At 31.5% G+C, this 71,562-nt stretch overlaps 4 protein-coding genes across 4 annotated transcripts; 1 reads left to right on the top strand and 3 right to left on the bottom strand.

Moving 5' to 3' along the window:
- Positions 1-31,778: 31,778 nt before the first annotated feature.
- On the top strand, positions 31,779-33,644 carry LOC110661628 (gibberellin 3-beta-dioxygenase 1). The gene is made up of 2 exons (XM_021820304.2): positions 31,779-32,514; positions 32,847-33,644. The coding sequence occupies exons 1-2, from the start codon at positions 32,024-32,026 to the stop codon at positions 33,478-33,480; spliced, it is 1,125 nt and encodes a 374-aa protein (XP_021675996.1). The 5' UTR covers positions 31,779-32,023; the 3' UTR covers positions 33,481-33,644.
- A 5,387-nt stretch (positions 33,645-39,031) lies between these two features.
- LOC110661608 (probable 2-oxoglutarate-dependent dioxygenase AOP1.2) lies at positions 39,032-41,014 on the bottom strand. The gene is made up of 3 exons (XM_021820280.2): positions 40,641-41,014; positions 39,638-39,959; positions 39,032-39,550 (listed from the first exon to the last, which is right to left on the bottom strand). Exons 1-3 carry the CDS (start codon positions 41,012-41,014, stop codon positions 39,302-39,304), a joined length of 945 nt encoding a protein of 314 aa, XP_021675972.1. The 3' UTR covers positions 39,032-39,301.
- A 4,895-nt stretch (positions 41,015-45,909) lies between these two features.
- Positions 45,910-47,325, bottom strand: LOC110661607 (probable 2-oxoglutarate-dependent dioxygenase AOP1). The gene is made up of 3 exons (XM_021820279.2): positions 46,910-47,325; positions 46,496-46,817; positions 45,910-46,371 (listed from the first exon to the last, which is right to left on the bottom strand). Exons 1-3 carry the CDS (start codon positions 47,287-47,289, stop codon positions 46,105-46,107), a joined length of 969 nt encoding a protein of 322 aa, XP_021675971.2. The 5' UTR covers positions 47,290-47,325; the 3' UTR covers positions 45,910-46,104.
- A 5,858-nt stretch (positions 47,326-53,183) lies between these two features.
- On the bottom strand, positions 53,184-54,378 carry LOC110661606 (probable 2-oxoglutarate-dependent dioxygenase AOP1). Its single transcript, XM_021820278.2, has 3 exons — positions 54,005-54,378; positions 53,556-53,877; positions 53,184-53,456 (listed from the first exon to the last, which is right to left on the bottom strand). The coding sequence occupies exons 1-3, from the start codon at positions 54,376-54,378 to the stop codon at positions 53,184-53,186; spliced, it is 969 nt and encodes a 322-aa protein (XP_021675970.2).
- Positions 54,379-71,562: the final 17,184 nt, after the last annotated feature.

The raw sequence follows: 71,562 nt of genomic DNA, 5'->3' as shown, positions 1-71,562 counted from the left end.
TATTATTTTTTAATAATATATTATTTTTTATTTAATTAAATATATTTTAATTTTTTATTTAATTAAAATTTAATTTAATTTAAAAAAAATAATTTTTTATAATAAAAATATTATAATATATAATATTAATTATTATAACATTATTTATTAAAAATATTATTTATGTTTTATTTAAAATATAAAATAAAATAATTAAAAAATTTAAAAGAAAACTGAACGTTACTGTAAGTAAGTAGTGTTTAGCTTTCCTTTAAAATTTTTAATTATTTTATTTGAATTAAATATTATATACTATTTATAATAGCGTTTGGAGCCTCAAAATGTTATTATAATTAACATCTCGTCTTTAGATCTTTCAGCTCAGCATAATTCACTCATTTTTTATAATTAAATTCAAACCTACTCTTATTTGGTATATATTTTTTTTTATTACACCTTTTGGTAAAAACCTCCTCCTTATCACCCAAGCAACTCCCATGCTGAATCATCTCATTTTTCCCTTCATCCACAGACACCACATTATGGCTTTTTGTAATATTTTTAGCTATAAATTGTCGTTTTTCACCACTGCCTTTGTCCCCGACCCTTCTCGCCCCTAAGACTATCAAATTGTATGTCCCAATCCACAATCCATTAATTGCAGAAAGAAAGCCCTGACCATCTTGTTCCTCCTAACACACTAATGAAGCCAAATCTCCTCCTTATTCTGTTTAACTTGTTTGGAATAAACACTTCAGACATAGAACCAAACTTGGAGAATGTATTCCACAATGATTTAGCATCCCATCTTGGAGGAAGTTTTCAACATAAACTGAGAACTCAGCACCATCTCTCCTCATCGTTCCCTCTGATTGACGTTGCGGATGTGTGAAGTAACTACCTCTGAAACGATTTACTCCATTTCCGAAGTTATTTCTGTAGAAATTGCCTCCAGAGTTTGTAGGGTTGGGGACGAATCTACTCATCTTGAAGGAATTCACTGGTTTTTAATGATTATAAAATGATGCTGAGCATGGTTAATTGCGGTTTTACCAAGCTTGATAAGATTTAACAACCCTATACTGAGAACCTTAGAGCTGCAAAAAATACCAACAAAATTGTTGTTGCTACAAAAAAAAAGTTATTGACAACAATAATTATTGATGCAAATTTTTTTTTATGATAATAACAATTGCTTTCATATCTCTTTTTATGTGCTATTAGTAGCAATGGTTCATGTTGCTGCTGTATGTTAGCTTTATAGGAAGCAAAATTAATGTTGCTGTGAATTCTAACATCTGTTGTAGTGCATGGGTACTAACATATATTTTGAGTCTTGAATCCATAATCAACCAGATTTAGACAAGAATTTTCCTATGCGGAGCATGAAGAAACATTGTTCAAAACAAATTTTTACTAGAATTAGAGAGAAAAATTTGTGACAGAATAAGAGATTCACAAACATTGGCCATTACCAACCCACAATTGATTAGTGCCTCAATATTCATCAGCAATACTAAGACCAGAGGTATCAGGAGACATGTGGTGAGAGACACCAGCATCAAAAATCCATGGCATGAACTGACCAGCAGGTGTGTAGGACTGTGGAGAGGAACCAACATAACAAGCTTGCAGTCAAGGAGGTGTTGTGAATGCCAAATTGGCGTGGTACATATCTTTCCTCCACTTATCAGTTGTATGATTCTTAATATCTTAGGTGCGCAAATTGACATGGCCCCCTAGGCCGATGGGAACCCGAAGAAGAGGATGTATTTTGGGGATTGGAATTGGATCAATTTGATGGTGTGGGAAGAAGAGGCGGATTGGAGGCGTTTGAGCCCTTTGTGTTAACGCTTACTAAGGGACTCTCATGGGTGCTTTTAAGTGAAATTTCATGAGTAATCAGTCGTCATAATCGGGACGCATGTTAAGGGCAGTGATAATACTGCGATATTTGTTGCTAATGTTGCCATAGATGATCGCCATTGAATTCAACAATGTTTATAGCTTTTTTAGCAGCCGCTAATTCATCAGCCAAACATTCTGGACACACAATTCATTCTTCTTTAATTAGCTCTTGCAACTCTATATGCAATTGCAATTGTCGATTCCAAGAATGAAAAGCGCTTGAAAGCACAACGCATACTTTATAAAACGATGTCAGTCCAGTGACATAAAGGCCTCCTCATAGAGAAGAAAGCAACCAAGAAAGAAACATCTGGTCAAGTTGAAACAGATATTATATATGCAGGATTCAGAATGTTTTTAGTTATATCTCTAATGGCACTCCCACCCTCGAAGCTCAACATTGCTTAACCAATAATTTGAGCAATTTACATCTCATTTCTGACCAATGTTACTATTAATTGCAGAAAATCTTAATACAAATATTTAAATGGCATAGTAATCACATATCATGCGAATATTGAGATCTGTATATATGCCAAATTTGTCATCACTAGAACAAAATATCTTTTGGGGTTTCATAGAGGAGAACAAAATGTCATCCAACCATCTGCATTTTAGGTTGCAATAAATAAAATCTTGTTTTGGACTCTTTTTCATGAAAGATTTAAAACTTCATTTTGGAAGTCTTATTTTTGTTTTTTCTTTTCATGCACTACAAGAAAAATGACTGCTAGTCCAAGAAAAAGATTACAACACATACCAAAAAAAATCAAGGAACTTAGATTTAAGTGCACGTCACAGATTTATATGTAAGATGCATTTGCAAAATTGCAATGCACATGTTTTGAGAATTAATATTCATAAAAACCACTGAATTGTTGCATTATATAAATTCAAGAATTCCAATAAGGAAGCCTCCAAGTTTGTGGTGACATATTGCCCTTGTTATGTGGATGTGTGTTTGTGGGGTGTGTGTGCACTCACGTGAACTTCACAAGCTAAAGGTTATCTTTCTCTAAAAGTATCTCAATAGAAATTCCACCATAGCCACCCTGCAATAAAGGCGAAGTTTGTTTTTGGATATGTCGACTAAGTTGTTAATGATGAATCGCTCAACATTCATCAAACACAATAGAAAATTGTCTCATTTGCTCTAATATTGCCACCTTTTCATTTTCATGCATATAAAATCAATTCTTGCTTTTAGATATACATATTCTGATACTATATATCCTCATGGAAACAAACTTCAAATGATCTTTTCCTTCAACCCGAAGTATATAGATACCATCAACAAAATAACACAAATTTTATTCATTTGTGATTCGACAGTATGTGTCTAATGTCCACGGAGCTGCTGCAGTCCTTTTTATTATTAAAAAAATTCAGCATATACATCATATTAGGGTCATCTTTATATAGCCGCATCTTTGGTATTCAAAATACAATAATGCACCGACTCTATAACAAAAATCTCCTGAATTAAAAAAATACTGTACTGCATCGATATCCCCTGCATTTTAAGCTTTTTAGTCTCCAGTAATACTTTTATTATGAGCTTTTAAGTGTGGATGTCTAGTCTATCAATGTCCTGGCTTAGTGTCTTTTGGTGCTTTATCTTTTTTTTTTTTTTTGTCGCCTACTTATTATAAGAAGAAATATGATGTGTCTAATATAAATTCATATTTTTATAAAAATAAAATTAATAATAGTTAAATTAAATATTTATATCAATATATATAAAAAATTAGGTTTATAGTTGATCCTTGGTGTAATCCAATTAAAATCAGAAAATCTCTTATGTCCCCTCTCACTGTGCGCACAATAGTAATTGCTCTTTCACACATATCCTTCAACACTTGTATGTACCTAATAGATACCCTCTTTTGTTCTAACACACTCCATAAGACATCTCTCGGAATACTATTTTAAGCCTTCTCCAAATCAATAAAAACCATGCGTAGATCTTTCTTCACATCTCTATATTTCTCCATCGAGCTTCTAATGAGAAAGATCGCTTCCATAGTTGAACGACCGTGCATAAAGCCAAATTGATTGAGAGAGATAGAAATATCATAACGTAGTCGATGCTCCACAACTCTCTCCCACAACTTCATAGTATGACTCATGAGTTTAATTCCCTATAGCTTGAGCAACTCTGTATGTCTCCCTTATTTTTAAAAATAGGTACTAAAATACTCCTCCTCCATTCATCAGGCATTTTCTTTGAGTTTAGAATCTTATTAAATAATTTAGTTAACAATGCCACTCCCATATCTCTCAAACACTTCCACACTTCAATTGGTATTCCATCGGGTTCACAGGCTTTACCCACTTTCATTCTCTTAAGTACTTCTTTTACTTGTAAAGATCTAATCCTTCTAGTATAATTCACATTCTTTTCTATTATTCTATAGTCTATATTCACGCTATTACCATTTTGATTATTATTAAAGAGATCATTAAAATAATTTCTCTATCTTTCTTTAATGTCCTCATCTTTCACTAACATTTTTCTTTCTTTATCCTTAATGCACCTAACTTGATTGAGATCTTGATATTTTCTCTCTCCTCCTTGCTAATCTATAAATATCTTTCTCCCCTTCTTTAGTTCCAAGTTTCTCATATAACTTTTCAAAGGCCTGTGCTCTTGCTTGACTAACTGCTTTTTTTGCCTCTTTCTTTGCTATCTTGTATTGTTCATACGCCTCATTATTATCACATTTAGATAATTTCTTATACCATTCCCTTTTTTTCTTCACTGCCTTTTGCACTTCCTCATTCCACCACCATCTCTCTTTTAAGGGTGGTCCATGTCCTTTAGACTCTCCGAGTACTTTTCTAGCTACTTCTTTAATCTTTGATGCCATATGTATCCACATATCATTGGCCTCCATATCCAGCTTCCATACTTCGAACTTGAGAAACTCATTTTTGAACTTCACTTGCTTTACTCCTTTGAACTCCCACCACTTTATTCGAGCTACACTATTTCTTCTGACCTTACTTGAATTGTTCCTAAACTTGACATCCAAGACCACTAATCGATGTTGACTTTTTAAAGCCTCTCCTGGAATGACCTTGCAATCCTTGCATAGAGCTCTATTTGTTTTCCTGGTTAAGAGGAAGTCGATTTGGCTTCTATGTTGCCCATTTTTGAAAGTCACTAAATGTGACTCTCTTTTTATAAAGTAGGTATTTGCTAGTATTAGGTCATATGCCATGGCAAAATCTAGGATACTTTTTCCCTCCTCATTTCGACTGTCAAAACCAAAACCTCCATGAACATTCTCATAACCTTGCCTATCACTTCATACATGTTCATTCAAATCTCCACCAATGAAAACATTCTCTTCATTCGGTATGCTTTGCATTAAATCATCCATATCTTCTCAAAACCTTTGTTTACTCTCACTATCCAGTCTATTTGTGGAGCATAAGCACTAACTACATTTATTGTTTCTCCTTCTAGTACTATTTTTACTAGTATAATTCTATATCCTACTCTTTTCACAGCTATTACAGCGTCTTTCAATATCTTGTCTATGATTATGCCCACTCCGTTCTTGTTTCTCTCCTTTCTGGTAAACCACAGTTTGTACCCTGAATTATCCACTTTCTTGCTTTTTTCTCCTACTCATTTAGTCTCCTGAATGCAAGCAATATTCACCCTTCTCCTTTCTAAGGTATCCACAAGCTCCATTAATTTTCCTGTAAGTGATCCAACATTCCAAGTACCAACCCTGATCCTCCTCCTATCCTGTTCCTTCCTAATTGGTCTCCTTCTATGATATCTTCTATTATTTTCTTTGTCTATTTTGTGTTCTGTTCCACTATCTGTTCCACTAATTGACGAAATATATACAAGAGAGTATTCTTTGGTGCATGATGTTTGCGGATGATATTGTTCTGATAGATGAGACGCGAGAAGGAGTCAATAGAAAGCTAGAGCTTTAGAGAAGTACTCTAAAGTCAAAGGGTTTTAAGTTAAGTAGAACGAAGACATAATACATGCATTGCAAGTTCAGTGAAGGCCAAACTGGTGTAGGGAAGGAGTTAGTTTGGATGGAGTGGTACTGTCCTAAAGTAATCACTTTAAATATCTCGGCTTAGTCCTTCAAGTAGATGGGGAATGTGAGGAGGATGTTAGTCATAGGATTAAAGCCGGATGGTTGAAGTGGAGACGTGCCACGGAAGTTTTATGTGATCGCAAGATTCCCAATAAGTTGAAAGAAAAATTTTACCGTACAGCCATTCAACCGGCTATATTTTATGGTAGTGAGTGTTGGGCACTGAAGGAGTCGTATGCGTCTAAGATAAGAGTTGCGGAGATGAGAATGTTAAGGTGGACGAGTGGCCATACTAGACTAGATAAAGTCCGTAATGAGAGTATTAGAAAAAAGGTAGGAGTAGTGCCAATTGAGGATAAGTTGAGAGAAGGGAGATTAAGGTAGTTTTGTCATATGAAGCGTAGACATACGGAAGCTCTAGTTAGACAAGTAGAGCACATTAGGTTAGAGGATAGAAAGAAAAAAATGGCTAGACCTAAATTGACTTGGAGGAGACTAGTACAACATGACCTAGAAGCATTACACATTTCTGAGGATTTAATCCAAAATCGTTTATAGTGGAGAAAGCGAATCCATATAGCCGACCTCAAATTTTTGGGATAAAGGCTTAGTTGAGTTGAGTTGAGTTGTATATATAAAAAATTAATTAAAATATTAAAAAAATAATATAAATTTAAATTTAAATATTTAATTTAACAATGGTTAAGTTTATTTTTGTATAAACTCGAAGTCGCCCAAAACAAATATTCGTGATATGAGCCGCAGAGCATCACGTTTACTTGCAAGAGTCTAGCAGTTTGAACTTGCGACAAACTCAAGCAGAGCTTAGGGAGAGCAACGCGACAGATATCACTGAGAAGCAGCCTACAAATCCCTTGAGGAGGATTATCATAAGCATGATTGCCCATAGGAAGAGAGCCTCCAAGGTAGGACATCCAAGCAGCACACTGCTTATAAAAAAAAAAAAATAGTGTACAACCAAGTAACTAATTACTAATAGATTCTTTGACTAAAAGATCTTGACTAATTATTAATTAAAGATTATTTGTTTGACATTATTATTAAAATTATTATTGGGCATAGATCTATATCTATTTTTTTTTATCTATATTAATAAAGTTCTTTGCTTAAAATCTATAAATATATTAATTAAAGTGTATTAATAAATACTTAAAATTAAAATTAATATGTTTTAGTAGTAAAACAATGTGTAATAATTAAATAATTTTTCACCATTAAAATTGTACTTCTATAAAAAAAATAATTTTTTGACCTATAAACAAGGATTTTAAATGAAGTAAATATTTAGTTTAAGAAGTGATGAAGTGCAAAAACACAGATTAAATTTATAAAATTATTTTTTTTTATTTTATTATAAGTGAATTTCTATTGAGTTTCAAACTTGAAAAAAGAACTATTCTTTTTTATACAAATGAAGTGGTTATAATTGATTAAAAATATATAGAATAAACTAGAATTATTTAGGAGAAAAGAGTTATCGAGGGAAATAAATTTAAAATATATAATGTATGGTAAAATTTATATATTAAATAAGGAGTATGTAGTGACAAATTTATTACACTAAAAAGAGATCAATTGACTTTTTTTTTTTAAAATTATATATATATTAATAGGATGTTAATTAACTTATATATTGAATTTGAAATTTTTTTTTATATCCGTCATTATGAAATTCACATATTGAATCATGAATGTGTTTGGCTAAAGTTCCACTCGTTCAAATGTCCTTCTCAAAATACTTGTCTGGCTGGCCATGAACATGACATGTATAATTATATATCACAAATGCAACGATGACAAAATACTTGTACTGGTTGATTAAATGACCAGTCGTTATTAGCATAATCTCAATGCTTTATATAGAAACAAAAGTTGACCACTCAATTTCTCTTTAGTAAACATTCTGGACTGCTTTGGTTCATACATCATTTTTCATTGATTGATTTTACTTGGAATAATTATACATATATGTTTAATCACTAGCTAGGACGGTCCAATACCATCTAGACACGTACGCTTCCTTGATACCATTTGTTGTCTCCTTCATTGCCACAAAATTACATTATCTTCTCATCATTATACTATACTAGTGTACTTAAGGTTAATTGTAAAAAAAATATTGAAGTTTGATAATTTTTATAATTAAATTTTAAAGTTTGTATAATTATAAATTAAACTTTTATATTTGATTGATGTCTCAAATTAACTCCATTATTGAAAAATTATTAGTATACTTAATGGGAGTTTTATGTCAGCTGTCATATCATCACTGTAAAAATGACATTAGAAACCTCAAATTAGGGTTAATTACCAAAAAAAATAAAATTTATTAATTTTTGTAATTAAACCCTAAAGCTCACATAATTATCAATTAAATCCTCACATTTAATTGATGTCTTAAATTGACCAAACCATCAATAAACTGTTAATATGCGGTACTTGAGAAGTAATTGTACTGACTTTTATTTTGACTATTTTGATTGAGAGTTGCACTTTATAACTTTGTGAATAGCCGATATTAATAGATAATTAATTAAAGAGAATGACTGTTCTTTCTTCTAGTGGTTTGATCCACTTTATAATGGTTCGGAGAAAGAGCTATTAACATATTTGCTTCTTTAAAAAAATTACTCTTAAGGAGAAAGTTACATAGTTAGAGGAAATTAATAACAAAATTACAGAGAAATGGATGTAACTTAGTGAATATTGTGATTAAAATGATATACTAATTAATGATTTGCAGAGCAAAGTTAAAGTGTTCATAAAGACAAAAAGTATAACAGAATTTGACTTGTAATTTCTTGTTTATTGAAATATATTAATAGTTTATTAACGGTAGAATTAATTTGAGACATTAATCAAATATGGGAGTTTAATTGGCAATTGTAACACCCCTATGTTCGGTAGTGCGTTCTACTGTTCCAGTGACCAATGTTGTCCGGACAGTTAGGATGCCTAGAACTACACTTAGATATGGGTGAGGAGACATAAAATAATGAAATACAAGAAAAGAAAATACAAGAAAAACAAAGGAAAAATAATAGCAATAAAATGTAACCAAGTTAAACGAGCTGAAAAACATAGCGATGGGTGACCGCACCGGGAAGTTGCAGCGTGGACCGTAGACTAGCCCTGGACCGCGGGGAACCCTAGAAAATGTTTTTAAGACTTAAATAAACATCTATTGAAGTATAAATTTCATTAGAAATATCAAAGAAAAATTAATTAATTAGTACAAAGAAAGACGAGAAATCGAGAAAACGACAAAACTCAGTGTTACCGAAAAATCGGGAATGCAACCCGAATAGGGGCATTGTGGTCATTTGACATCTCGAGTTGCCTTTTGACCTAAATGTCCATTAAAAATAAATGATATTACACTTGGAAAATGTCAAAAAAAAAATTAATAAGTTAGTATAAACGAAAAAAGAAAATTAAATAAATCGGCGGTACAAGGAGTTAATCGGTAGTATCGAAAAATCCGAAATATAACCTGAAGAGAGGCATTTTGGTCATTTGACATCTAAAGTTGATTTTTGACTTAAATGTCCATGAGAAATAAGTAGCATTCAATTTTAAAAATCCTGTAAAAATATGCAAATATATATAGATATATTGAAATTAGGTGAAATAAAGGGGTAATTTAGAATATTGGAAAGTTTAAGTATTAAAATAATTTAATATCAATTAGTGGAGGTATAAAAGCTATTTGGGACATGTGTATATCCACTAACACTCATCTTCAACCTTCATCAACCTCTTAGCCGAATTGTTTCTCTTAAGCTTCCTCCATGGTCGAATTTTGAAAGCTTCCTAAACTCCACCATTTTCAACTCAAACCCCAAAGCTTGCTTCACTAACTTTGCTCCCCACATCACAAGGATGATTTTGGTAGTAATTTTAAGGAGGTTTGGTGAGGTTTTGATCAAGCTTCAAAAGTGGTAAGTGAGTGTTTTCAATTCTTGTTTTATTAAAAGTGTAACCAAGGTTGTGGGTAGTTGATTTGTGGAAGAATTTTTGAAGTTTGATGTTTTAATGGAGATGTACATTTTGGCAGCCATGAAACTTCAATATGAACAGCTTATTCTTGCATGTAAATAGTGGTTTGAATGATGATTTAAGTGTTTGATTGTATTATAGTTGAATTCCATGTGTAAGGTTTGATTTGGAAGCTTGAAAAGTGAAAATGGAAATTAATGAGTATGTGTAAATTTGTGGCAGCCTCATGAAGAAGATTGAAGTGTTTGGGTTCATGAAATATTATTGAATCATGTTGTCATTGATGGCAGCATGTGTATATAAATTTTTGTTTGAAATTGGACATGGAAATGAGGTATGTTCATGTGATTGAATTGTTGTAAATGAGACTTTAATTGTTGTAAATGGGACTTTGGAAAATTCTGTATTATAGTATGTAAGTTAAGAGTGGTTACAAGCTACCAAAATGACAAAAAATGTGAAGTAAAATGTGTTAATGGTATGGTATAACCAGAATTGGCATGGAAGAGTTAACTTGGTAAGTGTTGGATGTGTAATTGGTTAAGGATGAACAATGTGTAATAGGGCAGTGTATGTTTTTGCTCAGAACCTTAAGTGTGTGACTCCAATTGATATGAGACCCATTTGGAGATGAAACTAGGCACAAAATGTGCCAACTTTCATGAAGGAAGCTTACCTAAATTCTGCCTAGAAGGTAACTTGAAAAATGACCAAATCTGGATTAGTAACTTGAAAGCCTGAAAATTTACCATTTGGGCAGTAGTTAGTGTTTTGGCCATAACTCACTCAAAACAGATCCAAATGACCTAAAATTTTTACCATGAATAGTTTAGATATATATCTACAATTCTTATGAAGACACCAATGCCCAGAAATGGCCAGAACCAAGCCAATAGCTTGCACAAGTTCAGGTCCAAAAATTGGCCGAACCAAAAGTGACCTAAAAATGACCTAAAGTTACCATTTTGGTGCATTCTATCCAGCATTGGTAAATTGACCATAACTTGGTCTACACAACTCAGAATGACCTGAAATTTTGCCCCTCGTGCAATAAGACATAGACCTACAAGTTTGTAGTTTGAACCGAAACCCAAAAATTGAGGAAACTAGGTCGTTCGACTAGGTCAAAATAGTACACCGAAATTCGGCAAATTGCATTAAAATGCAATATACTTGAAAGTGAATTTGGTAACATGCATCAATACTAAAAGGCAATAAAATGTGACATATTGGTAACATTAAACCTAATTCATCTAGAGTGCATCGAGGGTCAACATTTTAGGTCGACTAAGGAAAATAATAGAATTCAATAAATTAATTATTAAGCCTTATTGTTAGAGACAGTTTAAATGAGTACTGAAGCACTTCAAATTGTGTGTTTCAGTTAGCAAAGACTCAGGGGAGGGGAAGGAAACACTGAGTCAGGACCAAGAGACATTTATCAGAGGTTTGTGCACAACTAGTTTTTAACTAATTTTGTTATGAATATTTGATATGATTAAATAACATATTTTCTTATGTATTATGTTTAACAAGAATTGGATTTAATTCAATGATTATTGAAATTGTTATAGTATGTATGAATTTGGCTTTGTGAAATGGTATTTCCACAAGTATTAAGCATTGTTGTGGATTGAATAAATTATGTTTTGGAAAATTTTGATAGAACATATTTTGAATTGTGATGGGCAATTTGCATGGAAAAATGCAAATTTATGATTTGAATTGTGATGAACATAAAAATTATTGGATATTAGAATTGACTTTGAATCGAATTGTATTGTGATTTATGCTCACTAAAAGGATTGTGATATTGTTTTATATCTCACTATAGATGCTTGACTAGGTTATTATCCATCTCTCTCATTTGTTGAGAAGACAATGAAGTTAGTTGTGTTTTGATTACCACGGTACGTGCACAGGCTTAGATTCTCCTCTTATTAGAGGTTAGATCTAAGTTTTATGTTATGGCCCTTTTGGAAGATTCATTGTTGTGATGTGTACTGTGCACGATGATTCGACCTCCCCGACCATAGGGAGTTAGAATCTGATTCGATCTCCCCGACTATAGGGAGTTAGAATCACCCCGAAGATGGCCCTTTCGGATTAGTCTTGTATAGTTAGTGAGATAAAGAATGATTTTTGATATAGAGAATGATTCTTGAGATAAAGAATGACTTTTGAGATAAATAATGGTTTTTGAATAGCAAAAAATTGCGATTTCAATTATGATTTATGAATAATTAATTTTGTTAGAATTACCTTAAATGGTTAGTTATGATTTGATAAATTGAATTTCATGATCAAAGTCATTTTATACAATGATTTATATTATTGGCAATGAATATTTTGAGTTTTGGAATTTGATGAGTATCCAGATTTCCAAATTAATTGCTGTAATTTTTGTTAAGGTATATTGTACTATATTTTAAATTATAGTTATGCACCACTGAGTTCATCACTCAGCGATAGTTTTGTATGCTGTCGCAGGTGAAAAGAGCATAGAGTAATTGAGTAAGTTTCTTTGAAGAGACATTCAGATCAGCTCCAGGTATATCATAGGTATACCCATGTACATAGGTTTTGATGTATGCACATAATAATATGTGTGTAAATTATTTGATCAGTTATATAAAAACTCTTGTAAAATATTTTGGTATGTAATTAAATATAAATTATTGTAAATGTAAATTTGAGATTTCATTTACTTGAATAATTTTGTAATATTAATTTCCGAGTCTTGTAATCAATGAAATGTTTCTTTTATGATAAGGTTGGTTTGAAAATGAAATGATTGATTATTGAGATTGAATTGTGAGATGAAATGAAGTTTCTTGGAGTTGTATTTGAGAAAACATATTGGGAGTGTTTTTCATTTTCAGGTTTGAAGAACTGTTTTCTTAAAACACAGCCGACACTTTGCTGAAATTTTGAAAAATTTTTATAACACCAGATTTTAATCGATGATTTAAATTTCACGAAAATTGATTTAAAATCCCTTGTAGTATATTTAATGGGTTACCGATAGGCGAAGTATGATAATTCATTAGGTGCACTACGAGATCATGTTACATCTTACGGAGGAGTAGGGTGTGACATCAATTATATAAACTTTAGGATTTAATTACAAAAATTGACAAACTTTGTAATTTTCTTGGCAATGAACTCCAATTTGAAATTTTTTATGTGACTTTTATAGTGATGATGTGGTAGCTGACGTGAAATTCCTGTTATGTATACTAACGTTTTTTGACGGCTTGATAAATTTAAAACATCAATAAAACGTAAGGATTTAATTGACAATTATGCAAATTTCAGAGTTTAATTACAAAAATTATCAAACTTCAATATTTTTTTGACAATTAACTATTGTAATATAGCAACTACCTGATCATTCGAACACAAATATCCTTTTGGAATTTCTAAATATCACCATTATGTGTTATATTCTTTGTAATCTCATAATTCTAAACGTAAATGCACTGAGAATAACAATGGATAAGCATGAGTTAAAAAAATAACTAATGCTTTCCTAACTTTTTAAAATAATAAATAAAATAAAATATTTTTTTTTTTACAAAAAACAACACTTGGAGTAATTACACGTATTTAGAAGTAGTAAAAAAATGATATTATAATAAAAAATATTCAATGTAAAAGCTCAACTTATAGATAAAGGTTTGAAGGATAATTTTATATATATAAGCATTTACCTTTCTTATTTATCATTCTTGATTGAATAATTTTTAATGATATTAATTGCTTGCTTAAAACAAAATGAAATTAATTGTATGGATAAACCAAATTTAAATTAGGCATGCAATTTATTACTTCAAGGGTTACATTACACATCGATATCATTAATTAAGTTGGCAAGATTTCTCATTAATTGTTCTCGTCTTCGCTGTTGTCTTGTTATACGACAATAAGATGGATTAGTTAATACATAATAAGAAGAAATTAGTGAGTTTTTGTCATTTAATTTGTAGTAGAAAAGTAATTAATTACATTGGTAATTAGTCAGTTCACATTAATTATATGTTTATGGTAGTAATTAATTAAGAAATCCAAGGACGGTGAGGAGAATTAAAAGGGTTGAATTAAGCATGTATTATTATTTTTAATTAAAAATACACGTATCCGTACTTATGGATGAGAATAATTCACGCTTGAATTGGGAGAGGTATTCATGTAAAGTTTTTTCAATAAAGATAACTTTAGAATTTGAATCTATGACTTTACAGTGTTTATACCAAAAATAATTATTTTATTTATTAATTATTTTTATATCTAAGAATTAATTAAATTAATTTTTTATGAAATTAATTTAATTAATTTAATTAATTTATGGCCTGAAATAATTAATAATTAAATCAATGATGGTTACTAGATAGTTATCTGAAAGAAGGGAGTTGGCAGTAGTTTTAAACGATTCCAAGCAGTTTCAAAGAGTAGACAAGTAGTTACATGTAATTGTAGAACATGACAAAATGTGTTCTAAAGTCTTCCAGTTATCTGCAGGCAGAAATATAAAAGTCAGATACACTGTAATGTGAAGACACCCACTTAGAGGTGTGTAATCGGTCAGTTCGGAATCGAACTGAAATAACTGAAGTACCAAAGAACACTTTTTTTGAAGATTGAACCTAACCAAAGTTAGTAGAAAATCGAATCGAATCGAACAAAAAATTTTCAATTCAGTTCAGTTTGATCAGTTTGGGCCTTTGGGCTTGCTCTTTTTTGAGCTTTCCAAAATTAAAATGAAATGAATCAATTTCAAGGCAAATAATCTACTTCTAATAAGTGGGCTAGACTAGGCTATGGAGCATGCAAGACTATAGAGGTTAAATAATAAAGCCCTTTTTTGTTTAGTCAGTTTGGTTTTCATTGCTTTTTCGGTTAGAAAACTGAACTAAACCGATAACTGAACTTATGAAAAATACCAAAGTGAAAAATCGAATTAAAATGGTTCAATTCAATTTTTTGTTTTAACCATTGTGTGCTCACCCCTACCCTCACTCAATCAATCAATCAACAACAACATATTTCAGTAGTATATTTATCTTTAATTTTGTCTCTCTTTTTATTTTTCCAGCCTTACATTTATTTTTCAAGCCTTATACTTAAATTTCCAGTAATCAATATAACTTTCAGTTACTCTAACTATTCAGTTTAACGTGAGATTTTGATGAAGCTACATTCAGTCTAGTCAAGTTCTCACAACCGTTTGAGAGAAGTTAGAAAAGCACATAATCGATGCACTCAGTATCTAGCATGCCCGCAATTCCTAAGTTGTTAGCTAGCTAAATTGTCTTCTAATGAAACAATTTTTAGCACGCCTAGTGGAACAGAAGGCCTCACATTTCACTATCATACACATTCTTGAAGAGGTGTCACAAAATGCCTAATATTGATAAAGAAAAATTTGCATCAACTGTCGCTGATGTCTTAAAGAAAAGCATATATAGGAAGGCGGATGGATATAGCTTTTGACAGAATTGATGTAAGTATGGAGAAAATAATTTCTTTTATACAGTTATTGTTTGAGAAATTCAATTGGCCAAACTTTCAAGCTAAAGGAATTTGATTCAGCATCTAAGAGTGCTAGGGAACTCGGGGGGCAGACTCAGATAAAAACTCCCCAAGTTAGTTTTGATGGAAGCTAAATTTAAAGAAAAAAAAAGTACCAACCACCTCATCGAAGATAGGAGCAGGTGGCTAACCATTCCAAAGCATCAATGCAAATCAGCCACCCTAACAGTAAAATTAATGCTCCTACCCATATTCTCAGTCCTGTGACTCACCTGATAATTTATAATGCAGAGGCAGTTACAGGTTCTCAAGCTGCACTAGTGCCTCAATAGGTGCAGACACTCCAAGTGACCTTTGGCTCGGGGGGAAACAATCATAGAAGAACTAACATATCTATAATGTAGGTACCTCAGCCATTAGCACCAATGTCCTAGGTACCAGCACTTGTGGTCCAAGTTCCTAATATCACAATTCCAATTGATAAGACTCTAGACAAGCTAGTAATCCTACAGGTAATGGAGGGAAATTTTGGTTTACAAGTTTCTGCAGCTTTTAATGACCAACTCCTTAAGTTAGAGTAGCCAAACTTGACTTCCAAGAGTATTAAAGAACTCGAGCGGCACCAGCCCAGAATTCCCTTAGGGGGCAGTGCAAGAGGAATCAATGTTCTCATAGTCCAGATTCCTTTTATGACAATTATAATTGCTTCTGTTTTTAAATTAATAATTTAAATGACGCAATTGTGTAAGTCCAAAGTCATTGTACCTTATAGGAAATTAGTGAGATAACACCAAGCATAAAACAGCTAAGGCCGACCTAAGGCCTTAAATAGTTGACTTTATGGCTTTTCCTAAGAACCCTATAGAAAATGAAATAGAGGAAAAGATGACACAATGGCTAACATTTTTAAGCATTCACATGTAATCAGACAAAGGCTAATGTAACAAGTAGGCCTCATGGCCACTTTCATTCATAAATAAAAAGTCAAAATACGGCTTATTATTCAACAAATATCCAAGTATTTATATGTATGCTAAATTTATTACATCGAGATATAACAACTACAACATGCAGAAAAATTTTAGAGAAAGTTGAGAGTCAATAAGTAGTTTTAGAATAAGGTTAAATAGACAACTTCCCAGTATTTAATACCAGCACTTATGAGAAGAATTTGAGGAAATTAGCTCTTTAAGTATACAGCAGTCTTAGGAGACCACAGGTACTTATAGGATCCTTAATAAGAGCGAATGAAGGCTAAGCACCTGTAAAAGTACCCATATGTTAGTAGTATGCCCTAGAATATATCATTTAGTATGTATCTTGTACATGTTTTATTAATAAAAGGCATTTTCACTTTTCCGTTTACATAATATATTTGTGTAATAGAAAAGGTCCATTGATATTTTGTTAGAAATTTTATTCTTAAGTTGTTATGAATATGAGTGACAGTATTTCTAGCGCAAAGTATCATAAATTAGTTCACAATCGAGGATACTTCACAATAAGGACATGACTTATCCTGAAATATTGTATTCATGTTTATTCCCAACGTATTTATATGAGATATAAATAAGATGAAATGGTGAGTCTCATGCCATATAACAAACATGATAGGCACTTATAGATGATAAGTAGGTCGAACCAGTGATATTTATGACAAGCACATAGAGTTTACTTTTGTCAATTTATTGTCATAAATCATATTAGTGCATATAATTTTTAGACTTGAGATAGCACAGTTATCTTATATATAGGTGATTTGAGTGTGATACTGCTTTCATACTTGTACTGTGTATGGGTATATGGGCATGTGTTGGCTGATAGGTGTTAATCAAGATGGAATCTGTTACCCTAAGTAAATAGGGATAAAATCCTATGTTCATTTAATTGTTCTTGATGTTTTAAGTTCCAGGCCAGGGCAGATAGATTTAATCAGGAAAGAGTTTCTGATGAGAAAATCTTTTAATCAAGAACTGAAATTAAAAAAGAACATAATATTCATAGCAAATGGGGTTTGACATAAACTATGACTCCAGCTCGAATTGGGATTTTGTAACAGAGAGATTTTAGTGCATGGTAACATATGATTATAGGTTCATTTAAGGTAAACCTTATTACTGATTGGGTGGCTATGGCATGTTATGCTAGGTGTTAACCATAGTCTATGAGCTACAAAAAGTGATTTAGACAAATCATTTATGGTAAGAAAGAGTTCTGATGATATTAAGAGTTGATATCATGTCTCATTGCCAATTAGTGATGAGCCTAGTAAGTCACATACATACACAAGTAATCACCAAATTAAATATGATTTAATTAATTAATTAAAGAGTTTAATTGATTAATTAAATAGGTTTAGTTTGCAATTAGATTGCAAAGTCCCTAGCATGGCTTGAAACCAAATCTAGGTTATTGGATGTATAGTATAAGTTAAATTTATATTTAAAGTGTTTAAATATGAATTTAATTATGAAAAATTAATTAATAGAGATTAATTAATAATTTATATTTGATAAAAATTGATTAAAAGATGAAAAATAATTATTTTTGGTTGAGAACTCAAAATTAAGACACAAAGGTATTTTGGTCATTTCACAGGGTGACATGTGGCACCATGAGATGGTGACACATGGCACTATACATAAGCTTGCCAATTGTTTTTTAATAATGTAAGATGATCAAAGACAAGATTAAATCTAAGTTTGATACTTGGCACAATGTGATTGGGTCAATTAAACTAAGAGCCAATCAGCAGGTGACATGTGGTAAGGATTTTAAGTGGTGACCTAGCTATATAAGTGTAAGGATGAAAGAACAAAAATACAAGCTGCTGTATTCTCTTGGTGCCGCCACCCTTGGATTGTTCTTCTTCTCTTCTTCTTCATCTCTCAACAATTCAAAGAGATTTGCCAATAATCTCTTGAATTAAAAATACTAGAAATCATTTCTAGTGTCCTATATACATCTCTAATCTCTCAAATGGCAAAACCTAAATTTCTAATTGATTGGAAAGGCTTGAGAAGCTATTCAAGGGCTGTCATTAGTGATCTTGGTGTAGACAAGCTAAAGGGATAACATTTGGTGTCCTAGACGCATCCTAAAGATGCCAAACACACTGCAGTGCATCAAAAAGGTTAGTGCACTTGTTCTTGATCTAATCTAGGGTTCTAATGAATTAATCTGTTAATTCTAAAATCTTAAATGACAAATGTAGATCCAAAAACATATTAAAAGAGTTTTAATATATTTTTTATCATTGAAATCAAATAGATAAAAATGAATTTTACATGATGCATGTGACCCTAAATGAAAAATTTTTGAATTCAATGATCTAATGTTTTTCATGCTTCTGCTCCTTCAATTGGTATCAGAGCCACTATATTTGCCATTTAGATTGTTGATTATATGATTTAATTGTGTGATTTGATTATGAGATGATTGATTCATCGCTAGTTGCAAAGCAAAGGTGGCGGCTTGATGAAGAACACCATGGTGCGCATGGTTTGATGCATTCAACCATGCACATGGTTGTTTGGGCTTATTTGTGGGCTTGGTTTCAAGGCCCATAATTAGGTCCATAACTAATTGAAGTGTTTAATTAGGAGTTTTAATCACACAATTAAATTTTAATTTATTTGTTTGAATGAGATTCAAATCTGAATTTTTAAAATTGTTTGAATGAGATTCAAATATGAATTTTTTAAATTTGGTTGAATGAGATTCAAATATGAATTTTTAAATTTATTTGAATGAGATTCAAATCTGAATTTTTTAAATTTGGTAGAATGAGATTCAAATCTGAATTTTTAAATTTGGTTGAATGAGATTCAAATATGAATTTTTAAATTTGTTTGAATGTGATTCAAATATGAATTTTTAAATTTTTTTGAATGTGATTCAAATATGAATTTATAAATTTGTTTGAATCATATTGAAATCTGAATTTTTAAGTTGGATATGAGATATTCAATTTAATTTAAGTATGTATGTTTTATTTAATTGTTAAATAGCGATTTGCATGATGGATGATCATGGATAATAAAAGACCAATGTGATTGGATTTATTTCTTTTATTTTTCTTTGGGTTGTAAATTAATTTATTTATTTTAATTTATTTTGGGCATGTATTATAAAGGTTGTAATATTTTTGGGTTGTAATTTCATTTATTTAGTTCTTGTAAATTCGTCTTGGTATGCCAAGGATTACTATGTAATTGGATTGCAAGAAGATCAAGGAGGTCAAGAGCATTGGTGGGACCAGTGGGAGGAATTCAAGATCAAGTGTTGATTATGTACTCCTTTAGCAACTCTTGTAATATGAATGAATGAAATGCACCTAGGAATGCCTTGATTCAATTCTTGGTGGCTCAGAATTGAATCCCTTAGAAAGTCCATGATCATACCATATTTATTATCCATGAATGCATGAGATGTATGAGAATGCATGCAAGTATATGATATATGCATGCTAATTGGATAATATGCAAATTGAGACCTTAATAGTAATTAGGATGACCACAAAATCTTCCAATCAATTGATTAAGTTGGAAATGGTATAATTAAAGTAATTATAACATAGGCCCTCCATTGAGGTAATTATTTTAAAAAATTTTAAATACTTGCATATGATGCAATTAATTTAAGAGATTTTCTTAAGAATAATTGTTAAGCATGAGATGTTGTAAATATGTAAATGGTTTGGTGGCCAATATTGGATGTACCTGAGGACACTAAAATTATTTGCATAATTACTGGCTCAATGGGATTAACTTAACTAATGCAAGATAAGTCAATAATGGATGTACCTGAGATTTTGAGCATTAGGGGCTAGGTAAAGGATTGAATCTCACATGAGATGTGATGGGCAAGGAGTTGCTCACTTATAGTTTATTATAATTCCAATAATGGATGTACCTGAGGATGATCAATAGAATTATAAGAATTCAATCACCCACTAGAAATTCATCCAACTAGGATTTTTGTTTTCTACTTTAGAAGCATAGGATTCGCTAAGTTAGTGGGAAGACCAATATGATTAAAAACCATAATAATTTTGGTTAAATACATGATACATTTACTAATTAATCTGGTTATTTTCTGCAGTTAATTTTCTGATAATAATGAGTACACCACAACCACCACCATCCAATATCCTTGCAAGCATACTTGATCGTAATAGGTTGACAGGACCTAATCTATCTGATTGGCTAAGAAATTTAAAACTGGTCCTGAACCTTGAACATATAGGATATGTTCTAGAGTCAAATGTTCCTGGTCCCTTACCTCCAGAGGCCACTCAAGAGGAACATGAAACTTTGGACAAGTGAAAGGAGCATGATATGAGAGCTAAGTGTTACATGCTTGCTCTATGAGTAATGAGTTACAGAAGTAGCATGAGAACATGCAAAATGCGAGTGAGATCCTCCTTCACCTACAAGAGTTGTATGGTGAGCATAGCGGGAATATTAGGTATGAGATATCTAGACAGCTATTCCGCATGAGGATGTCTGAGGGACAGAATATTGGGGATCATGTCCACAAGATGATTCGGCTGGTTGAGCAGCTGGAACATCTTGACTTTAACATGAATTTTCAACTGCAAACGGATTTGATCCTTCAGTCCCTTCCTGAGTTATTTGGGAATTTTGTGACAAATTTCCATATGACTAAGCAGGAATACACCTTGGTTGGTTTACTTAACATGCTGGTTATTGCCCAAAAGAATATGCCGGGTAATAAAGGAAAAGAGGTAGCTTTGATTGCATCTTCTTCTGCTGGAAAGTCCAACAAGAAGAAGGGCAATAAGAAAAAGAAATCTCAGATTCCTTATCCTTCCAAGAAAATAGCTAAACAGAAAGGAAAGACTAAAGCTGATGGAGGCAAAGGAAGGTGTTTCCACTGCCAGCAAGATGGGCACTGGAAAAGGAATTGCCCAGAGTATAGCAATCTAAAAGAAAGCAATGCCATGGTGAAAATCAACTCAAGTTCAAAATATATTTGGCACTTAAAGTTAGGTCATGTTGCAGAAGATAGGATTGCAAAGTTGGAGAAAATGAGGATTTTATCTTCATTAGGTTTTGGACCTACTCCAACTTGTGAATTCTGCCTTTAAGGAAAAATGACTAGATTACCCTTTGTTGGACAAGGACTAAGAGCTTAAAATATTTTGGAGCTAATACATAATGATGTATGTGGTCCATTTAAAGAAATGGCTAAAAGCGGTTTTCATTATTTCATTACCTTTACTGATGATAAATCAATGTTTGGGTATTTGTATTTGATGAAATACCAACATGAATCCTTTGAAAAGTTCAAAAAATTTAAATCTGAAGTAGAAAATCAAACAGGAAAAAGTATTAAAGCTCTTCGATCAGATCATGGAGGTGAATACTTAAGTACTGAATTTGATGAATACTTGATAAAGCATGGCATTGTTTCCCAGCTGACTCCTCTAGGAACACTACAGCTGAATGGTGTATCTGAAAGGAGAAATCGTACCCTATTGGATATGGTACGTAGTATGATGAGCTATACTGATATGCCAATATCTTTTTGGGAATTTGCATTAGAATCAGCTTTGTATATTCTAAATAAGATTCCATCAAAATCAGTATCTTTCACACCTTATGAGATATGGCATGGAAGAAAACCAAGTCTTAAGAATGTTAAGATTTGGGGCTATCCAGCTTATATCAAAAAGCTAAACACTGATAAATTGAAAACTAGATCAGAAAAGGGTCGATTTGTTGGATATCCAAAAGATAGTTTTGGATATTATTTTTACTTGCCTACATCACAAAAGGTTGTGATAAGTAGAGATGTCACATTTCTTGAACAATAGTTTGTTCAAGAAGGAGGCAAAAGAAGGCAAATAGAGTGGAAATTGGAGAATTCTGATCAACCAACAGATCATATGGATATAGATCCATCTAGTCAACCTACACCTATTGATGAAACATCTACAGCTATTTCTCGTAGAATAACCAAGGTATCTCACCCACCAGTGAGATATGGTTTTCTTCATGAAGAAGAACAAGATTTGTCTACTCGTGAAAAAGTAGATCATGGAGATGATCCACTTACCTATGAAGAAGTTATATCAGATATAGACTCTTCAAAATGGATTGATGCTATGAAATCCGAAATTAATTCCATGTATAAGAATCAAGTTTGGGATCTTGTTGACCCACCTGAAGGAATTATACCTATAGGGAACAAATGGGTTTTCAAGAAGAAAATTGGTTCTGATGGAAAGGTAGAGACCTATAAAGCAAGGCTAGTAACGAAAGGGTTTCACCAAAGGCAAGAATTGACTATGAGGAGACTTTCTCGCTTATTGCCATGCTTAAATCAATTAGGATTCTATTAGCAATAGCTGCATACTATGGTTATGAGATTTGGCAAATTGATGTCAAAACAACTTTTCTCAATGGATACATTGAAGAAAACATTTTTATGGAACAATCTAGGGGTTTTGAATCCCAAGATGGTTCCAAAGTGCGCAAGCTAAAGCGATCCATTTATGGGTTAAAATAAGCTTTGAGGAGATGGAACATCCGTTTTGATGAAGCCATTAAGTCATTTGGTTTTATAAAAAAAAAGGATGAGCCATGTGTATATAAGAAGATTAATGATAGTGCTATCACTTTCATTGTCTTATATGTGGATAATATTCTATTGATAGGTAATGACACAGGTATGTTGATAACTATAGAGGTATGGTTGTCAAATACATTCTCCATGAAAGACTTAGGGTAGACAACCTATATTTTTGGCATTCGCATATATAGAGATAGAGCGAAAAGAATAATTGGTTTATCCCAAAGTTTATACTTGGAAAAGGTGTTAAAGAGGTTTAACATGCTTGATTCCAAGAGAGGATTGTTACCAGTGAGACATGGTATCCACCTTTCTAAAGAGATGTCTCCTAAGACACTTGAAGAAAGAGATAAAATAGTCAGGATTCCATATGCTTCGGCTATTGGAAGTTTGATGTATGCAATGTTGTGTACTAGATTAGATATCACATATGCTGTTAGTTTGACTAGCAGGTATCAATCCAATCCAGGTCTTGAACACTGGATAGCTATCAAGAACATCTTTGAGTACTTGAGAAGAACTAAGGATTTATTCTTGATATATGGAGGTGGTGATTTGCAATTGGATGGTTATACTGATTTTGATTTCCAAACAGATATCGATGATAGAAAGTCTACCTCTGGGTTTGTATTCATTTGTAATGCAAGTGCAGTCAGTTGAAAGAGTTCCAAACAGAGTACGACTGCTGATTCCACTATAGAGACCGAGTATATTGCTGCATCAGATGCTGCAAAAGAAGCTGTTTGGATATATGGGACCCCGGTCTCACCAGAAATCCAAACACATAGAAAGGCACTACCACATTATTAGAGAGAAAATTGGGCAAGGCGATATAGTCAAGCAAAAAATAGCATCAGCTGAAAATCCAGCTGATCCATTTACTAAGCCTTTGTCATAAGCACAGTTAGACCGACATCTTAAGAAGATGGGTCTAAGGTATTGTAATAAATGCCTCTAGTGCTAGTGGGAGATTGTTAGTAGTATGCCCTAGAGTATATCATTTAGTATGTATCTTGTACATATTTTATTAATAAAAGGCATTTTTACTTTTCCGTTTACATAATATATTTATGTGTAATAGAAAAGGTCCATTGATACTTTGTTAGAAATTCTATTCTTAAGTTATTAAGAATATGAGTGATAGTATTTCTAGTACAAAGTGTCATAAATTGATTCACAATCGAGGATACTTCACAATAAGGACATGACTTATCCTGAAATATTGTATTCATGTTTGTTCTCAATGTATTTATATGAGATATAAATACATTGAGAATGGTGAGTCTCATACCATATAACAATCATGATAGGCACTTATAGATGATAAGTAGGTCGAACCAGTGACATTTATGACAAGCACATGGAGTTTACTCTTATCAATGTATTGTCATAAATCATATTAGTACATATAATCTTTAGACCTGAGACAACACATTTATCTTACATATAAGTGGTTTGAGTTTGATACTGCTTTCATACTTGTACTGTGTATGGGTATATGGGCATGTGTTGGCTGGTAGGTGTTGATCAAGATGGAATCTGTTACCCTAAGTAAATAGGGATAAAATCCTATGTTCATTTAATTATTCTTGATATTTCAAGTTCCTGGCCAGGATAGATAGATTTAATCAGAAAAGAGTTTCTGATGAGAAAATCTTTTAATCAAGAACTGGAATTAAAAGAGAACATAATATTCATAGCAAATGGGGTTTGACATAAACCATGACTCCAGCTCGAATTGGGATTTTGTAACAGAGAGATTTTAGTGCATGGTAACATATGATTATAGGTTCATTTAAGGTAAACCTTATTACTGATTGGGTGGTTATGGTATGCTATGCTAGGTGTTAACTATAGTCTATGAGCTGCATAAAATGATTTAGACAAATCATTTATGGTAAGAAAGAGTTCTGATGATATTAAGAGTTGATATCATGTCTTATTGCTAATTAGTGATGAGCCTAGTAAGTCACACACATACACAAGTAATCACCAAATTAAATATGATTTAATTAATTAATTAAATAGTTTAATTGATTAATTAAATAGGTTTGGTTTGCAATTAGATTGCAAAGTCCCTAGCATGGCTTGAAATCAAATCTAGGTTATTGGATGTATAGCATAAGTTAAATTTATATTTAAAGTGCTTAAATATGAATTTAATTATAAGAAATTAATTAATAGAGATTAATTAATAATTTATATTTGATATAAATTGATTAGAAGAAGAAAAATTATTATTTTGGGTTGAGAACTCAAAATTAAGACACAAGGGTATTTTGGTCATTTCACAGGGTGACATGTGGCACCATGAGATGGTGACACATGGCACTATACATAAGCTTGCCAATTGTTTTTTAATAATGTAAGATGATCAAAGACAAGATTAAATCTAAGTTTGACACTTGGCACAATGTGATTGGGTCAATTAAACTAAGAGCCAATCAGAAGGTGACATGTGGCAAGGGTTTTAAGTGGTGACCTAGCTATATAAGTGTAAGGATGAAAAAATAAAAATACAAGCTGTTGTATTCTCTTGGTGTGCCACCCTTAGATTGTTCTTCTTCTCTTCTTCTTCATCTCTCAATAATTCAAAGAGATTTACCAACAATCTCTTGAATTAAAAATACTAGAAATCGTTTCTAGTGTCTTGTATACATCTCTAATCTCTCAAACAGCAAAACCTGAATTTTTAATTGATTGGAAAGGCTTGAGAAGCTATTCAAGGGGCTGCCATTGGTGATCTTGGTGTGGACAAGCTAGAGAGACAACATCTGGTGTCCTAGGCGCATTCCAAAGGTGCCAAACACATTGTAGTGCATCAAAAAAGTTAGTGCACTTATTCTTGATCTAATCTAGAGTTCTAATGAGTTAATCTGTTAATTCTAAAATCTTAAATGACAAATATAGATCTAAAAACATATTGAAAGAGTTTTAATATGCTGTTTATCATTGAAATCAAATAGATAATAATGAATCTTGCATAATGCATGTGACCCTAGATGAAAAATTTTTAAATTCAATGATCTAAACTTATATTTTTCATGCTTTCGCTCCTTCACCATAAAGGTACCAGGTTCCAAGTACTTATGAAATACCTATAGAGGCACCTGTAAAGACACTTGCGGGACAACAAAGGTAGTCAGTAAAGATTTTGACAGAGTCTTCTCTACAATACAAATATCTAGAAAATTGACTTTTCAATATTTAGCAAATTTCCAACACAATAATCAACACAACCTGCAGGGAAAGCACATAATATAAAATAGAGCAAGATTCATCTGGCACAGAAGTGACAGAATTACTTGCACCAGGTGCTGGTACTTAAATGTAGATATTGAGGTACTACAACAAGGGAGCTGGCACCTGTGAGATGGCAGGTACCTGGTTAGGTGCCTGTACAGGTACTTGGGTACCAACCAGTACTTGTGAACCAGAAGGAGGGTTCAATGCCATTTCTGCAAATACAAGGGATATAATGAGCATTCCTAAGCAACAAAAGTTAAGTAAAAAATGCAAGTATCGATATACAAGTTCAAATACAATACCATTTAATAGATGCACACAATTGGCAGGTACTGATTGCAGGTACCCACCAACATACTACAAGTACCAACTAATATACTGGAGATACCGATTAACATGTAGGTACCTGAGCAGGTACCTATGAAATTCCTAATTCCAAAAGCAATCAACATAGCTCAATTACATTCTTAACCATCATTAAATACCAATAACCTCAAAATCACCAATTAGAATAAGAAGAAGAAAGCAAGAATACCTAGAATTAATTGCAATAAAAGGAATCAGCAAGGAGATGTGCCGATCAAACTAGTGTAGGTTAATGTGATGTGTTGGTGATGAATGGAGAACCGATCAAACAACTAATGATCGGAATTATGGAAAAGAAATCACTAAATGTCGAGTGGAGCTAAACGACAAGCGAGGATAGGATTAATGGCTGGCGACTAAACCGAATGGCGATGAAGTGTCATTTGATGACAGGGAAGGAGTGTCCAGCGGTCAACAACAATGGGAGAATGAAGTTTTGAATCATGCAAGAATGGCACACTGATAGAAAAGAGAGAAAGAAGAAGAAGATAAAGAAAAAAAAAAAAGAAGAAACATGCAGAAGAAGAGAAAGAGACAAAAAGAAAAGAGAGGAGAGAGAAAGAAAAGAAAGATAAAAGGAGAGAGAGAGAGAGAGAGAGAGAGAGAGAGAGAGAGAATAATTGGGTTTCTTTGAATGACAATTAAGTTAATAGAATTTTATTGGAGAGATAAATATGCGGTAATTAATAGATTTACAATGATTAGAATTCTATGAGAATAACAATTTGCAATGATTAGAGTTCTATGGGAAATTGTACTTTTATTGGATAGAGTTAGCTTGAATTTCAAATTCTCAAAAAGATCAGATGAGATATTTGGTTTTTTTTTTTTTTTGAATTTTGAATAAGAAAATATAAGCTAAAATCAGATCTTGTCCACGGCTTAATCAGCCAATCCAGGTACGGAGGGTAATTGTTTGCACAAAAAATAAACATTTTATTTATTAATTATTTTTAGGCCTATTAATTAATTAAATTAATTTTATTTTATTAATTTAATTAATTTGTGATATGAGAAAATTAATAATTAAATTAATGGTAGTTACTGGATTATTATCTGAAAGAAGGGAGTTGGCAGTTGTTTTAAACGATTTCAAGCAATTTCAAGGAGTGGGCAGGTAGTTACAGGTAACTGTAGAACGTGACAAAGTGTGTTCTAAATTTTTTTAGATACCTGCAAGTAAAACTATAAAAGTCAGATACACTTTAACATGAAGACCCCTACTCAATCAATCAATCAACAATAATAGATTTCAGCAGTCCATTTATCTTTAATTTTATCTATTTTTTTTTATTATTTCCCAGCCTTATCCTTAAATTTTTAACGATTAATACAATTTCCAATTACTTTAATTGTTCAATTTAGAGTAAGATTTTGATGTGCGTTCAGTCTAGTTAGATTCCTATATTTAAGAGAAGTCAGAATTGCGAGCAACTGATATACTCAATATCTGTCACACCCATAATTTCTAAACTGTTAACCAATTAAATTGTTTTCTAATGAAGTAACAAGTAAAGTACATCTGAAAATCAACTCTATGATACTGATTCAACCGCTTGTTGGTGTCATGTATTGCGTTTAAAGCACTATTTATTGTCTTAATACTTATTTTACTGGCAGATGGCTTGTAGTGCAGTAAGTGATATTCCTTATCGCCAAGATTTTGAAATGCCACCTTCTAAGCTAATAATTAATACAGCCAATAAGACACGGCTAAAGTTGAAATAATACAAACACATAACGTCCTCATCGATTTAGCCTAAGAGTACATAACATGGGCAGCTTCTGATATTGAAAATGATGTTATCTAATAAGGTCGAAACCGAAAGCATCTTACTTTTATCTCCCATTCTTTATAAGAATCATTAGCTCCAACTAGCAAATTAATAAGAAGATTGAGAGATTAGAGGCTAAAGTTAAATTGTCAGATGAATAGTATATGTTTTTTACTATTAAATCAAGTTAGGTTAAGTAGAAGCGAAATGTAATTTAATATTTATAATAAAGGTTAGTATAAGAGATTGTATTAATTAATGTTTTCTGATCACGTACTTGAGAAGAAACAGAGGTAATTATGAGAAGAAAGAAAAGACAAAATAAATTACAAGAGCATATTGATTTGTAGATTGACTATTGTGTTAAATCACAAATCTGTTTTGTTTTTACGTTTAACATTTTCATGGAATGCAAGTCTTGTAAATTTCAATTTGACTGGAAGTTGATATAAGCAAAACTAAGTCCCAAGTTGCTAGAAATTTAATAATTATAGATGTGAATGTGATCCATTTGTACTGATGAAAATTAAGCATAATTTTCCTCATAATTATGAGTAAATTGAATTTAAATTTATTAATTACGTAAAATAATTCGGACCATTAACTCTCATAATTAAATTTCTTGGCCTAAAAAATTATTTACACGAATAATTAAATGAAGAAGTATCTGTCAAAAGCTATAGATAAGCAAAGGCAGGAGAGAACCATATAATTAATTAACCAATTTTTAAGTATATACAAATAAATATATAAATAATGAAATGACCCGACCACCGCATTGGAGCCACGTGAAATGCATATGCATGCAGAAGGACTATCATGCATATGTCTGTGGTGTGTTCATCACAAGGTTATATATATGTCCCATATATGATATATGATGGTCATTACATGAGGGATGCGAATGCCCAACATCACTAATAAATTTTACATCATAATCTTTTGTATTTTTAAGAGATGGAAGAGTGGAGACTCAAATAAGAACTTATTAGGTGAATTATATATTTTTAATTACAAATCCAAGTCAGTTTATATAATTTTACATTATACTCTTATTTTGTTATTTTCTGTAACAATATTTGAGATATTAAATTATTTACGAAAATTTTAATTTGTGAGACTCAAATATAAATAATATTTATTGAGAAAGTTTTATTTAAAATGCCATTTCTGACTTAAATGTAAATTAGTTCTATTTATATGTGCAAGTGGGATAACATGTGGTTAATAATAAAAGTTTGTTTAACAAATTTAAGAAAATAAAAGGATTTTTAAAGAAAATATTAACTAAAAGAAGGCATTAGGTAATGTTTGGGAAATGTTGTATAGTGTTGTCAAAGAGATGATGGGCATTGAGAGCCCACTTATGGTCAAGTAGGACAAAAGAAAGCAAATCTAACCGCAAAATACCAAAAGAGACTTTACTACTTTTCATGGAAATGGCCAAATATATATACAAGTGAAAAGCATAGAAGCCCTCATCCCACTTCTATATCTTTTAGGACAATTATACCCTTCTAAATGTTCCCAAAACATGTTCTTGTCTTTCTGCATGCCCTTGAACAAGTTGTTGAGGATTAGCCACCACAGAAATGGGAGAGGCCAAGTGGGTAAGGTTCAGTTTGGTCTACATAGGGAGTTGAAGGTGGGCATTGTTTTGTAGTGAAGAGATGAGGGCTTGAGATTAGAGGGGTTGTTGATGTTGATGTTTTTCAACTTGAGGACAAGACAAAGGCACATGGAGAGAGAGAGGACAAGGAAGGAAATTGGATTTGAAGGTGTTGATGAGTGATGACCTCCCCATTCATGGAAGGCACCTGATCTATGAGATGATGAAAGAGATGCCTTTCGTTTCATTTCTTTTTTTTTCTTCTCTTTCAGTTTATATTGTTTGAGGAGGACAAGATAGTCTTTCCATTTTTGTTCTTTGTTTTGTACAATGCAAAACACTAGTCTTTCCTTTCATTTCTTGTCTCCTTCCGTCCACACCTCCCCAACACCACTCAATACTCAAAAAAAAAAAAAAAAAAACCACCACTCCCTCCTAACACGTACACTCCTCTCAGGACTCTCACCCCCCACCTTGTCACCATCATCCTCTCTCATTTATATATGCATTGGACTTTCAATTATTTAGGCTACATTTGTTTTTTAAAAATATTTTTTAATTAAAAAAATTAGATTACTTTAAAAATTTTCTTTTCAAATGAAAATTTTAATAATCTTATTAAAATATAAAAACACTTATACGCGCATGATATAAATACATATCATTAATTTAACGTTACAATCAAACAATAAAAAATATTTTCAGATAAATTATTTTTCACAAAACAAACAAATTATTAAAATATTTTTATTTACACGAATAACATTATAAAATTATATTAACTTTATATCATATATAAATAAGTATATATCACTTATAAAATACATATTAATTATTTATTGCTTAGTTATATCACTAAATTTAAGTGACATTATAATTATATGAAAGAATTTGAAATCTTAGATTTCAATTCCAATTAAAATTAATTATAGAAAAGTATTTATTATTGAATTATAAAATACTCATTCATTAATTTAGTGTCATGGTCTTAGTGAAAGTAATTTTCCCAATATGTTTGCAATGTTTCAATTACATTGCATAGCCCCCATTTTTCACACTTTTTATCGATTAAAATATGAGATCACTAAAACTTAATCAATCATATTAGATCTAATTAATTTAAAATATAATTTATCTTTATTATTTTAATTAATGATCAGAAATTATTAAGTACTTATAGTCTGAAATTCTTTGCAAACCATAAACCATTTCTCTCAACACATTTCTTCAAAAAAAAAAAAAGATTTATTTATGAATAAATGTATACCATTTATATCCTCACAACAAAAATTTCTCTGTTATTTTTTAAAAAATTATATTTAATACACCAAACTCATGAATCTAACAAATGAATCTATATATGAAAAATATACAATATAAATTTCAAGATATCTATTATTGCACCAAAGTTATAATAGTTTTTTCTATAATAATAGTTGTAATTTTTAAATATTAAAAAATATATATTTATAAAAAGTTTTAACAAATTTAAAATTGATCCTATTTTTCTATTTACTTAGAGGTTAAATTTAAAACTTTACCATTTTAAAAATAATTTTCAAATAATTTTAGATATGATTTCTCTTAAATCAAAAAATAATATTATTTAAATATATCAACAACATGGTTGGAGTGGACCCACTATCCCCATATATATTAACTCCAAACCATCACGTCTCATCTCAAGCACAAGCTTCACTATATGCCATCCTTTGTTTTCTCCATTGAAGGGTACTTCCACCATTGCCATAAAGCTGTTCCTTATGCAAATAACTTCTAAAATTGAAGCCACCCTTTTCTTCTAAACTCATTATCTCCCCTGCCTTTCTTCTACAAACACTCTTATTTTCTCCCTCTCTTCCTTTTCTGGTACTACAAATTAAAACTCTCTCCTCTCCCACTTGTCTACTACTGTCACTATGCCTTCAAGACTCACTGATGCCTTTAGAGCCCACCCAGTCCATCTCCATCACAAGCACCTCCTTGACTTTACCTCCTTCCAAGAACTACCTGACTCCTACAAATGGACTCAACTCGACGACCACGCTCACTGCCCTCCCGGCGGTGACTCATTCGTGGCCGAATCTGTTCCGGTTATCGATCTTTCTGACCCCAATGCCCTTAAAAAGATTGGCCATGCATGCAAAACTTGGGGTGTGTTTCAAGTCACAAACCATGGTGTTCCTTCTACCCTTCTTGATATAACTGAGAAAGCTAGTATGAGTCTTTTCTCTTTACCCATCCAGCAAAAGCTGAAAGCAGCTAGATTACCTGATGGAGTTTCGGGCTATGGTGTTGCAAGAATTGCTTCATTCTTCTCAAAGCTTATGTGGTCTGAAGGATTCACCGTAGCTGGGTCTCCGCTAGAGCATTTTCGCCAACTTTGGCCTCAAGATTACTCTAAATTCTGGTACTTGGATATGCTCTTGCACGAGTAAAACCTTAACCTCATTACATCATCATCTTTCTTAATATTTTTCATGGTAATTGATCGAAATATAGGCAAACACAAATGAAAAAGTAAAAAAATCCCATTTTCTTTTAGTCTGCAATTAGCAAAGGATAACAATGAAAGCCATGGTCCCACAGGGAGATTTGGGGTAGTGATGTTATCAGCAAAAGAAATCCAATGTTTACTGTTCTGTTTTGTTTTATGTATACTCATAATAATAGCTAGCATCTTTACTATTTTACACTGTGTCTTGATTCCTTCTCATTTTACATTTGCTTTTATCTATGCAGCGATATAATTGAAGAATACCAGTTGGAGATGCAAAAGTTGGCTGCAAGGTTGATGTGGTTAACGCTGGGCTCCCTCGGCATAACCAGAGAAGACATCAAATGGGCTGGCCCAAAAAGTGACTTCAAAGAGACTTCTGCTGCTTTACAATTCAATTACTACCCGGCTTGCCCGGACCCAGATAGGGCCATGGGTCTTGCTGCTCATACCGACTCAACTCTACTGACCATCCTCTACCAAAACAGTACTAGTGGTCTGCAGGTTCTCAGAGAGGGAACCGGGTGGGTCACTGTTCCACCAATTCCGGGTGGGCTTGTAATCAATGTAGGGGACCTTCTTCACATCTTATCAAACGGATTGTACCCGAGTGTGCTCCACCGTGCGGTGGTTAACCGGACCAAACATCGGTTGTCTATGGCTTATCTATATGGGCCACCACCAAGCGTTAAAATTTCACCCTTATCCAAACTAGTAGGCCCAAGTCAACCACCCCTGTACCGGCCAGTGACTTGGAATGAGTACCTCGGCACTAAAGCTAAGCACTTCAACAAAGCACTATCTTCCGTTAGGGTATGTGCTCCACTAAACGGATTTGTTGATGTAAATGACCATAATAACAGGGTAAAAGTAGGCTAGCTTGCTAGCTAGATACTAGACAGGGACTAATAATTAATCTCTTGCTGTAATTCATCCAATTTTGTCTTCTTGTTTAATTCCTTTTCCAATATTTTGATTGGCTGGCCATGCCATGTTATGGAGATTCTAATTGATTGGAGTATCATATATTTTTGGGTTATTATTAATTATCACATCACACATGGGGATTCAGACAAATTCCCACTGTTATGTCTTTTGTCTTTGCATTGTTGATAATGAGAGAGAAAGAGCGAGAGAGAGAAGTTAAAGACAGTAGAACCGACACCTTTCTGCCCCGCGTATGAAGGAAGATCTCCAGTCCAACGAACAAGACACTAATCAAGATAATTTTTGGTTTTATCACCATATCAATTTTTGAAGTTGATGAAAAGTTAAAGAGAAACGTATAACCCTAAAATTAGCAATCATTCTTCCAATGGATGCGACAATCACCTGATGATTCTTTAATAGTTGAAAAACAGCAGTGCCACGCGTTCCATTATTTTTATATCATCTGCTTAGTGAATCATTAAAATTTAATAATACAAAATGGACTGTGATTAAGGGTTGCTAGCTAGGGTTTATTTTGAAATCTTGATCTTTTGCAGTTTTAGTTGAGTATTATTTTGAAAAATTGTGAGGAAAAGGACAAGTGATGAATAGTAAGAAAGAAGAGTGGCAGCCCATGATGTGTGTATGTATGTGGAATTAATTTCATTAATATTGCAAAGACAAGAGTGTCTGTCCTTTCAAATGCAGATAATTGTGTTGCAAGCCAAGAAGAACATGTTATTGCGCCTGCAACCACGTGCTCCTCCACATTGGCCAGTCGGCCTAGATGCTTGTTTTTTTAATGAGGACTAGGCAGTTTTTACCGTTTCAGTTGTTGCCTCAGATTGCTGCATTATTATTGTAACCATACTAAAGATTTTAACTATTTCCACACCTGAAACAACAAACGCACACACAGCACATTAAAAAAAAAAAATTTATAGAAAAACATTTAAGAGAAAAAATTGTCTATAGCATAGACAATCTAAACATATTTGAGCCACGAATTCGATGAAAGACTTGAAGGATTGAGTTCTATTACTTTCTCTCATTTTTAATTAAGAAATTCTCCTTATTCTATAGGTTTTACTCTTGTTTATGTTGTCTTTGTAATAAAATATTTGTAGTATATATAAGATTTAAGCAAATCCCTTTTCTTTAGGTTAACTTTTGGAATGAAATTAGATTTGGTTTATTTTCTTTATATAGTATCAGAGCGTATCCTACTTCAATTTTAGGTTACCCATAAATGTGTTTGGCTACAAATTTCACTCTCCAAATAGCTTTTAAGTGGAGTTAGGTTTGGTCCATTTTCCTTACAGTTTAACAATTTTATATCTCTTTTTTGTCCCTTTAAAATTAGTGTTGAATTTACAAATTTTTAAAACTAATATAAAAAATAAAAAATAAAATATTATTAAAAATACCAAATATATAATAGTAGTATATTACAATCAGACTCAATGAGCTATAGTAAATAAAATTAACGCCTCTCTTTTTATATAAATAACTAAATAATTATTTATTAATCTTTCACATATGCTGTTATACAATTTTATATTAATAGAGTTCATTGCTAAAAGTTCATTTCACAATCGTTTATAAGTATAGTAAGTGCAAATTTTAAAAGTAAATAAATTTGTGGATATATAATATAACTTTCATTTTAACTAATTTTAATTTCTATAAAAAGGTTTAATAATTAAATTTATGAAGAATTAATTAAGACACATATAAATATAATAAGAATATTTTTAATATGAAGAGGAATTAATTTAGCATATTACTTAGATCAGGTGTATCCGAGAGACCTATTAGTCCATGTCTGGCTAGATGTACCCTAAGTTAAATTATTCTTAGTCCATTAATAAAATTCAGTTTGCTCATAAAAGAAAAAGAATCAATACATATATATCCCAACAAGTGAACAATGGAATTGCTATAGAAATCCTGGACATTAAAAGAAATGACAGGTAAAAGTGGTAAGAGCAAAAAGGTGCTCTGTCACATTATATAACAGAAAGCTTATGACATATAATACATCTGCTTCAGTGATACAATCCTTCCTTTTTATATAAAAATATATTGTGTTTTAGCTATGCAACTTTTAATGGCATGAACAAAAAAAAAATTTGATTTGAATCAAACGAATTTAAAACATCAGAAAGTATGGCTAAATTCCATGCTTCGTTAATAGTCTTGGCAATTGGTAGAAGAAAACAACTTCAGCTTTCAGAGAGATAATATTTACATACCAAGTTCCAATGTCTGTTTAAATTAGCATTTGACAATCCAGCTTGAAAACCAGGTGGCTCAAATTATCTTTTTTTTTTTAATTAATTATAATTTTAAGCCAAATAATTAATGTGCAGTAATTAGTTCACTAACTTTTTTCCTTTGAAGGAGGAGAGGGGGGGCTCTCAATGTGTACCAATAAGATATCAGAATCATGCATGCTTTGCTGTTAAATAGGAATATCAGAATCAACTCAATCACTTCACAATTATGATAAGGTGGTGAGATGATTTCTAAGATCCACAGTGGGATTGGGAAGGGAATACCGTCAATACATAATCATCATTTTTTTTTCCAGGTTAGATTCAACTTTTGCATCTCACAATCGCTTTAATGAGAAGCCCAAGTTGAATTAAAAGCAAAAGCATTTTTAGAAATGGGAACCCTTTTTCTTTTGCCCCCCTAATTTTCTTCTAATTAAATGTGTCAAATCTCACTTTTAGCTAGATATGGGATCAAACACATCTTACAATGTTACAATAACTAGTCAAAAATTTACTGTGATTATTTAAATTTCCCACGTTAATTCAAATCAGGTAAAGCCATAAATATTTTAAATATATATATATAATAAATATTATACTTAACTTCTATTTTTCCTTTAACAATTCCATTTCAATTGTTATTAAATTGCAAGAGATGGATAACTAACCGAGAATCTGTTTGATATCCATCACAATTTTAGTTTTTGAGTTTTTTTTTTTATGCCTAATTATTCTAGAAATTTATATATAAATAAAATATTTTATTTTAATTTCATGTTTTAAATTAAAAAATTTATTGTTGAAATAGAAAAGAGTAAAAAAGGGTTTTTCCTTATATTTTTCAAAAAGTAAAATTTGAAATTTCTACAAGAAAAACCAAAAAAAAAAAATTGATACAAGCAGCCCTGGACTAATCTAGTTAATTGGGCTTGTATTGTACTGTTGTAGAAACCGTGTATGTTTGGGAATCTGCCATGTGCAGTGTAGTCAGACAAAAATCAGGTTCTAGCTATGACGCTAGCATTTTTCTCATCTATCTATAACCTATTCATAGTACTGAGCTCCATAGCCATTAGGAGACAGACATAACTAGGAACTTTATATCACTACATGCACATTTCCCTATTGCCATTGGTGGGATGACCATAAATTTCAGTTGCCATTACAGATTACAGTTAAAGCCAATCTCTAGCTGGCCTTTCGTTATCTACCTATGCTCAACTCCTAGCTATACTATAGTTGGACATTTCTCTATCTACCATTTTCGGAATATTAATATAACTTCAAAATAAGTAGATAAAAAATTAAAATACAAAATATTCTTGATTATTTTCTTGTAATTTTCAAGGAGAGACAAGAACAGAAGGGCCATGAGGACAAGGCTATAAGTAAATCAAGAATGTTGTTCAACGTAGCAACTATTAAGGATAAGATTCGTTATGAAGTCTGTTATGGTGGTTCTGTTTTAAAACAGTAGCAAAAAGGAAATTATTTAGTCTATTTGAAAGGTGCCTGCAGGACAACCGACAACCCAAAAAAGGAATGGGTAGAGCTGATCCCCTTTGCCATAACAAGATCTAAGACTCTAGATAGACTTATAAAAGAAGGAAATTAAACATTTAATTTACAGGGAAAGTCGAAAAAAGATAAGTTCTTTAGCTGTTCAGAGATTTCTCAGTTCCTAGAAAAAAGAAAAAGAAAGGCATAACTAATTAGTAGATATGGCGAATCATCATCCTCATCATCAACATGGAATCCCACTTCAGTTTTTTCTTTTTTTTTTTTTTTAATAATGTATAACAATTGTTTTTTGGGTATATATCAAAGTGAAATTTATTGCTATGCATCACAACAAACACAAGTAAAGATCAATTTTTTTTTTTCATTTAATTGAGTGATACAGAAATCGTTTTAAGAACTGTGCGTATAATAATATCGAAACTTTTGTGACTCAACCCTCCAAAATTCTGTTTAACTGAAATACTAGTCTCTTAGTGTTAAAATACATTTAGGTATGGAGCCCTTGCTAATTAATATCCCTGACATGCCTGCCATTGGAAAGCGATTGAGAGCATTTAGCTAGAACTAGCCAGGTTCCATTTGCAGACCTTCTTTTTCTGACCATTCATCAGGGGGACATTTTCAAGATCAGAAGTATGCATGCATATTGGAATTTCTACAGCATTTTGTGCCTGAAATGGATCAGGATTCAGGGATTGCCTGCCCCTTTATATTGTCGACAAGCTAAGTTCTAGGAATGAGCACCATCGACTCTATGCATGCACGTTGGAATTTCTACAGATGCCTGGAATGGATCAGGATTCAGGGGTTGCCTGCCTGCCCCTTTTTAGATTGTTGACAAGCTAAGTTCTAGGAAGGAGCACCATCGACTCGGTTATCTAGACGAGAATAAAATCAGTCAACTTTTCAAAACTATGATTTGATGAAATAGTAAATATCAGCATATAAAAATAAAATATCTAATTCAAAAGAAGAGAAAGAAAACTAGTTCTTAATAATCGTCTTCTCTTGAACTCATATGAATTTCTGAATTGTGAGCAGTGTGTATACAGAAGATTTAGAGCTGAAATTTTGCTATTTTCTTCTCGATTTCTGTGATATATATATATATATATATATATATATATATATATGAACTCAAAATGATATTATTCCTGGATTTTGTATACAATGGATATATTTATAAATGATCCCTCTATTTTAGTTCATATGTTACTAAATTTCTAATTTCAATGCCAAAGAGATTTTATCTACTGGGATACTATCCTCTGCTGCAAAGATACCATTCTTTCCTTTTGAGTTTTGTTAACTGCACTTGATTCAAGGTTGGTTTTGCAGTATTTGTGATAGGCTGAATTCTCATCCCCACTTCTTTTTTTAAGGTTGAAAGGAGATGTATCATACTCTAATTTCAAGATTTGGCATCGATAGAAAATTGCATATAAAGGATGACCGCATATATTTTGAGACTCTCTTTGAATGCATATATTTTATTTTGGTTTACAAAGGATAAGTCTATAGATTTCTCTCACCTAAACTCACTTAACCATGGACTCAAGACACAAAAGTATGGTGAGATCTACTAATTAAGTATACAATCTCACATATTTATATATTGAATCCATGTTACACTATGTGAAGGCAAGAATTTCCCCTAAAGCCCATGTGCAAACTCCAAGTACAATATTAATTGAGCTCACTCTAACTGGTACTCATATATGTTGTCCAGTAAAATAATTGCACCAATCCAATCTGCGATGGGTCTTACTCTGCAAAAGTTTTGCAGGATATCACTGGAAAAAGAGATGCATAGACACTGATATTAAATTCTTCTAGACATCAAGATTCTAAGACACCTTGAAAACTTATACATGATGCTTAATTATCAATCCACGGCCTAAGGATGTACTATTATTATTATCCATGAGAAAAGGCCAACACAGTGAGTCGCTAACCATATACAGACACATTTAAACACCACAATAAGTCTTTAGAGCAGACTCAGCTCTCTGACCAGCTTCCGTGTAGTAGAATTTAAGGAACTCTACATGATCAAAGGGCCTAAAGAGCAAGGGATGTTGTTCATCAATTAGCTCTTCTGGAGCTTTTATCATATAGCCTGCTTTTGGAATCGAAAACAATCCAGCAGAATACCTTGCTTCGTTTCCAGTCATCATAACACGGTGATAGGCAGAGTATAATAGACCATTTGCCCAAGCCTGCAAGTATCGGATTTATCTGATCAGTTAAGTTACGAGACAAATAGTCGATTCCATTAACAAAAAATATCAAAGAGAAGAACTTACATAGAGAGAATCTCCAATCATGACGACAAAAGAGTCTGGTGATAGTTTCACATTGATCCATTCACCATCTTTGGTTTTTACCTCTAACCCGTCAACCTGATTTTGGTACAAAATAGTCACGATGTTTTTGTCAGTGTGAGGATGTAAACCAAGCTGTGTATCAGTGGTTTGAGGACCCTTATATTTCATGACCCTGAGAAGATAGTTTGTAGAGTTCATATGTTCATCCATGTATTTCTCAAGTCCCAGGCTTTCAACGATCATCCTCCTAACTATTTGATCTAATTCCGATACTTGCTCTGAAAATGATTGTACAGTTTTGCTGCCAAAAAGAGTTCATCAGTAAAGAAATTAATCAGTATGCAAATAATCTAGCAACTTGCATATAATATTTCCGCTAAAGGAATCGTACTAATTAATTGCCTCTTGACTTTAGTTAATTAATTTCTACCCTTGTATAAATTGCTAACAATGAATGTGGATAGGCATATGAGAAACACAAAAAAAAAGGAAATTGAATAAAAATATTTGATATTTTTTGTAAATTTAGTATTTAAATCCCATTACGCATTAGTATTAATTTTATCCTTGATATTAAAAAATAAAAATTTAAAACATAATTTACTCTTGAAATTAATAAAAAATTTATGAATATAGCTGATTAACTTAACTCGCATTACTCAATCATTGGACCAATAATCCTGTGGTCGACTAATGAGTTTTAACTCTATGATACGAGTAATCTAGTATCGTCTTTAAGATTATGAAGATTTGAGTTCAATCATAGCCAAAACTAAATAAATCAAAAGTTAATAATAATTAAGTGATAATGTGTATCTCTTAGAATAATAAATTATTATTTAAATTTTAGCAACTCTTAAAGTTCTAAAAAAAAAAATTTATCAATCTCAATTACATATATACTCAAAATTTAATTGAAAAGGCAGAAGAAAGAAAAAAATAAATATAAATAAATAAGGGAGTTGGAGAGTAGATAGTGAACCTAAAAATTGGGTTTCCTTGAGGCCACAAGACACTTGTGAGGCTGTCCACGTTTTGAGAAATGTTGGCATCGTCAATGCCCATACTCTCATATAGAGGAGCCTGAGGATACTGTCCAACATACCCATGAAAGGGCTTCTTAGAAACATTTCTCAATTTGGTCTGCAATGGCAGCTCAAAAAGCTCTTCCATTGCACCAACAATACCTTTTCTAAGCTCTGCAGGAACTTTGTTGAACAATGCCTCGAAGCAACCATACTCTTCTAGTGCTTTGCGAACTTGGGATTTCACTGACTCCCATTCCTCAGTTCCTGGCTTTAGCTCTTCCTTAGAAAAGTCTATAACTGGAAGCCTAAGGGGAGTTTCAGAACCCATTTTTCCTTTTTTTTTTTTTTGAGAAAAAACAATTTTCTTTTTGATTTTCTAGCCGAGCTTTACCCTATTTATATTGTTCAATAGACATATAGGGTTCTAAAGTGTGTTAGATTAGAGTTGAGTGTGTATTAAACTCCAAATGGATGTATAGTAATTTAAAATTTGTGATATATTTATATTTTATAATTTTATTTATAGATATAAATTTTAATTAGCTTTGATGATGTAGATATAATTGGATAATGTATACTTATCCATCCATCAATCTATAGCCTAAGAGCATACATTCTGCTTGCTTGATTAAAAACTATACTTATAAGAGAATTTTGTTTTGGGCTTAATTTAGCTCAACCACTACAATAAAATAGGTAAAAAAAAAAAATCGTTATAAAATCTTCAATTTTTGCAATTAAAAGCTTTAGCGAAAGAAATAAAAATACCATTTATTCATCATAAAAATGCATCGCAAAAGATTTGCGGCGAACTTGAATTTCGCCACAGAATATTAAATTACCATTTTAATAAATTAGTATATTATATATTTTTATAATATCGGTCAAGCTAATAAAAAAAAATTAATTAAATTAAGCCTGATTTGAAGTTTAACATTTTAAGTAAATTAAATTAATGAATTTAAACATATCTATCACTCGTCTCACATTTTATACTAAACTAAATAATTATTTTATATTTTTTATATAACTATTTAATTTTTAGGAGCTTGTGATTGTTAGATCATGGTAAAATGGGCATGCTGTAAATCAGAATTTATTTACTCTTTTTATCAAGTATATATTTTTAGGAAGGAAAAGGGATTTTGGTCAATAACATCTCACACTTAGCTTCTAAGGCTTAATTAAGCATTCATAACTTAATTAATTGCATGAGATATATGACAAATATTCCAAATGATTCTTTGCTCCACAAGTGAAATGCTTGGGGCAATTGCAGACAAAACGATCACATTGGCAGCATCATATATAGTCGAATTAATTCCTTAGTTCATTTTTATAATGAGGTTTTTGTTGCTATTGAATGCAATTATTTACATCTACATAATGTGCCTACGAATTATTTAATTATTTACTAATTATTTCGATATCCATTTTGTCCTATCCTTTAATATTGTATAATTTGTTTAATTATTGGACCCATGAATGCTAGGATTGATCCAATAAATCTTTTTTTTGCTTAAAATTAATTTTGGAAGAATATATTTAGAATAATGCTAATGAGCCAGCCAAAGAACCGATTGATACCCTATATTACTTAAACCGTGGGGTTGATATTCCCTGGACCATTAAATTATTGGACCCATTTGTTTAAATTTCTGAAGTTGCTAATGTCAAATTAATAGTAAAATTAATTGGCACGATAATGAAATTAAATAATGAAAGGTAAAAGAAACGACGTTTTTATATATGATGATGATAAAGGAAGGACCACCAACGTCCAAATCATATTTACAATTATCAGAAAATGATAATTGGCTTAGTTCAGGAATAGACTCTTCAATTGTCTTAGAGATAATTTGGTAGTAGATGTTGTTTATTGATGAAGTGGTCCTTCGGGTAAGAGATAATAAATGATGGGTTTCCACTAATATTTGTGTTAATGATCCAAAATAAAGAGTTAATTTGTCACTCTCTGCTACCTAATTCAAGAATATAATTGCAACCACCAATTGAGTTTTATGTGAGGATGCATTTCCTTGCATTTAACCACTTTCGACAATTAGTAATTAATTTATGTCAAATTCTTGGAGGTTAATTTATTTTCTAAATGAATATATAAAGTTGGAAAAGGAAGTTTAAGGTAAATAATAGAAGAAGTTTATGAAATTATGAGGATCGAAGAATTCTATGGTGCATCGAAAATACATAAATTTATTTATTTATTTATTTTTTTGCCCACATAAAGATGTGTTTTTCTTGAAATAAATATGATAAACCTCATTTTCATATTAATGAAAGAATACGTACATTGAATATATTAAATAATTTCTTATACATTATAGTCGAATATTAAAAATGGAAGGGTGAAGAATTAAATGAGCAGAAAAATTTTTAAGTGCATTGGGAGCACCTAAATTTATAATTTTTTTTTTCTCATAAAATAAGAACGATAAACATAATTTTTATTTGAATGAAAAAATATCTATACCAAATACACACTGAATAATTCCTTGTACTGAAATCGATGCTTATAGCCCAATCTTGAGATTGAAAGGGTGAAGAATCGCATTAAAGCCTCCTCCTCAGCAGAATCGGAACAACCTCCGCATATGGAAGCCCAACTCTCACATAGACAGGCCGTTGTCGTTCTGTAGATAGCCACTTGGGCTTTTCTATGGTTATGTACCGTCTAATGGGCTCAAAATTCAAAAACATTGAAACTCAAAAGAATTTAAAAAGAAATTTATTTGTGGAAAATATTTTATTTTTTAAAAGGGTTTTTATTTTTATTTTCATAAAAAATATAAAAATATATTCACTTGTTAATAATAAAAAAAATTAATTTAGAAAAAAAAATTAATTAAAATAAAATAAAAAATATTATAAATTTATTTAAATACTTATTTTGCTTTTACAATTTTTAATATATTTTATTTGTCTTAATTATAAATAATTATAGTATAATTTTTGTTAAAAAATATTATTTTTCATTTAAAAAACAGTTGAAAAATAAGACTTTTGTTATGAATAAAAATAGTAAAAGACAAGTTAAAGTTTTTTTTTTAAATAAATATTAATTAAATTTCAGAAAATTAATTTTTCAATTTTCATCTTGAAAACTCGGACATATAAATATCAAATTTTGTTTTCGGTATTTTTTAAAAAAAAATTCAAAAAATTAATTCAATTTTCTATAAATGAATAGGCCGTAATTGTATACTTTCTTATATCAATTAATCTCATGCAGCCAAAGTACTATTCTGAAGTATATTTTTAATAAAATCGAATCTTGATTGATAAGAAAGAAAGATTATCATACTTATTAATTAAATTAAATTTTTTATTTTTACATTTTTAAGGGTAAAAAAAAAAAAATCAACCAAATAATCTTTTACAACTTTCAAGATAATTTGTATTAATTAAACTTGTATTAATAAAACAGTGGGACTGATATTCCCTGGACCATTACATTATTGGACTCTTTTGTTTAAATTTATGGAGTTGCTAATTATTAATTAATGTCAAATTGATAGTAAAATTAAATGGTGTGATAACGAAATCAAATAATGAAAGGTAAAAGAAATGTTTTTTTTAATAAATGATGATGATGATGATGATAAAGGAAGGACCACCGATGTTCAAATCAGATCACAATTATCAGAAAATGATAATGCATGGCTTAGTTCAGGAATAGACTCTTTAATTGTCTTAGATGTAATTTGTTAGTAAGTGGTGTTTATTGATGAAGTGGTCCGCCGGCAAGTGATACTAATATTTGTGTCTATGATCCAAAATAAGAGTTAATTTGCCACTCTTTGCTGCCTAGTTTGTCAATTCAAGAACAATTGCTGCCACCAATTGAGTTTGATGCAATGGTAATTAATTTATGTCAAGATCTTGGAGGTTTATTTTTGACTATATACGATATGATTACATTATATTGCCTTGCATCTTATTAAGTATTATGAATATAGTCTGACTCGACTTGTTCAATGATTAAAGATATATTAATCACTTGACAGAATTAAATTTGTATTTCTATTTTCTCAATTTTCTTAGTTAAAAATAAAAAATCATGAATATGAATATATAAAGCAAGAAAAGGAAGTCATCCACTTATAGACAAAAATTCGAATCTTCACTCTCGTAATCTTTTTATTAAAAGAATTAAAAAAAATTAATATTAATAACAACAAAAGTTAATGGAGAAATAATATAAATGTAAGGTAATAAGAGATTATAAGGTATACCCTGTGCTCATAACAATATTTTAGAATTGCGTAGGACTTATTTTTTATATTATAAAGTGAATTTTTTTTCTGTTAAAAAAAAAATTTTAATATGCAATAAAAATATTTTATAATCTTTTTAATAAAAATTGTAGGAGGAACTCATGTGTGCTCGCATTGGAATCACTATAAAAGGCCCAACAGAAAAGCTGAAGGCCTGAAAGCCTCTTCAGCCCAACTCTTCGGAAGAGAACCACTTGGGTTTTCAATGGTTATGTACCGTCCAATAAGCTCAAAATTCTAAAACTTTCAGGCTCGAAAGAGATATTGAGGGATGTTTAATTGTTTTTACGTGGAAAATATTTTTCCGTTTTTTATTTTTTATTTTGTAAAAATTTAATTTTTATATTTATAAAAATGAAAAAGAAATATAAAAATATTTTTACTTGTCAATAAAGTACATAATTTTTTGTTCAAAAAAAAAAAAAAATTCATATCTTCCATTACTAAAAAAAAATAAATTATTTTAAAATATATTTAAATACTTATTATACTTTTGAAAATTTTTAATATTTTATTATTTATTTATTTTATAATAATATAATTAATTTATATTTTTAAATAATTACTTAATTTTAACTTACAAAAGTTATAATCATTATTTTTTACTTGAAAAACAATGAAAAAAATACAAATTTTATAAGTTATTTTCTAAATATTATTTAAATTTTAAAAAAATTAAAAATTTGATTTTTTTTTTCCAGTTTTGCATTTAAAAAATTATTTTATGTAAACACAAAACTCTGTTTTTTATTCTAGAAAACTACATTAATTTTTCACAAGTGAATATCCTCCAAAAAGGCAGCAGCATGCATCTCACAGCTACAATTTTAATGGCGGCAAATGAAGCTGTTGCTTGAATCAAGACCAGCATAAATAGATACTAGAGAATGCAAACTCAAGATTAGGATGCCGATATAGGCAAGCAATCAATACATGACTTCTTTAAATTTATAAGTATTTGCAAAGCCACTAGTAACATAGGTGGATTAATCTCTCTTGAAATGCACAAAGGAAATTTCATGCAATTAACTCTGAAGTACTCTGAAATATACATTTGCAAATATATATTGACATGTTTATTTAATATCACACAGACAGATAAGTTTCAGTTTCAATTTCAATTTCAAGCACCATAATAGGCCTTTAAAGGGGCAAAAGCCTTTTCAGGATTTTCACTGCTCTTCTGTACTTCTTCCTGGTGGCGTTTCAGGACTTCCAGAAAATCAAAAGGCTTGTACAGTAAGGGATGCTCTTCATCCACTAGCTCTTCCGGAGCTTTTACCATGTACCCTGCTTTAAATGCTGTAAATGTTCCAACTGAGTATCTCACATCTTTTCCAGTCATCGTAACACGATGATTCGGAGCGTAGATTCGACCATTAGTCCATGCCTGCATGTGGTAAATTCTCATAAAAATCTAAAGGAAAGCAATCCAGGATGTTGTATGTGCATAACAGGCCAGCTATTGAATTAATGAACACATTAAATATGTTAGTGGATTTGTATGTACTCACTAGAAAAGATTCCCCAATTATGACTACGAAATGGTCAGGTTCGAGTTTGACATCAATCCACTCCCTGGTTCTGGTCTCTACCTCTAATCCATCTACCTGATTTTGATAAAGGATTGCGATCATGCCGTGATCTGTGTGAGCAACTAGGCCAATCTCCGCCTCATTGGTCTTGGGGCTTTCATATTTTATGACCCTAAGACAAGAGGCACTCGAGTTCAAGTGTTCGTCCAAGTACTTTTGAAGACCTAAGCCTTCCACGACCATCGTTCTTATTATTTTTTCTATTTCCAATATTTGCTTAGAATAGGATTGTATGTTATTGCTGCCAAAAGTAGAGCAGAGATGCTGTTTAGATCAAAACAAATACGGTAAATATTAAGTTTAAATAGCAATAGAGGAAAAGAACAATCGAACCTGAAACTTGGCTTTCCTTCTGGCCATAGGGCATTGGTTAAGCTTTCGACGTTTTCCAAAGCAATGGGATCAACAATACCTAAACTCTCAAACAGTGGTGTGAAAGGTGTTTTTCCAATGTAGCCAGCATTAGGTATTTCTGAAGTATTACCCATTTTGATCTCTAAAGGAAGTGCAAAAATCTCTTCTAGATCACTGAGAATTGCCTTCCTCAGCTCTGAAGAAATTTTATTGGACACAAACTTGAAACAACCATACTTTTCTGCAGCTTTCAGAACTTGCGATTTTACTGAATCCCACTCCTCAGGATTACTGCCTGGATTCAGGTCCAACCTGGAGAAATCTATGACAGGAAAATCAGTAGGGCCTTTAGGACTCATTTTCCTTTCTTTTTTTCTCTCCTCTTTAATTTGTTAATTTGGTGACTAAGTACTCACATATGCATGAATCCCTTCACAAATTATTTCCAGTATATCTAATAATTTGTTATAATGGAAGATTATTAAGAGAACACTTATATGATTTGACCTTTGGATTTGGCAGGTCCTCAACTTTTTATATAGTTTTCGAATGATACTTTCTCCGTAAGGGGACAAATGAATACTTACAGACATTCTGTGCCAATCTATTGAAGAATCTCTCTCATTTGCTTTATTTCTAATGCAATTAATTGGCAATTATACGTCCCCTCTCCCAACTATATGAAAAGGGCAAAAGAAATCCTATTTCAAAAATGAAAAAGAAAAAAATAAAATCTCTTTCACGCACGTTATTATTTTATTTCTTGGAAAAAAAAAAGAAGTGAAAAAGTAAAGCAGAAATAATGAGGAAATGCCACATCCATTATGTCCCCTTGAATCAACCGAATCACACTTGCCGGAGGATTACTTAGCTTGGTAGAACCGTATGGGAGGGAATGTGCCAAATGAGCCAATCAATTCCCACAAGAGTAGTTTTTTTTTTTAATTTTTAATTTTTTTTTATTTATTGAGGAGCTAACTCTTGTGCAAATTTTAAAAAAAAAAAAAAAAAAATTGCACAAGAGTTAGCTCCTCAATAAACATGAAAACCTGAACATACCAATCTCTAATGAAAAGAGGGTGAATAGCAGAAATAAGAGTTGGTTCAAATTTTGATCTCCCTCAAGAATCGACTGTTAGACTGCCAAGTAGTCAATAGCAAGCATATCATTTTACTTTCTGTTTAGGAGCAGCCAGGGTAAAGTAAAGTTTTTTAAGGTAAAATTTTTCAATGTATTTTTTTTTTCTTTATATTCGAGAGAAAGGGAAAGTTTTTTTAAGTTTTGTTTGACAATATTAATTGTTTTAGTAGCTGCTAATTGTTTTAATAGCTAGCAGCTGTTTTACTAGCTATTATATATTAACTATTAATGATTAGATGTTTATATAATGATTTAAAGTAGAAATACTCCGTAAAAATAGTTGTTGGATAGAAGGAATAATTTTTCATGAATCACTTTCTTAACCTCTAAATAATGTCACCAATTATGTGGATTGTAAAATGGATATTTTTGAAAGTTTTTAACATTCAAAAATCTTGCTTTAAAAACTTTGTGCTCTTCCAAACACAAATTTAAGGTTTTTAAAACTTCCTTCCGAACAAGGGCTTAAAAGAAAATGAGAGTTTAACACTGTCATCAATATTCAGCTTAATCCAGGCGGATGGAGGAGGAACCCAACTCATGAGAATTTCCTAGCTTGGCCAATAATCCACACCTGCATTCTCAGTGGAAATCACCCTCACCACTCGATTGGCTTTAGAAAGAATAAACTGAATAGGAGATTTAGGAGATCTAAATTCTCAAAGATGCAGATATTACGCCATTTCCATATAATTAATTATAATAAACCAAATGAAATAAAATTAATTTCAAATAATATATTTGTCTTTGCATTTAAGTTTCCTGTAGTAAATTATTCTTCTACAAAATTAAGAGAGTTGACCATTGGATGTGAAATAGAAGTAAATATTTAAAAATAGGCAACAAATCATAAATGCTTTTAAAACAAATCAGTATATATCATCCAAATCACAAAAATTAATTAATAATGAGAATATAATAAATAGTGGGGGAGTTGTATGATAATATATTAATGAGGACCACATTACATAGCTTATCCAAAAAAAAGGACTGCATTACATATTACATCTCCATTATTTGATCTGAAAATAGTGATAATGATTTTATATTAATGTGTGTATGTTTTTATATATAAAAATTTTGATAATTATTCTAATTTATATAAAATATATCTCAAGAAAATTATATAAAAAAAATTTAAAGTCAAAATTTCATAACTTACAAATTATTTTAATTTCTTTGAGTTAAAAGTTATTGATAATTTCAGTTACTCGTGATTATCAGTTTATCAGTGATAAGTTACTTATTGGCATTAAGTAGAGATAGCTCAGCGGATCAGTATACTTTTGGCATGGGACGTTTGAGCTGCTATGTTATAAGAGGTTAGAATTGCGTCTTTGTTAACGACTTAAGCTTTTGATACGGTATTAAGTGCTCAATTCTATAATTGATATCAGAGCCGAGGTCATGGGCTCGAATCCTTTACATGTGCTAGAGGGATCATTGACACTGAGTGGGGATAGAGATTAATGAGTCAGCATCCTGCTCAGCTCTCTTTGACCCCTGACACTTGGGCTAATTATTAGTAAGAACAATTATAATAACCTAAGAATCTTTCCGAGGCAAGATGATAAAAAGTGAAGCCAAAATGTTGATTTGTTTGGTTATATCACCAAACTTTTTAATTTGATTAGATTAGAGGTAGTCATGGCATTAACTAAGCTCGATAATTATATAATAAAAAATACAGATTCATTTATTTATTTAGTTTTATTATTTTTGCCTTCTCCGTGATCTAGATGATAAATTAAAATAATAAAATTTCATTTTGTGGATCTCTCTACCCTTGTCTTTGTTGACCCCATGAGCTCAAAGGAGCATAGATTTTGATGATAACAAAACTCAACTAGAATCAAACCTTGTGTTAAGTGTTGTGCTTCTCAAAGAACAAAGAAAAAGACTCAAGGAATTCATGATGGATTCGTACTTTTAAAGAAAGGATGACATTTTAAGATAACACATGATGAATCAAAGGAGATAAAGGAAGAAAATGTTACTTTCCAAAGCTGCATTGAAGATCAAATTTGAAGGTACATGTAGTATAGAAGTTAGTTTTAACTTTTAGGATTGCTTATGAAAAGAATTGAGGATTAGAAGCCAATGGTACTTATTTTTAATCTCTCAAATTCTTATCCTAAGTTTTCAAAACTTGTTTTTAAATATCATCAATGGCCTAAAAGCATTTGATTATGATTTGGTGTAAAGTTTTAAAGTTTTCAAAGTTATGCATAAAAGTTTTCCTAGTATGCTAACTGGTTTCCTACTTGTTTTGGTATGCTAACTAGCTTACTACTTTTTCTGGTATGCTAACTATCTCAACTCTGCATAACATCGCGAAAAAAAACAAAATAATGGTTATTTTATTGAAATTTGAAATTGTAACGTTCAAATGAGTTCTCAAACGGTCAGAAACGTTCTAAAGCTATAAATACACCTATCCTTGGCCATTTTGCACTTAATGAAAGTCTCTCTACTATTCCTAACCTTTTAAGATCATTAAAGCTTTCATTCAAAGTGCTCAAATTGTTTTTATTGATCATCATTGGCTTACCTACTCATCACTTCTTTAGAGATTCTGTTGTATAGAGTGATATTGAGTTTTAAACACTTTTTTTATCATTTATGAGATGTCATTCAAGTACTTATTAAAGTTTGATTGTGAAAGTGTTTAGGATAACACTTAATAGAAGTGTGAAGCTACTTGTAAAAGCTTTGGTTTGAAGATTTGTAAAGGGCTTTTGTCTCTTGCCTTTAAAAGAGAAGATTAGTGGAGTGAAGACTCAAAGTGGGATCTTTGAGAGAGTGGATGTAGGCTAGTTGAGTCGAACCACTATAAAAATTCAGTATTCAATTTTCTCAACCTTTACTCTTTACATTTATGCATTTTAATTTTTTGATTGAAGTGTTTTTGCTGAAATGAAAATTGATACTGTTTATTGTTAACCTTGCTGCAAACTGAGATAATTGGTTTACTGTTGAATCTGCTGATATCTGATATAATTTGCTTACTGTTATATTTGTTGTCAACTAATATATTTTGTTTACTGCTCTGTTTGTTGTGTTGTGATTTTATTCAGATTACTGGAATCCTTACTGAATGCCAATATATCCTGTTAGATCAGTATACTGAATCCTTATGTGCCAACTTTATATCAACTTATCAATTGAGCAGTATTATACATATTTCACAGTAGAAAATTAGGTTGAACCAAGCTACAATTTTTCAAAAGTTTTGAGCAAGAATTGAAAAATTATTTTTAAAGTCCAATTCACCCCTCTCTTAAACATATTTTGGAACATCAGTCTTAAATTGACTTTGACTATTTAAATTAAATTCTAACTTTTAAAAACTATTTAAAAAAAACTATGTTTTTAAATTAATTTATATTGAGAGTCGATTTGAAACTCCACCGTTTTAGAAATGATTCCGATACCATTAAGTTAAAAGTTTTTTATAATAAAACTAATCCTTTAAAAAAAAATTACATAATTTCTCATAAATTTAATGGAGTGTTTAGTTACTGTAATTTAAAATTTTTATTTAGAATTATTTTCCTGAAAAAATAGCTTTTCAAGCTTGGAAAGTATTATTAAAAATGTAAAATTATCATGCTTATAATTTAAATTTTCTTTTAAATGTATAGTTTTCATGTTTGATTAGATTATGATAAAAAAAGATAAAGTGTAATAAATTATTACATCACTCCTGATTTAAATATATCTTTTGAATATATAAATATAAATATTATAAAATGAAATTCATCATAAAAGCCATAATATGGAATATGATAATTATTATTATTTAAAAATATAATGTACTTCGTTTAGAGTATTTTACTCCTTTTTTATTAAAATATTTTACACAAATATATGTGTTTTTGAATTGTTCTCTCATAAATTTAATTATTAACTCCTCATTTTTAAGAATTAAATTTTTTTGAAAATGAAATATTTTTTATATAGTACATCTCAAAATTCGAATAAGTTCTCAAAAGGGTTGGATTCTCTAAGTTTCATCCAAATAACAAGAGGTTCAGATTCATAACTTGAATAGACCGAACACAAGGAGTTCAGACAAGACCGAACACAAGGAGTTCAAACAAGACCTAGCACGAGGATGTTGGAAAAGATGATTTGAGGGCTGAGCTTGGATTAAGTTTGGATAAATAAGTTAATCTCAGAGATTGGATAGAAGTTGTTGGAACAAGCTAGATTGTCGATAAGAATATCACTCGGATAGTATGTTGTGTTTCTTTAATATATGGAAGGGTACAACTAGAAATAAATTAACAAAATCGCAAATAAACTATCCCTTACCCTTATAAATAGATTCTTAACACCTGCCAAGATATATATTACTGACTTGAATGTTGGAGTGATCACATTCAAACTACTAACCTTACATTTTTCCTTGCTTACAGAACCCCTGGAGTCCATTCACTTGCCCGGGAATCACAAACAACATATTTTTTTAATAAATCAAACATTAAAATTTAATATTTCTAATCACTTTTTGATAGATTTCGTCTACCAAATGTTCTTTTAATTAAACCCTAAATTTTCTCACAATGTGATATATAACCTAAACAAACCATAAAAACATGACCATTTTGTTAACTTCCACATCAATTCTAGTAGATGGAATTGCAAGAAATTTATTTTATCAGAAAAACAAATAGTGTTTGAATTGAATATAAGGCCAATCATTGGAGAAATTATGTAATTTTTCAGAAAAAATTTATAAATTCGCATTAATAAATCATTGATTAAATTTAACCAAAGTTTGTTAAGGATCAAAGCAGACTTCAGGGAGCCGGTGGCTGAAACTTGAAAGTGATTGTTTAACCATCATTTCAAAACTCAAGAACAATATGGATACAGATCTCACCTCATAAATTTCTAATCATACATGTAATCCAATGTAGCTGAATACCATACAAACGTACTCGCACACAGACGCATATACATTTTTTTTTGTCCATTGGAAGCCCCCTAGAATTAATTTGGATTACATAATGAAGATATCTGAAACCCTTCTACATCCAAATCAACTAGAGACATATACATTTTATTTTACTGGACAACTTTTGCAATATGACCGATGAGTATATATCAAACATCAACTCCAAAATAAGCAGTCAAAGGAACATAGGGCTTTAGAGTAGTTTCATAATTCTCCTTTGCATCTCTTTGGACTAATTTGAGATACTCAAAGTGATCAAAAGGTTTATATAGCAAGGGATGTTCTTCATCCACTAGTTTTTCCGGAGCCTTCACAATGTAGCCCTCTTTAAAGGCTGTGAACAATCCTGTAGAGTATCTCACTGTATTACCTTTCATCGTTACTCGATGATATGGAGAGTATGCTCGTCCATTTGTCCATGCCTACCGAAAAAAATTGTAAAATGTAAAATCTTGCATCTTTAATCCATGGTAAACCAAGTTCAAATAAGAAAAATCCAGAAAAGAATGCAAGTGACTTACATGAAGAGATTCTCCGATCACGACCGTAAAATTGTCCAGCGTGGGTTTGGCATTGACCCATTTACCATCTCGGGTTTCAACCTCTAACCCCTCAACCTGATTTTGATATAATATGGTCATTACATCCTGATCCTTGTGAATGTTTAGTCCAACTTCTGTCTCACCTGTCTCAGGTACTTCATATTTCTGAACCCTAACAGCGTAAAATACTGAGTTCAGGTGCTCCTCCAAGTGCTTCTCAACACCCAAGCTCTCCATAATCATTCTCACAATTATTTTTTCCAATTCTGACATTAACTTCGTTAATTCATGTAAATTTTTACTGCCAAAAAATAGAACTCATAATAAGTGAGTCACATAATCAATCAAATTAAGTACGAAAAGAATAAATAAAAGCAGGATCAGAATTGAAGTTTATGTAATCTTGCTGTTTAAAATTAATTACAAACCAAAAAACTGGCCTTCCAGAAGGCAAAAGGGCATTGATCAACTTCTCGACCTTTTCGAACCTGAGGGGATCATCAAATCCAATGCTCTCATATAGTGGTCCGAAAGGTGATTTTCCTATATACCCACCATATGCTAGTTCAGAAATTTCGTTGTTAAGCATTTTAGTTTCAAGAGGAAGGTCGAAAAGCACTTTCAGCTCAGTCAGGATAGCATTTGGAAGCTCTTGAGGAATTTCCTTGAACACGGCCCTGAAGCAGCCGTACTCTTCCACAGCTTTCCAGAGTTGGGATCTTGCAGAATCCCACTCTGGAGTAGCCGGCTTCAGGTATGATAAATCTATTTCTGGGACATTAAGAGGGTTGTCAGAGCCCATTTTCTTGATTGGTTGGTGAATTAAAAAAAAAAAAAAGATATAAATTCCTTGGAAGTGTATAGTAGCGTTTGCTTCATCTTTGAATTCCTAGCCCATTTATAGTGTTTTAAGGATCCTCTTTTGTGAAATGATAAATGAAAGATCACAGTTTTTCTGATTTTACAAAAGGAAAAAAAAATTCAAGTGTTAATTGATTGGAGCTCTTGTCACTGAAAATCTCTCAAAATTTTGTTGATACTGTAGAAATGGTAGAATATATATATATATATTAATGTCAAATAGAAAGTTTCTTCTTGTCATGCCGTATGCATTATGTAATGCTTGAAATGAACAGGCATTGATAATATTTCATTGTCTGATTCAGAGATAGAAAAAGCTATATTTATTTCTTTTTTAATTCATTATTTTATTCTGCATTTGATTTTAGCAAATGCTTATAAAAAGAGAAGGAAAATAATCGAAGCTTAGCTGGCTTTTTTTTTTTTTAATTTTTTAAAATTTTTTTAGGTCAATCACACCAATCGCTCTTGTCATGGATTTGATGGAATCAAAAGACCTTTGATTTTCTATTTTCTTTATTTTTTTTTATAGAAAATACTTATCTACAATATGGTCACTGGGCCAGGTTTTTTACTCGACACATTTTGATCATATTTTAAATTAGACATTACATAAAAAACGTTCAAAAGAAATGATATGGGAATTTTAATCTTCTAACTTTTTTATCATTAATTATTGAAATTAGCAGTTCTGCCATGTTTGTTTGTTGGATCAATAAATTTTATGTTTAAATTAATTATTTCTATTTAAACGTAAAAAATATATTATTTTACATTAATTTACACTGAGATAGTTCTAATTAAATATAAGAATTTAGATAATCTTTCTTCCTTAAACTAATTTTTTGAGTTATATTAGGCTCATTTCATTTTTTCTACCGTAATCCATGATTTTAGTTTATTGTCTTTTGTATTTTAAGAAAATTTTCGATTAAAATTTATTTAAAATATATAATTTTATAAGGGAAAACATTAAAAAATATTTTTTTTATACAGATACTATATTTTAAAATAATTTTTAATTAAAAAAGGTGAACGAAACGAGTGAATTGATTCAAATTATGTGAGTCTTAATTTTCTAGTGGATTTAAGTTGAGTCATTTCGATTGTTAGTTTTTTTAAGTTGTTCACTGAATTACGTACCATAGAGAAAAAAAAATAATTTAATTCAAATTCTAAATTAAAATATTATTTTTTTTAAAATAACTTTATTTTTTAATTAAATTTGAATTGATCCGAGTTAATAAAATTAATATATAAATTTTAGAAGATATTTAAATTGAATCATGCAAATTATTAAGAATCATTTGATTTCGATTGTTTTTAAATTTACACAAATTATAAAAAAAAACTAATCATTTTAAATATAAATAATTCTTTATCAAATTAAACGGGAAAGTTAAAATTTCTCATTTCAATTTATCATATAAATATTTATAAAGATAGTTGTCTTTTAGTGTTAAACGTCATTGATTATGTCTTAATAATAGAAATTCATTAAAAAATTAAATATAAATGATATGATAATCCTCTTGGAATAATGCGTACCCAACATGATAAACAATGAAGCCAAAATAATGTCAATTTTCTTTTGTTCCAATCAAGGAGTCAATAAATTGATAAATTGATTTATGATTATATATATATATATATATAGTGCTTAAGCTAAAATGGTCCTATGCAAAGCAAATATGAATAATATAATTAAGTAGTCCATTTTGAAGAAAAGTGAGAAATCGGGACCATTTGATCAATGCTTTCAATTGCCTCATTGCGATGTATCCTTCTTGGGACCATTGAATTAATATTGATTATTTGAATAATCTTACTGATTGAGAGTTCGAATTTTATATATCATATATAGTTTGACATTAATAGCACACATATATATATATATAGGAATATGATGTATAGTTAGAATCATCTATTAAATTTGAAATAATATATAATAAGATAATTTTTATTTAAATTTAAAAATATAAATTTTACATACAGTTAATTTAAGTTTAATAGATAAAAAAAAGTTTAAATATTTATGTGAATTTATGATTACATTCGATTTTTAAAATTTTTTATATTATAATCTAATTTTTATGATTTTTCGCAATTTTAACTAAATAGTTAAATTGAAAGTAGAAAGTTAACATTTTTATTTGAAATAATTTTCTTATGATATTTAATTATTATTATTATTAATAAAATATAAAAAGATATCATAGACTTGGTTTAGAATATATAATTAAAATTTTAAATTAAAAATATTTAAAATAAAGCTATTTATTAAAAATTGATGAAACCAGTCCACACAAGATGGGCTTAAGTCTACCACTTGGGAAAGGGCTCATAGCCCATTACTTCCCCAACAGAAGTTTCTCTTTGGGAGAAATTAAATACCATACAAAAGCGGACTCCTACAATATATTCTGCTACTAGCTAAAGAAAGGAACTTTGGACAGGTAATCTTGGAAGGAGACTCGCAGGTGCTTATCCAGGCCATCAACGGTTACGTAACTCCTTCACAAATCCAAGGTTCAGTCTTAGATATTCTTCACATGGCATAGGCGTTTGATGTTTTTTCTTTTAAGTTTGTTAGAAGAGGCTGTAACCAAGTTGCTCACAGCATTGAAGCGCTTGCTTTAAGAGATCTTTCGTTTTTGTATAATCCCTTACAGCATTTTCAGTTTGCATTCTCTCCTATATCTGCTTAGGACCTCAATGGAATTCTTATCTTTCAAAAAAAAAAAAAAAGAAAGGAGAGTTCCTCTTGCACATGGAATTAGTTTTCTATTCAATATGGAAATGAAAGAAGATTAATATGAGAGAAATGTGTACACTCATGATAAACAGAATATGTTTGCTCTCTAAGCTGGTTATATCCTCGGCAACAACAAGAACAAAGGTGGCTCTTCCATTTAGTAATTTGGTGCCCTCGGTTTCTATCACAGTGCAACTTCTTCCTCCACTTTTGTTATTAGAAAACTTTGTAATTTAGGTACATATAAACGATGAAAAATATATTTAATTCATCTATAATATGTGATTAATATAAATTAATAATATAGCATTGATTATGGGTATATATGCGTGATTAATATGATTAAAGCCATATTAATTTTTCTTACAAAAATTAACTAAGACAGTAAAAACTATTGTAGCCTACTTATTATTTAAAACCATGTAAGTAGAACTTTGTAGAAAAGATATTTATGTAGTTGTCTTTTTTTTTTTATATATAAATATTATTATAAATGAGGATATCAAAGTGAGTATTCAACAAAAATTTTTTTATTAGAATGAATTAGAATTTCAAATAACATAATTAATATTGTTATTTTAAATATCACTTTTTCAAGTTTATACTATTTTGGATTTGATTGAAATTCAAATTCATATTTTTTAAAGCTTTCCAAATAAGATATTTTATTTAAATCTAAATCAATAGATTCAAATCTCCGAATCCAAACATAATATTATATTATTTTAAATTGCTGATTTTTTAAATTATTTTTCAAATAATTATATAAAAATGATTTTGAATTAATTTTAAATATATTAATTTTTTTAAAATTTAATTTTATTAATTTAATTTTAAATAAAATTTAGATGGCTAATTGTTAAGAGTCCCACGTTTAAAAAAAAAAATTAAAACTAAGCAGCCAATTGATTTACTAACCAATTTCATGGACTCTTACCAATATTCATTCATCTTCACACTTCAATTAAAAAAAAATATATTGTGATTTGGAATCACAGCATGTTAAGGCCCATTCAGTTTCCAGTTCAATTTTTTGGTGTTGCCGTGATACGGCTGCATTTCAGTCTCAAGTCTTAGGAGGAGAATTTTAAGTGTCAACGGAAAAGGAAATGATTAATTTTTGAAATTAGTTCTAACCTTTTAGCAATAATCAATTTAAGTTCAATCTTCATTCTTTATTGACTCTTGTCTCTAATCTATTCATTTATCTTCACACTTCAATTTAATTTCTTGGTGTTACCGAAATATCACTGCATTTCAGCCTCAAATTTTAGAGGGAGGATTTCAAGTGTCAACGGAATGAATGTCCGATTGTCACTTTAAAAAGAATGGTAAAAATTCCGCATTCAACAGAAACATCTGATTAAGTTCAACATTTTAGCCATTGTTGATAAGTTTAAGTATAAATTATACAAATTTATTATTAATTTTAGAGATCATTTGAGTGTGGATTTATTATTATTTTAAATTTTATACAAATTAAAATGGATTTGCTTTTATCATTGCATTACTTTTTAAAAATATATTGCTGTATTATTAGCAAGCAATAGTTGCATAAACTTTCTTGTTTGATGATGTGGCCCAACCGCAAATGCACGGGTCATATAAGTAGTATAGAAAAGTTATCGTTCCCTTGAAGAGTTGCGTTAATAATTGAATTTTTTATATAAAAATTAACTAATTCAAGCTAATTTTGAAATTCAAGCGATAGATTGATAAAAATTGAGGCGTGAAATCTATATATACAAAATTAATAATCTAATTACCAATATGAAGATTCAACTAAATTTGCGGTAAATTAAAATGAGCAAATTGAAATATGGCAAGATTTAAAATGACAAGCAATTAAATTCGATTAGAAATTAAAAATGATAAAAGGGCAATTCCGGAGTTTGGGAATTCATATTAAAGCTATTTTGGTATTTTTATGGTATTTTTACATTGGTTATCCAATCTTATAGAAATTATGGGTTTTAAGGTGATTAATTCTTAAATCCTTTGAATACTCTTTCTAGTGAGACAAAGAGTGTCTTAATTAACATAATCCTACTTTCGTGGAGTTAAAATTAATCAAGACCCATTAGGTTCCTTAATTAATCTGTAAATCTTCTTAATCCTTAGTCTATTTCTAGATTTAAGTTAATTAAGTCTAATTTCTTGATTATTTATCACAGGGTTTTCTTCTTTCGGTGCTTCAACCATGGATTAAGAATAATACTTAATGGGATCCTACACTAAGCATGTCATTAAGCACACAAGAAATGGATAAAACCTCATTAAAACCACAAAATATGGACTACCTAATCAAAATCCACAAAATATCTCAAATATTACATCACAACTCTAGAATCTATGAAAAACTACTCACTATCCATAATAATGATAAGAAATTCTGAGTAAATATGAAAATAAAACTTAAAACTATGCTAAGAACTAAGAAACCCAATACAAGAAGAAAGCTCCAAATCTGCTTCAGAAAATGAGAAGTGACGTTTCCACTGCTCTGTTTTTCTTACTATTCCTCTACTGCTGCTCTTTCTTCCTTTTTTCCTCCCTACTCATTTTGAGATAAGGACATATTTATATCCTTCTAATAAGTAGCCCTAAAATGGTGTGTTTGAGGTAAAGTTCACATGAGAAAATCTTTTTGCCAGCTCATTATGAAGAGTTGCACAAGTTGTGCAAGCTTCTTATATAGGTTCCATACAAAATTGGTGATTTCAGGTGCTTCCTATGATGTTGCATAAGCTATGCAGGTTGGTTGTGCAGTTTTTTACAAGTTTTGAAGTCTTCTATAAAATTGCATAAGTGAACTGCATAAGTTATACAGGCTCTTATGCAGATTTCGGCAAGTTTAGGGGCTCTCTCCATGAAGTTGCATAAGCAAGGAATGGATCTGCATAAGTTATGCAGTAGCTTATGCAAGTTTCAGCCAAGGTAGTTGTCTCCTCTGTGAAGTTGCATAAGCAGAGTGCGAGACTGCATAAGTTATGCAGTTTTTCATGAAGTTGAATAAGCAGGGCATGAACTTGCACAAGTCATACAGGTAAGTCATGCAGATTTCGGCAGGTTTAAGAATTTTCTTTTTCTCCCTGTGCAGAACTGCACATCTTGTGCAGCAGGTTATGCACATTTCGGCCATTTTGCATTTTTTAACTTTCAAGCTTTATTTTTGATATTTTTGGCTATAGGAATCACTCCTCATTGGCATAATTTCTTTTTAGTCCCTCAAAAAAATCATTTCACCTACAAAATAAAGCAAAATTACAAATTAACCAAAAAATTGACAATTATGGAAAACTATATAAATAACTAATAAAATTAGCTAAAAGTGACTAACAAATAAATGAAATAGCCATGAAATTTAAGCTAAATGGCTATGCAAAATGCAAATATTAAATACCCCCAAACTCAAATTTTTGCTTGTCCTCAAGCAAATTTTTAAAATATAATGCAATTTTAGGGGTGCCTTGTCCAAAGAGCTATGAAAATCACCTATTAAAGTAACTTAACGTACATTTAGCCACAACAACAATCCATATACCCATCCTTCAAGATGCAAAGAATCTAATGCTTATCCAAGCTTTTACCGCTTAGCCATCAAGTCAATTATCATCCAAAATTCTCAAACCAACCAATCAAAAGAGAAAGTCATGCTCAAAAAGAATTCTAGAACAATCAATAGCCAAAGTGTCTCTATATAGAATGATAGAATTTAATGAGTGAATGAATGAATTTCCAATCCCATAGGCAAACTCCCTACTCCTATCTCCACTAATGTAGCAAGTACTAGCAAGAGATCAAAGGTCTTTTAGGGATGTAATGGGCTATGGGGTTCAAAATGAGGTTAAGAAGAAAAAGGGTAAAAGGGGATTAAAGCATGAGAATATTTTCAATCTTGAAAATATAAGGTACACTACCCTTTTTTTTTCATTATATATAAAAAGAGAAAAGAAATACACTGAAAATTTTTAAGTGCTAGCATATTTTATAAAATACAAAGGATAAGGGTTTGACATTTTAAATTTGTATATTGCATTTTCTCTTAATAATTGTCCCTAGAAATACCACCCCCAAACTCATTTCCTTTAATTACTTTGGGTGGATTTCTGTCAATTTGAATGACTGTAGTAAATAGCACATATACTAGCACTTTTACAAGATGACAAGCATTTCTTCTCCCTTTTATGATTTTTTTTATAGTGTACCTGATATTATAAATAATTATTCTCATGAAAAGGGTTGGAGTGTTTGGTTCATTGGCTAGGTAGCAATAAAGGTTTTAAGAAAAATTTAGAACATAAGACGCAAAGGGGTTTGCAAGGGTTAATTTAAATGAGGAGAAAAGGCCAAAAGTTTAAAATGAGAAGGTTTAAGTCAAAGAATGCCTAATCATCTCTCTTTTAAAGTACAAACTAGTATTTCGCTTTGAAAGGTTTAGAAAATTTGTTCTAGGGTTGGTGAGATATCACTTGACTACCTTTTATCCTATAGCTCCCTCTAAACACTTCTATCTCTGAATGACTAGTTGGGTGGCTTTTTGGCTAAGAAGATATAGGCAAAGGATGCACACTTCAAAACTTCGCACCTCTTAGGAAAACTTTCAATCTACAAACCCAACTAAAGGTAAGTCAAATCACTCTCATAAGCAATATCTCATTACTCAAGGGATTTGGCAAAAGATTTTATTTTATGAATGCATGATTCCTAAAAATGAGTAATGCATTAATTAAATGGAAGAAATCTATTTGTATGCAATATGTACAGTTTCTAAGTGATGTATAATGTGTATGTGAATGTGCTATATATGTATGTATAAATGTGTATGTCAAATATTTACAATATATATATATATATATATATATATATATATATATATATATATATATATATATATATATATATATATATATATATATATATATATATATAAATGGAATGGGATGAGATGTTCATGTACTCAAAATGTGAAAAATTTAGCAGAAATTAAAATGCACACCCCCAAACTCAAAATTGGACATTGTCCTCAATGTCTAAGGTAGTGTAGCAGGAAAATTCAAAGCAAAGAGGAATAACCAGGGATTGAAAAATTTAAAAGCAAAGAGAATGAGGTACCTGGCATAGAGCAATAATTTAGCATCTAAAATGTGAATAGAAAAGATGATGATGCTGTATAAGGAAACTGCATAGGTTATGCAGAATAAATGCTTTGCAGAACAGTTGCATAAGGAGACTGCACAAGCTGTGCAGGATGGCGTGAGTTGCATAAGGGACTGCACAAGCTATGCAGAATATTTGCATAAGGAGAAATATAAGTTGACATGAAAAACCAATGGAATAGCCATCCAATTGTATTTCAAGAAAATAGAATTCAAAACAAACTAAAATTGTTTTAGCACATTTAAAAATAAAGGCTCCAAGAAGTTGAACAAGAGCCAAATAAAAATTAATCTATTTCTATAGCTTTGCTCTTGTCCAAAGGTGCTGCTAGAGGACTGGATGGAGCTGGCTGCTGCTGCTGAAGGGGTGGCTCTGGAAGAGGTGATAGAGGTGGAGGTGGAGGTGGCATACCCAGAAAAGCCATAAGCTGCTTCATCATCTCTTTCAATTCTTTCTGCTTTTCTCTGGTCTCCATAACAAGATCGAATAGATGATCATGACGATCCTTAAGGGTATCAAGACTAGATTCGAGCTTCCTATCCACAAAATATATATCATCACTAAGCCTCTCAAGATAAGTGAATAAGGCTTTAGTGTTGAAGGGAGGAGGTACTATGGAGGAAGAGGGTCCAGCTGCAGATAGTGTTGGCTGTGTGGATGCTGCTGGGGTATCATATGCAGATTGAGCAGGTTGTGTAGGTTCAGCAGAAAGCTGTTGAATTGGTGGTGCAGATTGTGCCTCTGGTTGTGTAGGTGGTCCAGTATCTGTTACTGGTTGTGTAGTGTCAGATGGTGGCAAACTGAATCCAGTTTTAAGTAAGTGAGGAGCATCAAAATATAGAGTGTCTGAAAGTGCTGGTAAAGGATGCTTTTCCGAATTAAAGCCAAAATGTTTAACTATAACAGTTATGAGCCCACCTATGACTATATCACCTATAGATTTGGTAGCAGTGTGTGACACATGTTCACAAAAGAAGTAACCAAGAGAATTTTTGACTTTGTGAAAAGCACACCAAAGCATGAAAAGCATGCCAACAGCACCGGAGCTAGTCCCTTTGCCCAAGATAGTGCTAGTAATAAGCCTATGGATTAATTTAAGTACTGGGTCTATTATTTGGGAAGTCTTTGATCTGCCAGCATGAAAGCCCTGAGATGGTTTGTAATATCTTTCCAAAACTAAACAGCATTCCAAACACCTTTATTTGCTACCTCTGTGCTTGTATATGTGACCCTAAATAATTCATCAATAGCAAACCTAAAGATAGTATAAAATTGGTCTAATGATAACTCCCTATCCTGCCTTAAGTACCTAAATTTCATAATTGGCTTGTAATCCATCTCATGCAGTTTCAAGGTAGAAGAAAATGAGGATATAAATTCCAAAACTAGGGCTGGATAAACTAACTCCTATCTATGCACAAATTCCATTCAACCTATACTATCAAGGTAGGCAACAACACTATTAAATAAACCAATAGATTGGAGGACATCTGCAAAAATGTACCTAGTGGTTTGCACTTTTTTGTCCTTTAGCCGCTTAAAAGTTGCCTTATGGGTTACATCAAGAAGAGGCCAATGTAATTTGGATACCTGTGTTACAGCGGATGAGGATTGCTTCTTGCTAGAGGAGGGAGATTTGGCTTGTGGGGTAGAGGCAGAAACACTAGCCCCTTATCGTTTGGAAGTCATAGTCCTGGGGTTTTTGGGTGTAGGCTCAGAAGGAGGAGTAGCAGGTGGGTCCTTGCATTTTGTGGGAGGTGGCACAGATGCCATGGGTCGGGTTTTCTTGGACCGAATTCTCCTTTTGTAGGTAGATGGTTGAGGAAGTGGAGAGGTTTGTGGTGGAGGAGAATCAGGATTTGGGGCTTGAATGGCAAAGGGAGTGACTTGGAGAGGAGAGCCTTGAGGGGAAAGGGGAGGAGTTTCCCTGGCAGTGGTCAATGATGATAAGAATGGAGGAGGGAAGAAGAAAATAAAAGAAATAAAGGAGAAATTAGGGTTTTGGTCAGCGAAAAGATAGGGAAATAAAGAAGTGATGTCAAGAAAAGTGGGAAGGAGGGCGGTTGTGAACAGTAATTGTGGGAAGTGGAAGGTAGGAAATTGGGTGTGTGAAAATTTTGATTTGCACAGGACATACGAATTTCTGCATAAGGGGAAAATAGATGTGCATAACTTATGCATGCGCTTATGCAGGTTTCAGCAAGAATGGGAATTTCTGAAAAGTTAGTTGTGTAAGAGTGCATAAGTCATGCATGCTAGTATGCAAGTTTCGGCAGAAAAGAAATCCCAGTAAATTTGGTTGTACAATAGTGTATAAGTTATGCACTTGGTTATGCAGAATTCGACAGAAATGAAGGTTTTAGGAAATTAAGTTATGCAAGAGTACATAAGTTATGCACACACTTAAGCAGATTTTCGGCAAGAATGGAAATGGCAAAAATTTAGTTATGCAGGATGGCATAAGTTATGCAAGAACTTATGCAGATTTTGGCAAGAATGAAAATTTTTGGCAAAATGAGACCTGAAAACTGCACAAGTTATGCAGTTACTTATGCACAATTTAACAAGATTCAAATTATAACCAAAGTGCATTCTGAATTTGGAAAAATGCATGAGAATGAAGAAATTCAACCCTGTGAAGCATAAATCATGAAAAATTATCATAAAAAACACATCAACATATGTAGAATCGGTCTTAATTGCACCATAACATTCTAGCACATTAAAGCTCAATAAGAGCCTGCACAAAGTTACACTTATTCACCAAAGAAAACAGGCACTCCAAGTTATGCCAATTAAATGTAATATGTACAAATTAAATCACACAACCCAATTAAGTTGAAAACCACAAAAATGACCCACTTACTATAATATCAACAAGATAACACAGATATATAAAAGAAATACACCCAATCTCAACAAAGAAGCAAATAACATATGTTACAGAACCTTTTGCTGAAGAATTTTTTTCTGCATAAGCCAAGAAGGGATCCTGCATAGAAAGCAATGAAAATAAATTAATTTTGAAAGAGTTAATAGATAAAATATCATATTAAGAGTAACTCCTTAGCAGTGCAATAACCTTCATCTATTGAAATACATCTACAAAAGACAAAATTAAACAATGTCAAAAATTAAATTTGGGGAGATTTAAGACAAAAACAAAAGTAATGCAAATAAAAGTAAATCAACAAAAGCAAAATAAGAGAACTTAGATTGCCTCCTAAGAGCACTAATTTATAGTTCTTAGCTGGACTCTTGATGCATTTCACTAAAAAGAAGGTGTGGGATCAGAAAGCTTTTAACAACTTGCTCCATTTATTGGTTCTCCAGTTATGTAATGCTTCAATCTATGCCCATTGACCTTAAAATTCTCAGATTTTTCACAAAAATTTCAATTGCTCCATAAGGGAAAACTTTAGAAACTCTATATGGGCTAGTCCATCTTGATTTAAGTTTCCCTGGGAACAATTTCAATCTTGAGTTGAACAACAAAACTGAATCACCTTCTTTAAATTCCTTTTTCCTGAGATGCTTATCATGCCAAACTTTGGTTCTTTCTTTATAAATATAGGCATTTTTATAGGCATCCATCCTCAATTCTTCAAGCTCATTAAGTTGCAATAGCCTTTTCTCACCAGCTTGCTTGAGATCAAAATTCAAGGTCTGAATGGCCCAATATGCTCTATGCTCTAGCTCCACAGGTAAATGATAAGACTTACCATACACCAACCTAAAGGGAGTAGTTCCTATAGGGGTTTTGTAAGCAGTCCTATATGCCCATAAAGCATCATCTAGTTTGACAGACCAATCTTTCCTAGAATTGTTCACTGTTTTCTCCAAGATATGTTTGAGTTCCCTGTTAGAAATTTCAACTTCTCCTAAAGTTTGAGGATGGTATGGGGTAGCTATCTTGTGCACTACACCATACTTTCTCATTAAGCTCTCAAATTGCTTATTACAAAAATGTGAACCCCCATTACTAATTACAACCCTTGGAGCTCCAAATCTACTCAAGACAAATTTCTTCAAGAATTTCACTACCACCTTAGCATCATTAGTTGGAGTTGCAACAGCTTCTACCCACTTTGACAGATAGTCAACTCCAACTAGAATGTATTTATTACATATGAAGGAGGAAATGGGCCCATAAAATATATTCCCTATACATCAAATAATTCCATCTCAAGAATACCATTTAGGGGCATTTCATCTCTTTTTGACATATTTCCACTCCTTTGACATTTATCACATCCTAACATAAATTTCCTTACATCCTTGAAAAGATTTGGCTAAAAGAAACCAGCCTGAAGAATTTTACTAGCAGTTTTAAAGGTTCCAAAGTGTCCCCCATAATCAGAAGCATGACAATGATGCATAACACTCTCTATCTCCTCATCAGGAATACATCTCCTTATTAAACCATCACAACATCTCCTAAAGAGTAAAGGATCATCTCATCTATAAAATTTTACCTCATGCAAAAACTTTTTCTTTTGTTGCCATGTCATTCCTAGAGGTAAAACTCCACAAGATAGATAATTCACCAAATCTGCATACCAAGACAATTTAGCAACAAGAGAGAAAAGTTGTTCGTTCAAGAAAAACTCATCAATAAGGACTTCATCCATTTCCTCATCATCTAATTTCAACCTAGTAAGATTATCTGCAACTACATTTTCAGCTCCCTTCTTATCTCTAATTTCCAAATCAAACTCTTGTAGCATCAAAATCTATCTAATGAGTCTAGGTTTAGCCTCCTTTTTATGGAGCAAATACCTAATGGCAGCATGATCTGAAAATACAACCACATTTGAGTCAATAATATAAGGTCTAAACTTTTCCAATGCAAAGACAATTGTTAAGAATTTCTTTTCAGTTGTTGCATAATTGACCTGAGCCTCATCCAGTGTTCTACTAGCATAATAAATAGCATAAGCCCTTTTGTCTTTCTTTTGACCAAGAACAGCTCCAATTGCATAGTTGCTAGCATCACACATAATTTCAAAAGGTAGACTCCAATCAGGCAGTTAGCAGTAATAAGAGGTTGCTTCAACCTACAAAAGGCATCCAAACACTCTTGGTCAAATATAAATGGTGTGTCATGACTTAATAAATTCGACAAAGGTTTAGCTATTTTAGAAAAATCCTTAATAAAGCATCTGTAGAAACCAGCATGCCCTAAAAAACTTTGAATCCCTTTGACATTAGTAGGAGGGGCCATTTTTTTCTATCACTTTAACCTTGGCTTTATCAACCTCTATTCCTCTGTTAGACACCAAATGTCCAAGCACTATCCCTTCCTGAACCTTGAAATGACACTTTTCCCAATTTAACACAAAGTCAATGTCTGCACATCGCTGCAAAACTTTAGAAAGATTAGCCAAACATATGTCAAATGAAGATCCATAAACAGAAAAGTCATCCATAAAAACCTCCATTATATTTTCAATGAAATCTGAGAAGATTGCCATCATGCACCTTTGAAAAGTGGCTGGTGCATTACACAACCCGAATGACATTCTTCTATAGGCGAAGGTTCCATATGGACAAGTAAATATGGTTTTCTCTTGATCATTTGGATGGATAGGGATTTGAAAAAATCCCGAATACCCATCTAAATAGCAAAAATAAGAGTGCCAAGCCAGTCTTTTGAACATTTGATCAATGAAGGGAAGTGGAAAGTGATCTTTTCTAGTGGCATTATTTAATTTTCCGTAATCTATGCACATTCACCAACTAGTCACTGTTCTGGTAGGAATTAATTTGTTATTTTCATTTTTAACCACTATCATTCTACCTTTTTTAGGGACAACATATACTGGACTCACCCAAGTATTGTCTGAGATAGGATATATGGTCCCTGCATCAGGCAACTTAAAAATTTCCTTTTTAATAACTTCTTTCATATTTGGGTTCAACCTCCTTTGATATTCAATAGATGGCTTATAATTTTCTTTCAAAATAATTCTGTGCATGCAAAAGTGTGGACTTATTCCCTTAATGTCATCTATGGTGTATCCTAAAACCTTCCTAATTTGATTCTACACTCTTAATAACTTATCAACCTCTAAAGTGCTCAAATTTGCATTTACAATTACTGGATAAGTATCATTAGGGCCAAGAAATTCATACCTGAGCTGAGAAGGAAGTTGCTTAAGTTCTATCTTAGGTGCATCTTCTTCCTTAAATGATGGTTGCTTAATTTTAACTTTTTCTTTCTGTGTGAGTTGAAGAACTGGAGTAGAAATGAATGGTGGACTACCCTCCAAATGTTGAGCATATGCAACCACATGAGGGTTATCATTGTTTATGCTTCCTCCATGAACCAAGCAATTTTCAAGTAGATCTTCTAGATATCTCTTTTCGGAAGTGTTCTTCAACAAGTTCATCAATGATATCAATTCTCAAATAAGTATCAGCTTCATATTGATGCTTTTTTATGGTGTTATTAATATTGAAAACTAATTGATCTTCACCAACTCTAAGAGTCAATCTTTCTCTCTTAACATCAATCAATACTCCTGCTGTAGCTAGAAAGGGCCTTCCCAAAATAATTGGGATATTAGGATCCTCTTTCATGTCCAAGATGACAAAGTCAACAGGTATATAGAACTTCCCAACCTTTAGAGGCACATTCTCCAAAATCCCTTCCAGATACTTAATTGATCTATCAACTAACTGAAGAGAAATGTGGGTTGGCTTTAGATCTCCCATATTGAGCTTCTCATAAATGGAGAGGGGCATAAGGCTAACACTAGCCCCTAAATCACATAAAGCTTTTATAGAACATGACTCTCCAATATGGCATGGAATTGAAAAACTTCCAGGGTCTTTGTTACACTCATTTCATATAGGCATTTTAGGGTAGTTTTGCATCCATTTTGCCCTTATATTTTAGTATATTTTATGTTTTTAGCTTTATTTTAGCTTATTTGTTAACTTTAGATACTTTATATTTGATTTTTATAATTTTGTTATTTTTGATAGGATTTTGTGACAAATCGAAGATCAATGAGTGTATTAGGAAGTGATTTGAAGAAATTTGGAGTTCTTTAAGCATAGAGGAAAGTTGAAGAAATCAAGCCTTGAAAGAGCAAGTTAGTCGAAATTTACTTGAGACTTTGCTTAAGATCCTGCTTAGGGTAAAGCGGCAGTGCTTAAGGTACAGCACAAGTCAAGCATGAGCAGAAAAGTCTATTTTACTCTAAGTCTTCTAAGTCTGCCGAGATTTGCTGAGGGTCTACTTAACCTTAGCGGTGCATGACTGCTGAAATTTGCTAAGAAGTCGCTTAGGGTTAAGCGGTACCTAAGCATCGCCTGAAACGGGAATAATGTCACGACTTGGATAATTTTATACCTCATTTCCTATCCACTCCTTGGCTCTTATTCACTTTTAGGGCAACTTTTTGGGACCATATAAATTCATCATTTCCTAGTTTTTGCCACAGAAGGAAACGGAAAGAAACAAAAGAAAAGAAAAAAAAATGCAAGAAAGAATAAGAAGGAGAAGGAGCACACCATTTCTGCTGGAGAGCTGCTGCCAAGTGATGTCCACCTGCAGTTTTTCAGAGTTTTGGGCTCTCATTCCCTTGGGTTTTTCTATTTCTTAGTCAATTTTTATGTTTCTTTTGCTAGTTTTATCATTTCCTCTTGTAAATTTTATCATGATAGAATAGTTTTTCTAAGATTTCAGAGTTGGGTTGTACTATTTTGAATCTATTTGTGGATTTGGATTGGGTTTTATCTAGATTTATATAAATATGAGTTTTGATTCTTTTCCTTATGTGCTTTATGACTTACCTAATGTTGGATCCCATTGGGTCTAGTTTTTAATCTTTGATTGAAGGACCGAAAGGTGAAAATCATTAATAGATAATCAAGGATTAGAACTTGAAATCCCCTAGATTTAGAAATAAACTAGGGTTTTAAGAGGATTCATTGATTGATTACAAAACTTAATGGGTTTTAAGTTAATCAAATATCGTACGAAAATAGGTTTGGTTTTCTTAAAATACTCTTTGGTTTGCTTGAAAAAGATATCAAAGGATTTTAGAATCAATCACCTTCAAACTCTATTTTTTTTTAAAATTGGATGACCCAAGACAAATTCCAATAGACTTAATTCATAAACCCCAACTTTGGAATTAATTTTACTATTAATTAGTCTTTGTTTTTGCTTGCCCATTATTAATTTAGTTAATTTTTGCTTAGATTAACACTTTATTTACATTACCCATTACCTATTTTCTTTATTTTCTAGTTAAATTGCTGCATTTAGTAAAATTAGTTCTTACAAATTGTCATTAGTCTAAATAATCAAAATAACCATAATTTAGTACTCAACACAATTCCTCGTGGGAACGATACTTTACTTATCACTCTATTACTTGATACGACCCGTATACTTGCGGATTCGCCTCATCAAGTTTTTGGTGCCGTTGCTGGGGAGTTGTTGTTTGATATTAGATGATTTGGTTGTTTGGTTAATTTAGACATTTTCTTTTTAATTTTCTTTTATTATTACTTTACTTTGTGTTTTTCTTTTTAAAATTTTCTTTTATATTTCTAATTTTATTTCCATTTGCTTATCTTGTGAGGTATTTCAAAATGTTTCATGTACAAGTCTTTACAAGTTTTGCTCAACTGCACTTGAAGCCCTTTTATGCTGCTTGGGGAAGATTTAATGATATGGTATAGAGATTTTCCAACCACAACCTTTCAAATCAGTCTCTAATTCTTTGTTTCTATGATGGTTTGGATGAACCGACAAGAAATTGGGTAGATTATGGAGCTTGGGCAACTGGTGATCATGTTCTTCAAAGAGGTCATGAGGATGTCATTCACTTGTTGAATGACATGGCGAATTTTAATTACCATTGGCATTGGGATCCTTCACTGCAGGGTTGGAGTCACCAATATCCCCCATACCACAAACAATCCAATATTTCACACCAATCATTTGAGTTTGAAGAAGAGAAGGGAGTGGGACATGAAGAGGCAGAAGATAAATTTGAAAATCTCTTTAACCAATTATTGAAGATTCAAGAAGACCAAGGAATGAAACTTAAAGAGATGGTAGCTAAATTGGATGATCCTGAAACATCAATGAAAAAAAATGAGCTATCAATTAAGATGATGAATGGAGTTTATGAGGAGGAACAAAATACTCAAGCTGGGGACAATGGGTTAAGCTATGATAATGCTTCA

Source organism: Hevea brasiliensis, chromosome 1 (assembly GCF_030052815.1).
Source record: "Hevea brasiliensis isolate MT/VB/25A 57/8 chromosome 1, ASM3005281v1, whole genome shotgun sequence".
NCBI lineage: Eukaryota > Viridiplantae > Streptophyta > Magnoliopsida > Malpighiales > Euphorbiaceae > Hevea > Hevea brasiliensis.
Note: the sequence above shows the minus strand (reverse complement) of the source record. Positions and strands in the feature narration are given on the sequence as shown.

What these genes read in the sequence shown, in the direction of transcription:
- LOC110661608 (XM_021820280.2), bottom strand. Translation starts at nt 41,014, where the DNA reads ATGGGTTCTGAAACTCCCCTTAGGCTTCCAGTTATAGACTTTTCTAAG. An exon ending in CAAGGAAACCCAATTTTTAG is followed by an intron (nt 39,960 to 40,640) that starts GTTCACTATCTA and finishes TCTTTTTGGCAG; the next exon opens with CAAAACTGTACAATCATTTT. An exon ending in TGATTGGAGATTCTCTCTAT is followed by an intron (nt 39,551 to 39,637) that starts GTAAGTTCTTCT and finishes CGATACTTGCAG; the next exon opens with GCTTGGGCAAATGGTCTATT.
- LOC110661628 (XM_021820304.2), top strand. Translation starts at nt 32,024, where the DNA reads ATGCCTTCAAGACTCACTGATGCCTTTAGAGCCCACCCAGTCCATCTC. An exon ending in CAAGATTACTCTAAATTCTG is followed by an intron (nt 32,515 to 32,846) that starts GTACTTGGATAT and finishes TTATCTATGCAG; the next exon opens with CGATATAATTGAAGAATACC.
- LOC110661606 (XM_021820278.2), bottom strand. Translation starts at nt 54,378, where the DNA reads ATGGGCTCTGACAACCCTCTTAATGTCCCAGAAATAGATTTATCATAC. An exon ending in TCTGGAAGGCCAGTTTTTTG is followed by an intron (nt 53,878 to 54,004) that starts GTTTGTAATTAA and finishes ATTTTTTGGCAG; the next exon opens with TAAAAATTTACATGAATTAA. An exon ending in TGATCGGAGAATCTCTTCAT is followed by an intron (nt 53,457 to 53,555) that starts GTAAGTCACTTG and finishes TTTTTTCGGTAG; the next exon opens with GCATGGACAAATGGACGAGC.
- LOC110661607 (XM_021820279.2), bottom strand. Translation starts at nt 47,289, where the DNA reads ATGAGTCCTAAAGGCCCTACTGATTTTCCTGTCATAGATTTCTCCAGG. An exon ending in GAAGGAAAGCCAAGTTTCAG is followed by an intron (nt 46,818 to 46,909) that starts GTTCGATTGTTC and finishes TACTTTTGGCAG; the next exon opens with CAATAACATACAATCCTATT. An exon ending in TAATTGGGGAATCTTTTCTA is followed by an intron (nt 46,372 to 46,495) that starts GTGAGTACATAC and finishes TACCACATGCAG; the next exon opens with GCATGGACTAATGGTCGAAT.